At 37.0% G+C, this 65,299-nt stretch overlaps 6 protein-coding genes and 3 non-coding genes across 13 annotated transcripts; 4 read left to right on the top strand and 5 right to left on the bottom strand.

Annotated features, from left to right (window-relative positions):
• Nucleotides 1–5,537: 5,537 nt before the first annotated feature.
• On the bottom strand, nt 5,538–12,790 carry LOC141845315 (isocitrate dehydrogenase [NAD] catalytic subunit 5, mitochondrial-like). Its single transcript, XM_074733384.1, has 8 exons — nt 12,677–12,790; nt 11,987–12,183; nt 7,910–8,230; nt 7,660–7,821; nt 7,489–7,563; nt 6,960–7,069; nt 6,818–6,890; nt 5,538–5,981 (listed from the first exon to the last, which is right to left on the bottom strand). Exons 2-8 carry the CDS (start codon nt 12,155–12,157, stop codon nt 5,790–5,792), a joined length of 1,104 nt encoding a protein of 367 aa, XP_074589485.1. The 5' UTR covers nt 12,158–12,183; nt 12,677–12,790; the 3' UTR covers nt 5,538–5,789.
• Nucleotides 12,791–18,550: 5,760 nt separating this feature from the next.
• Nucleotides 18,551–20,638, bottom strand: LOC141845032 (amino acid permease 4-like). The gene is made up of 6 exons (XM_074733039.1): nt 20,536–20,638; nt 20,281–20,407; nt 19,943–20,176; nt 19,782–19,875; nt 19,490–19,704; nt 18,551–19,412 (listed from the first exon to the last, which is right to left on the bottom strand). The coding sequence occupies exons 1-6, from the start codon at nt 20,542–20,544 to the stop codon at nt 18,628–18,630; spliced, it is 1,464 nt and encodes a 487-aa protein (XP_074589140.1). The 5' UTR covers nt 20,545–20,638; the 3' UTR covers nt 18,551–18,627.
• A 7,300-nt stretch (nt 20,639–27,938) lies between these two features.
• LOC141845243 (uncharacterized) lies at nt 27,939–32,532 on the bottom strand. Of its 5 annotated transcripts, none has more exons than XR_012603233.1 (7): nt 32,271–32,532; nt 30,761–30,955; nt 29,134–29,202; nt 28,969–29,044; nt 28,828–28,892; nt 28,487–28,686; nt 27,939–28,182 (listed from the first exon to the last, which is right to left on the bottom strand). XR_012603233.1 is itself a non-coding variant. In XM_074733306.1 (6 exons), the coding sequence occupies exons 2-6, from the start codon at nt 30,941–30,943 to the stop codon at nt 28,591–28,593; spliced, it is 489 nt and encodes a 162-aa protein (XP_074589407.1). In that variant the 5' UTR covers nt 30,944–30,955; nt 32,271–32,532; the 3' UTR covers nt 28,202–28,590. The 5 variants fall into 5 exon arrangements, 3 of the variants coding, with proteins under 3 accessions (XP_074589407.1, XP_074589408.1, XP_074589409.1); XR_012603232.1 differs by having other exon boundaries at nt 27,941–28,127; XM_074733306.1 differs by lacking the exon at nt 27,939–28,182 and having other exon boundaries at nt 28,202–28,686.
• A 1,606-nt stretch (nt 32,533–34,138) lies between these two features.
• Nucleotides 34,139–34,956, bottom strand: LOC141845234 (transcription factor MYB52-like). Its single transcript, XM_074733295.1, has 2 exons — nt 34,712–34,956; nt 34,139–34,636 (listed from the first exon to the last, which is right to left on the bottom strand). The coding sequence occupies exons 1-2, from the start codon at nt 34,869–34,871 to the stop codon at nt 34,281–34,283; spliced, it is 516 nt and encodes a 171-aa protein (XP_074589396.1). The 5' UTR covers nt 34,872–34,956; the 3' UTR covers nt 34,139–34,280.
• Nucleotides 34,957–37,006: 2,050 nt separating this feature from the next.
• On the top strand, nt 37,007–37,103 carry LOC141845693 (small nucleolar RNA Z221/R21b). The gene has a single exon (XR_012603270.1). It is a non-coding gene; the product is annotated as a small nucleolar RNA Z221/R21b (small nucleolar RNA).
• A 2,560-nt stretch (nt 37,104–39,663) lies between these two features.
• Nucleotides 39,664–40,326, top strand: LOC141844733 (phytolongin Phyl1.2-like). The gene has a single exon (XM_074732726.1). The coding sequence runs from the start codon at nt 39,693–39,695 to the stop codon at nt 40,293–40,295; it is 603 nt and encodes a 200-aa protein (XP_074588827.1). The 5' UTR covers nt 39,664–39,692; the 3' UTR covers nt 40,296–40,326.
• Nucleotides 40,327–41,543: 1,217 nt separating this feature from the next.
• LOC141845233 (auxin response factor 7-like) lies at nt 41,544–47,372 on the bottom strand. Its single transcript, XM_074733294.1, has 15 exons — nt 47,126–47,372; nt 46,358–47,046; nt 45,641–45,756; nt 45,387–45,482; nt 45,223–45,279; nt 44,762–44,914; nt 44,574–44,658; nt 44,268–44,358; nt 44,017–44,181; nt 43,596–43,715; nt 43,446–43,521; nt 43,213–43,378; nt 42,541–43,031; nt 42,138–42,328; nt 41,544–42,054 (listed from the first exon to the last, which is right to left on the bottom strand). The coding sequence occupies exons 2-15, from the start codon at nt 46,392–46,394 to the stop codon at nt 41,889–41,891; spliced, it is 2,010 nt and encodes a 669-aa protein (XP_074589395.1). The 5' UTR covers nt 46,395–47,046; nt 47,126–47,372; the 3' UTR covers nt 41,544–41,888.
• A 3,588-nt stretch (nt 47,373–50,960) lies between these two features.
• TRNAV-AAC (transfer RNA valine (anticodon AAC)) lies at nt 50,961–51,034 on the top strand. Its single transcript has one exon. It is a non-coding gene; the product is annotated as a tRNA-Val (tRNA).
• Nucleotides 51,035–57,428: 6,394 nt separating this feature from the next.
• Nucleotides 57,429–57,509, top strand: TRNAV-AAC (transfer RNA valine (anticodon AAC)). Its single transcript has one exon. It is a non-coding gene; the product is annotated as a tRNA-Val (tRNA).
• The last annotated feature ends 7,790 nt before the right edge of the window (nt 57,510–65,299 follow it).

Below are 65,299 nucleotides of genomic sequence, written 5' to 3'. Positions count from 1 at the left end.
AGATTTTATATTTTACTATACTATCATAGTAGTTACTAATTAAATCTTTTTTAATTTTCTTTTTCCATTATTAATATGTATATTTATCGTGATATCACATGGCTTAATTGAATACTAAAATATATATTTATATCATTTTAAACTTAACTCTCACAATTTTTCCTTGTTTTTGTTTCTCTCAAATATTCTTAATTCTTATTTTATTCATTTTTATATGTTTATACATCCACCTTAATACTTTTATCTCTACGATTTTTATTTTTTTTTTACTCATGTACTCACTTTATAATATAACCTTCAAAAACTTTCTTTTGTCTTCGGAGGTTCCTTACAACCACAATGAATATTGAGCACCCTCCTTCGACTATTATACTACTTAGAGGTGAGCAAAGGTTAGTTAAACTGAATTAACCGATCGAACCGATTGAAATTAAAAAATTTGTTAAGTTAATTCAGAAATTTAATTATTTTTTAAAATATCGATTATTTTGATTAAATCCATTAAGTCTCAGTTTTAAAAATCTAAATTCGATTAAATCAAATTTAACTATACCGAAATCGGAATTAGGAGTTTAAATCCCTAACTCTATAATTCATGTTTCCCTCCCCTCCCGAGTCACGATTTAATTGAAAGTTTAGTTATTTCAATTTTTGATTAATTTAATTGATATTTTATCAATTCAATTTGTTTAATTTTTATATTAAAATTTAATTGATTTAGTTAGATATAAAAAAATTAATTTGTATAATTTCGATTTGGCTAAAGTTATTATTAGATTATTGAGTAATCAATATATACATTAAACTCTAGAAGCCTAAACATTTTAGAAATACAAGCGGAAGAAAGTACATGGCTATTCTCAAATAGAAAATTAATTAACTATTATATATACAATTGAGGATAGAGATTTTGCAATCTTTAGAGCATAGCTGAGTTGGTTACGATAAAGCAGACTTGTAGAAGAGAGCAAGATTTTGAACCTCGATGAAGTCGAGCAATACTCTCCTTTGTCGTGACCAATTACAGTTTCTCAATTTACCTCCTCATAGATAGAGGTGCAAACGAATTGAGCCGGTTCGCGAGCTTTTCGAGCCAGTTCGAATAATATTTGATTTGTATTCGAAATTATCAAATTCAAGCCGAACTCGAACATGTTTGATAATTTTTCGAGCCGAATTTGAATCTATAATATTATTCGCGAGCCGCTCGAATTAAGGCATTTCGAACTAAAGTTTGATTTTGCTCTAATTAAGGTTCAAATAATTCGAATCGAACTCGAATAATTTAAGACATTTCGAACTAAAGTTTGATTCTACTCGAATTAAGGTTCAAATAATTCAAATCGAACTCAAGCTCGAATCATATTTCGAATCAAATTCAAATCAAAATTATTGATATTTTTGAACTTCGAATCGAATTTGAATATCATATATATGTTTTGAGCTCGATAATATCAATATTTTTATATTATTCAATTTGATTCAACTCGTTTGCACTCCTACTTACAGATGGTCGTGGGGTCGACCGTGTGAAGTCGTTTTCCACCTTTTGCAGAAGAATATAAAGATTCCGATTCTCACTTTGCATTAGTTGGCAGTGCGATACAAATAAGTCGATTGGCCTCTTTGGACCAAGCTCAATGAATAACCGAGTCCTTAACAGACCTCACCGAGTCACCTTAAAAGTGAACCAATAGAGTTGAGCTCGAACATGACGGAGAAGTCACAAGAGAGAAAGGTGCCGGCCAATATATTCTACTACTCTTTTACTATCTACTTCATTCTTCTTTCCATTCTCTCTATTACTCTAGTACTGACTTGAGCTCCGAGGAGCCACTCTAAAGTAAGTCTTGCATGCCCCCTTCCAACCTCTTGTTAATCTCTCTTAGTGAAGTTAACTCCTTTAAAAGTCAACCGGCCTGAGATTGAATCAAATCCGATAATATAAAAATATTAATATTCGAATTCGAGCTCGAAACATATGTAAGATATTCGAATTTGATTCGAAGCTCGAAAATATCAATAATTTTGGCTCGAGTTTGATTCAAAATATGATTCGAGCTCGAGTTCGATTTGAATTATTCGAACCTTAATTCGAGCAGAATCAAACTTTAGTTCAAAATGCCTTAAATTATTCGAGTTCGATTCGAATTATTCGAACCTTAATTAGAGCAAAATCAAACTTTAGTTCGAAATGCCTTAATTCGAGCTGCTCACGATAATATTATAGATTCAAATTCGGCTCGAAAAATTATCGAACATGTTCGAGTTCGGCTTGAATTTGATAATTTCGAATACAAATCAAATATTATTTGAACTGGCTCGAAAAGCTCGCGAACCGGCTCGATTCGTTTGCATCCCTATCTGTGAGGAGGTAAATTGAGAAACTGTAATTGGTCACGACGAAGGAGAGTATTGCTCGACTTCATCGAGGTTCAAAATCTTGCTCTCTTCTACAAGTCTGCTTTATCGTAACCAACTCAGCTATGCTCTAAAGATTGCAAAATCTCTATCCTCAATTGTATATATAATAGTTAATTAATTTTCTATTTGAGAATAGCCATGTACTTTCTTCCGCTTGTATTTCTAAAATGTTTAGGCTTCTAGAGTTTAATGTATATATTGATTACTCAATAATCTAATAATAACTTTAGCCAAATCGAAATTATACAAATTAATTTTTTTATATCTAACTAAATCAATTAAATTTTAATATAAAAATTAAACAAATGGAATTGATAAAAGATCGATTAAATTAATCAAAAATTGAAATAACTAAACTTTCAATTAAATCGTGACTCAGGAGGGGAGGGAAACACGAATTATAGAATTAGGGATTTAAACTCCTAATTCCGATTTCGGTATAGTTAAATTTGATTTAATCGAATTTAGATTTTTAAAATTGAGACTTAATCAATTTAATCGAAATAATTGATATTTTAAAAAAAATTAATTACTCGCTGATATACAAGATAACAAGCTAGCACACTTAGTGATCACCTAATTTTTTTCATTTAAAAAATTTATTTATGTTTAATATTATAACTTAATCTCTAAACTTTAAAAGAAAGATCTTAATGGTTTAACCATAAATTAAAAAATAAATAATAATAATAAAATGAAACTACTATTCCTATTTCGGTCGTTTGAAAATAATTTCAACACCCAGAATTGATCCAAACGCTCGGACACTTCTGTTGAGCATAGGACATCAGACTCGTGTGTATATATATATATATATATATATATAATTCAGACTTTTTTATATATAGAAAAGGCATGTTGGTTGAACAAATTACTTCATATTATAGTAATTTTAATTCAAGTAATTCGATAATAAATTTCACATTAATCAATATTGATATACAAATCTATTGATTGATACGAAGTATTTCAACTATATCTACAATTTAAATCTAACCTATTGGAATAGGTTTTACATGAGATAATAAAATTTTGATGATTTTCTTCATCTAATGAATGAAGAGTGCATTTAAAAATCATCCGCCCTCGTACCCATCCTTGAATATATGATTTAAGCACTAAGGTATTATACTTCAACAAAAAGGTAGAATCTACCATCTAACGGTCTCACACGATCGCCTTTACGATCATCTGTGAAAGGTAAATCAAGAAATTAGAGTTAACTACTATGGGGAAAAGCATTGCTTCGGATTCGTTGAAATTCGACCCTTATACATTTCAACAAATCTACCTCATAATAACCAATTCAACAAAACACAAAGGTATTACATAGTTTGTTTTAGAGATTGATGACTTACCCATTCAATGGTTTGACACTAGGAGGGGGGCAGTCCGGTGCACGAAGCTCCCGCCATGCGGGATCCGGGGAAAGGATCCAGCCTTACCTTGCCTTTGGCAAGACACATGGCAGCAACCTTACTGTTGCGCCAAGGCTCCCCTTCTAGTTTGACACTAGATGTCCTCAAAATGAATCAAGTGATTTTTATATATTTTATATAACAATGCTTCATGTATAAAATTTTTTAATTAAATTAAAATAATTTTACTTATTTTAATTTGACATTATCTAAGTTCGAATCTCCATACATTATAAAATATTTTTTCTAACAAAATAAAATATTTTTCTAATAAAATAAAATATTTAAGACGATAAGAATTGAATATTTGATTATATGAAAAAAAATATTTTTAATATAATAATCATAAGCCACTCTACCAAACTTTTGGGTGCCGCCAAAATTATCCCCGGAACATAGCTGAGTTGGTTACGACGCAGTAGAGTTGTAGAAGAGGACAATGATTCAAATCCTGACGAAGCTAGGCAATACCCTCCTGTGTCGTGACCAACTGTAGTTTCTCGATTTACCTTCTCACAGATGATCGTGGAACTGACCATGTGAAGCTGCTAAAGTGGCAGATTCCACCTTTTGTAGAAATGGATGCTGCCAAAATTAATGCACTAAAAGTCAAACCCCGTGTTCTCCAAATTCCACGAGAGAAACGTCATCGTCGTCTCAGGGCACATACACAATCTGCATCGTCGTTTCCTTCGATGGAAATCTCCTTCAAGCTTCCCCTGTCGCTTACAGAGAACCACCACGATTTCGATTTGTCAACGGCCCGTTTAGTTACAGGCTGACTCTCTGTTTACTTTGGAGGAACGCAAACTGCAACGTTGACATGAGCACGAGTCAACGCCTGCTGCTTGAGTTGACTTTTCGCCACCTCTGAATTTAGGGGAGAGAATTGATTCCAGTCAATTTCTCAGAGTGATGCTGACATTTTAAAAAAATTTCAAAAAAAAGCCCTTAAGACTTTCCAAACTTTCTCTAAAGAAAGAGGTCCATTGTGTACCCAATCCCTCGACCGAGACTTAGAACTCCTCCGCGTGCTCGAGGCCATTCAATCGTCGTCGAATCTTCCCCACCGTAGATCGACATATTACATCGGTGATCGACAAAACCATGAGATGGCGGGTGGGCGGGTAAACTATGATCTACCGTTCTTTTTTCCATCACAAATTGTTTAAAAGCCCCACAATATTCCATCTACTAATGCGTGTGGGCCTCATGATTGACTTCACCTTCACTTGTTTCTCTTCTTTCTCAGGAATTCATTCAGATTCCATGAAAAACAAGGTGGCACAATTGTGTGCCTATAAGTAAACACTTTGCCCTTCCTCAACATCGAACCATAGGGTTTTCGATCCTCTTTCTTTACCTTCTTCGATTTCCTCTTCTCGTCTACAAGTAAGAAGATGGCCGGAACCGGAACCGGAACCGAACCTAGACCTGGAATGTTAAGCAGCAACCGCGACTGCGAGAAGAAAAAAGCACAGAGGTTGTTACCTCCGAAAAGAGGGGAGGTTTTGCGTCGGATTCTTAGCAATCTCGTCTCTGCGGCTAAGCGCTGTCTGTTCATCGGGTGCTACTCTTCGACTTCGTAGCCATGTATTGTTTGTCTCGGACTTTCTCTTCTGTCATTTATTCTTTTTTCCTTTGGTAGTTTACCATCTGTACCATCTGATACAGAGGGGTAAAATAGTTGTTGCATGTTATCAATTTGAGAGATCTTGTAGAACATGAACAGTGCAAAAGAATAGCAATTCATCGAAACATTATTCGACAAAAAAACAATAAATTGAAGAGCAGATGAGGGGAATCTGCTGCTTGCCTTTTGGTTATAGGGCATTATTGATAAGCTCACACATTTAAAATTACTAAGTCAGCAGCAGTCTCATGGTTGCCGCCCTTTAGAGAAGATTTTCGAGTTGAATTGTCGCACGAAAAAATAGTAGAAAATTCTTAGAGATGATCGCATACTGCTTTCGTGAAGTCGGTGGTCGATGAACTCCCGCCGAGATCAACGGTCCGGTACTTTCCTTCTGAAATGGTATTGAGAATGGCATTGTGGATTTGGTCGGCCTTGTCGTTCAAGTTCAAGTGCCGGAGCATCATGACTGAACTAAGTAGGAGAGCAGTTGGATTTGCAAGGTTCTGAAAAGCAAATTGTAAAACAAAGTGACATTTAACAGAATCTTCAACAACAACAACAACAACAACAACAACCACAATGCTTTATTTTGTTTCAAAAATAAATTCAGATATTACGAAACAATCATTATTCTTCTGATGTTGAAACAAGATCAACTGGAACAGTTTGGCACCACCTGGAACAGTTTGTCCTATATAAAATAAAAATTAAAGCAAAATTCTTCAATATGTTGAAACATGTTAAAACTACAAGAATCTGTAGTGTGCAACAAAGTATTATGCTATATATATTTGATTATTTATCATTGAATAATAAGAGATCTTATTTGTAGATTTTGTCATTTACTTTAGGTATATAAGCAAATAGAAACTGAAAGCAATATCAAACTATCGATGAAATAAAAGAAAACAAATAATAAATACTTTTTATGTAGGTATATATATTCAATTAATTTATTATACCAATGTTTCTAATCTATACGGTATAGATAGTTTGATTTCATATTATTTGTTAGTAATAGCGATGTAGTATTGTTCAATAATTAAATATACCAATGAATGAAGCAGTATTCTCTTCTTGAATTGTAATCACAGGCATTTCATTTGCTCCTATATCAAATAAATTTGTTTTTATTTGTCTTATTATCTTTTGTGTATTTTTTGTTCTAATATGAGCCGATATTGAATTCTTTTGTCTACCTGATTCCTAATTCTTGTATCAATATGATACTGCAAATCATGCCGAGTATACAGAGTATTCAAATGATTTGGTCGATTTGAACTTTGTCAATCAACAAACACAGACAAGATATCAATTAATAGACAAAGAATTATTATACCTTGCCAGCGATATCAGGAGCTGAACCATGAACAGCTTCTGCTAGAGCAATGCCATGTTCACCAATGTTGCAACTGGAATACGGCCATAGTCTTATTAGTTCAGTTTAGAAATATCGACCTGTAAACGAAAATCACATTTACCTAGGAGTTAAGCCCAACCCTCCAATCAGGCCAGCACAGAGATCACTTATTATATCACCATATAGATTGGGCATCACCAATACATCAAAGAGTGAAGGATTTCTCACGAGCTGTCACATTTAAACAGAAGGGGTCATAACAAAAAATGGCATTAATGTGTTATATTTATCGTTCACTGCCATTATATCAGGAAAAAAAAAAACAAATGGATCAATAGCTTTTACTTTTTAGCTAACTTCAGACAAAAGTATAACTTATGATGACAAAATTCCTTTAATGGAAGAAGATTTATGATTTAAAAACTCTCTACTTCCAAACAAAGTTCAGGTTATGGTTCAAATTCAGTCATTCATATCAAGTTCTTTACAGAATGTTGTAATTCAATATCCAGTTATGGTTTGTAGTTCTTTACAGAATGTTGTAATTCAATATCCAGTTATGGTTTGTAGTTCTTTAGATAACACTGTAAAGTCCTAGAGGATGATGATGATCATATGATAAGAATCACAGTACCCTTGTCGAGACATACCATCATACAGCAGTTGTCGATGATGACTTCCTCATAAGTTATCTCTGGGTATTTCTCTGCAACCTCACGGCAACACTGCAAGCAAGAAGCCAATAAGGCAATAACCTCTAGCATATACATTTTAGGCATGAAAGTCCTCGGTAGCTATGTTTGCACTAGTAAATACCCTACCTTGAGAAAAAGACCATCAGTCTTCCGCATAATATTGGCTTTGTGTATAGCAGACACCCGTTGACGGCCATTTGCTTTTGCATAATGAAAAGCATACTCTGCTACCCTTAAACTTGCTTGTCGAGTAATAATTTTCAGACTTTCTACAACACCTCTTACAACCTAGAATAATGCACAGAGGTACATCAAGAACCATCCACAGATCATACCAAAAATATCAAATGATAATCTAAATTTGTGCTGAGTGTACCTGATGTTCAAGACCACTATATTCCCCTTCTGTATTTTCACGGATGGTTACAAGATTCACATTATCATATCGGGTTTTGTAGCCTGGAAGGCTATAGCACGGTCTAACATTGGCATAGAGACCTAGTTCTTTCCTTAAGGTGAGATTCAGTGAGCGGTGGCCTTTTCCAATAGGAGTAGCCATTGGACCTTTCAGCCCAACACCATTTCTCCGAACTGATTCCAGACTTTCCCATGTGAGAAAGCTCTCTGTTCTTGGATCTACTTTGTCGCCCACAAAATGTTCCTCCCATTCTATTGGAATTTGTGCTACATTGAACACCTGGAATAACAATCATTTAATGGAAGTTAGATTAGAATGATCATGCCATGATCTTCAACAGATATGAAATCAAAGAATGTTTGCAACTTTGAATCTTATTACTTAATTTTCTACTTTCTTTCTTCTTTTCCTTTGACTTTATTTTATTTTTTTCCTAGCATATTCACCTCAACAGTAGGAAGTTGCAAATGAAAATGTTCTAAAGAAAAGTTAAAGTCATCATAATGTCTCACTTTAATCTAAAGTATAAGTATTCCCCATAATTTGGATCACAATGCATCTTATTCATAACTGAAGTATTGGCTCCGTCTAAATCAAGCAACATATGAAACATATGTCAAGTATGGCAATTGGTAAATCACTGACGGTGAGTTTGGTTCACAGAATAAAATAGATAAGGAATACAAAAAATATTCCAAGAGAATAAAATAGACAAGGAAATAGAAGAACAATAAATATTCTTAGTTTGGTTCATGCAATGCAATAGATATAAAATAACTTAAAGAAGCATAAATGCAATAAAAAATATACAAGCACATTCTCACAATGAAAAAAAATACGCACATAAATAATTTATTTGACATATCTTAGCCACACAATCTAATAGACTGGCCTGCCATCTGGCTAGATCAAACCATCAGACCTGGCATGACTATTCTGCTCCATAGGCCCAACCAACCCACTTGACCCGTCTGGCACATCCAACCTGGTTGGTCTAATCAAGTGAATCAAATGTGCTATTTGAAGAATGAAATAGATAACAAATAGTTATTGCTTCCTTATTCCTAGATAATCTCACGATTATGGTTATACGGCAATAGATCAGTTTGGTCTAAAAAATTTACAGGACAACTGTACATGAAAGAAAATTTGCTGGATGTGAATGGTGTACATTGATTCGCCACTTCTAGTATATCAAGATAAATAAATTCTTAATCTGCGACTGCACTACAAGAAGCTAGGCTCACCTCATGCACCCTTAAAATCACAAGATATATTTAATATCAAATGTCTTCATAGCAGGGACAAAGCCAAGAAAATCATATAGGGGAGGTGTGGGGATCCCCCCCCCCCCCTCCCCATTCCTATACCCCTACACCTCTTGCACTAAAATAAACCCACCACCCCCCCCCCCCCCCCCCCCCCGCGGCGGCACCGCCCCACTTCATAGTCATTATGATTTGTTTTGGTAGAGAAGAAGGAAAGAAACACAAAAGGCACATGAATGGCCATTTTTTCATGTGTCTCCCGCTCCTCGTCCACCCTATTCGTCCATGCAATAAAAAAAATATACAAATTCCAAGTAACATAATGCCTGCCCACACAAAGAATAGGTGATGATTGATTTCAAGAGCATAAAAAATCAGGGTATTTAGCATCATTTAATTTTAAGAAAATATAAAAAAAACTTAATGAAGCATTCATTTATAGCACTTGCCTTTGTTATGGAAATAATTTTCCTTTTTCCGTATTTTTTCTTTGAGAAGGAAAGTTATTAGGAACAAACTTTGTAAGGTCTAAAACCAGAACTTTCTGTTCCTGGCTGGAATTTAGGAGTAACTACAGTGGCATATGAAAACAGATCCAGTAGCAAGCATTTTTCTGGGCCAAGCATATGAATGAGCTATGATAAAGCATATGGAAGATAAAGTGGTTTAAGAGAGGCCTAAATATACTATCAGATAATAATAATTCATATTTAGCTCTTCCTAGATAGTCTGATTATAACAGATATACAGATTCTAGTCTGATATAATTGTTAGCATAAGTTTTCTGGACAGTTCCACTTTAACTCATTCAAGTCCCCGTTCCTTTCGTGGGGAGATTAATGCAAATGAAATAAACAAACTAACTTGGTCTGATAGAATAAATCAGTTCAGGAATATGCAATACATTTCTATCATATTCTTGATTTTTTTTTATCGAACTTAACACATTTTGTCTAAATTCCTATTAGACTGGCAGTTTTGAAATGAAGTTCAGACCTGGAGCAGCTCCAAATCCAATAGGTTGAAGTTTTTCCTCATCCAAATCTTTTAAAAAGACAAAAATATTGATGTTCTCGGATAAATTTTTAGCTCTGCAATATTCTACCTTGAGAGCACAAGGAGGTCGGTGAGCATCATCTCATGGTGAACCCATTAGGTGGCAATAGCCAAGTGGGAAGTGATACATAGAAGAATTTTCTTTTCCATATCTTGGAGGTAGATGTTTTTTTTTCCATCCAATTTGGGGATAGATATTAAAGTAACAGTCAGAGAAACAATCTCAATATAAAAGAAAAATTCTATACAAGAAAATCCACATGTTTTCCTAAAAGAAAATATAGAGAATATGCTTCTTTTTTCTATTTGAAAGAACTGGTTTGAGCAAATTAAGTATCAACTTGGTAATGATTTGGATTAAATTTTTAACATGTTAGTATTGGTTTTGCCAGGATAATCCTCATGTGGTGCTAAGCAAATGCAGTGTGTTTCTTCACTCCATATGCTTATGTGTCAAAACAAGCAACTAATATGAGACTACTTTAAAAAATGACTGATTTAGTATAAATCTACACAAGAGGATTCAATCCATTTGTTAAGTTTGTTTTAATCATTAACAATTTTCTATTATTTTTTTATTCACTCTTTTGTCTTGCTAGATCATTAGTTGAGGCATAGAACCCTCTGTAAGCTCAATGATGAACCACACAAATTTGTGTAAGGTTGCTCCATCCAGCTTCATATAAACATTAGAAACCAAGGAAACTTAAAGATAGCATAGCACAAAAGTTAAACAGTAACGAAGTTAAAAATAAAAGAGATAATACATAACAAGGGGAAAAAGTTCATAACTCAAGTTCTCTTAAGTCTTTGTGTTTCGCGATTTTAGATGGTTATAAATAGATAAATAGAGAGGGTTAAAATTCATCATTAGAATGTCAATAATCAAAGTTCAGAAAATCAAGTTATAGAAAACATACAGTTTAGAGTAAAATATAGGCATTAGCATACATAACTATTGTTAAAGTATTTCATATCAAATGATTCACTCAATTGACCACATGTTATGTACTTTAGTACTCGGAGGAGCTTATGTTAAAGGGAAAGGCATTTGAGAAAGTAATAGCCAGGTATATGCATAAAAGAAACATAAAAATCCATGAACCTAACCATAAGTTTGTCTAGGCCTGAGTATTATCACCAAGTAACCAACCAATTTTAGTCAGAGTTGAGCACCCAATTATGCTGAATAATTAAGTTTGAATTTGAGCTTTAGTGTGTTTAAAATTAAGGTTACCTGTATATTTTACTCAAATAAAGCGGAAACCTGAAAACGCCTGCAGGTTCGAGTACTCATTATAATCTTAAGCAGATAATTAATTGGGCTGTAGTGGGTATTAAATGGATTTGGGTCCAGGCAATCTTCAAAAATACGTGCTGCCCAAACCCAACTCACTGTCATCCCTAATATGATCAAGAGCGACATGTACTCGTTCCTAACCTGATTAAGTTTATTGAAAAGAGCCGTCAATTGATTGGAAACTAGTGTGGTTTCAAAATTACATCAAAAACAATCATATGACATGCTAATTCTAGCATTGAATCCAAAAACCTTGAGAATCATTTACTTTTTCCTCCAATAAAGAAAAACAACGAATGAAAATAACACTATGTCAATTAACATCGAACCAGTCTTCAATCCAAAATCAGATTAAAAGCGGCATGGAAAATATTTTTACAGAAAGAACAATGCAAGCTTCACAGAAAGGACCTGCTTAACAGATTCAGCAATTTCGGGCCCAATTCCATCACCCGGAAAGAGAGTAGCGCGAATTGGTTCGCTAGGAGAGGTGCCAGTTGAGAACGATTGCCCCAAAGCAGGATAAAACCGACTCGAAGTACGGTCGACCAAGGTCCTCTGCACTAGTCGTCGAAGCGCCATGGATAGGGTTGCCACAACAGATCAATCTGCATAAAAAAAAAAAAAGCAACTAGATTTCAACACCAGCAACCGAAGGGAATTTGAAACAACGCATCAACTCCCCAACGCAACAGCACTTTCACATGAATCCAAATCCTAACCAATAAAGCAACAAAATTGAAACTTGAAATCGATAGCAACCGACGGGAATTTGAAACAACGCGTCAACTCCCCAATGCAACAACACTTTCACATGAATCCAAACCCTAACCGATAAAGCAACAAAATTGAAACTTGAAATCGATAGCAACCGACGGGAATTTGAAACAACGCGTCAACTCCCCAACGCAACAACACTTTCACATGAATCCAAACCCTAACCGATAAAGCAACAAAATTGAAACTTGAAATCGATAGAACAGCCGTAGATAGCCGGAAGAGTAGCCGATTTCTCTCATATCAAAAACAAAGAGAAAAAAAGCACAAAAACGAAAGCAAAACTAAATGCTACAGCGATCGGAGAAGAGGAAAGAGGGTTACATGTGTTCTCCAACCGCAATCACTATCAAAAATTGCTCCTTTGGGAGATTTGGAGATTGGAGAAGAAGAGATCTCAAGCCGCGCGATCAGAAAGAGATGCGTCGTCGGCAGATGCCCTTGGACTCGGCCTATCAAGCGGTGATGAACCCGGGCCAAGTTAGACCAAACCAAGTCGAAGCCGGTCTATTTTTATGTCGTGTCAGGCCAAACTAGACCAAACAAAGTCGAACCCGGTCGACCTATTAAATAAACATTAAACTTAATTTATAAAATTTTATAATCTTAAATTATTTACAACATATTAAAAATAATATAATTTTTTTATAATTTATAAGCTAAGCTCCGTACAAATTTAAATGATTTTTATCTTTCCTCGGGATATAAATTAATTAGTGCAAGACTTACTGAGATGGATAAAAATTGAATTTTGAAGAAGTCAAAATAATACCCTCTCTGTAGTAGTAAACTGCAGTTTTTCAATTTACCTCCTCATAAATGGTGGTGGAACTGACCGTATGGGGCCGCTGAAGTGGCGGATAGAGTCGTCAATTTAAATTAGACCCGTCGAGTTGGTCCGCCCCGCCAAACAATTTAAGCGGATTGGTTTAAAATTTTATCAATCCATTTTAAGATGAGTTCATATAGGTCGACCCACTTAGGCCCGCGACTCGCGTGTTAACCCGTGACCCGTATGGATTGGTCCGCGAATTGAGAAAATTTATTTTTTTCTTTCAAAATTTAAAATTAAAAGAGAAAATTTAATGAATTAGTGGACTTGATCCATTTAAACCGCAATTCAAACTTAAAATCTTCAACTTAACTCATTTAAACTACAATCCAAAGTTAAAATTTTTAATATTTTTTATTTTTTACAAGCCTGTAAATTGGCTCGCCTAACTCGCGATCCGTCTTAAGTTACGTTGGATTGAAAATTTTTTAATCCGCCAAGTTGGTGGGCCGGTCTGCCCCGCTCTGTCATATGACGGTTTCTAATGGATTGACTCATTCAGTCATGGATTGGTCCATGCTTAGTGGCATATTCCATCTTAATGGAAGAAATTGAAAGATTTTTATCCGAAATATATATGCAAATATAATTTTTTATTTATGATTTGTATTAGGCGTTAAGTATGTTGTTAAATAAATATACTCCATTAGTTAAACCATAATTAATTGTATATTAATTGTTAACCGAATGATGTAGTTTCTCCACAAGTTTCGCTAATCTTTATCCGTAAGCTTTAATCCATCTAATTAATTAATTTAATCGAAGTGGCTACAAATAGAGCTCGAGGCGATAAAGCAGAGCATCGTCGAAGACATATCCGGCGAGAATCAGCGGGGCGATGGCGGCCGGAGCGGCAGAGGGGTTTCTCCGCCGCGTCTTCGAGGGATGCATCTCCGCCTCGTTCTCCGGCGTCGACCGGCGGCCGTACCACCGCGACTGCAAGTGCGCCCTGCACTGCCGCAGACCGCGGCAGCGCTGCTCGCCGCCCTCCGCCGTCGCGTACCCGGTTCACCGGCGCCGCCGTCATGGCCATGGCCTCCGCTTGGCGACCAGCTCCGTTTCCGGCCGCTGCCAGCACCAGCAGCGCGCTTGTCCTTCCATAGAAGCCATGTTTTACAGAGTGCAAAAGTCAGAATTTGTTACTCCAGCGGTCTCACGCGATCAGCTCTACGATCATCTTTAAAAAGATAAATTAAAAAATTTTAGTTGATCACTACGAAAAAAAACATTGTCTTTTCCATAGTAACCAACTTAATCATGCCTCCAAAACTACGGAGAGTAATCTTCTATGATAGACTATTTAGTCGATTGAATTTGATCGAGTTGAACAATTTGATCGTTTAAATTATGTCTACAAATTATTTTATAAGGATATATTTTTTTATTAAGAAACTATTTTTAAAAAGTGTTTTTAGATTTACCTCATTTATTTCATTTTGTAAATCAAACGGATAAAAATAATAATTAAGTAACTAATTTAGTTAATTCATTTCATTTGTATAATCTACTTAACCAAACTATCCAATCAGACTAACTCAACTATCTCAAGTAACTCGAATACCTTGACCAACTTATTTAATGGCATAGTCAGAATTTTAATTATCTTGGGCTTCAATTGTCGAGCTACATTGGACTCTAGACTGCACTGAACTGGATTGATTGGGTTGCATTGTAACATAATATATTGATTTTAATTATAGCTGCACTATAAAATAATGTATTGGTTTCAATTGCTGAGCTGCACTAGGTTGAAGCTCAGTACAACCTAGCCCTAGCTACGCCATTGCTAACACTAATCCGGTCCAAAATCAAGGGATATGTGTTAAGTCGTCTTCACTATGACTGGTCATCTTCTGTTAATTCAGCTTTTGCCGAGTCAATTTGTGCTAGATTAACGCTTGTCAGGTCGGCTACTGCTGAGTCAAACTTTAGTAGGTGGTCTTCTAGCGGATCAAGCTCTGATAGATCATTTTTTGTTGAATTGGCTTTTGCCGAGTCGGTTTCTACCAAATCGACTTCTATAGAGTTAGCTTCTTATTAGGTTAGCTGTTGGTAGGTAGGATCCCGATGAATTAATTTCTGACGCGTAGGATGTCAACAAGTCGACTTCTAGTAGATAGGATCCTAGTGAGTTAACTTCTGACGGGTAAGATCTGAGTGAGTCAACTTCTGACGAGTAGGATCTCGACAAGTCAACTTTTGACGGATAGGATCCTTGCTAGTCGACTTTGCTGAAAGAGATTGACAGGAGATTATAAGAGTACCAAGGTGCACATTAGCATGCCCTTCCCTGATACCTAAGTAGAGGAAAATGAGATGAAAAATAAAGTAACGAAGTGAGAAAATAATGTTGGAATAATAATCAAAGTCCTACATTGAAAATACTATGAAAATATTTTAGGGTTATAAGATAGAAAATATCTTATTGGTACGAGGCCTTTTGGTAAAGTCCAAAAATAAAACCATGAGGACGTAGGCCTAAAGTAAACAATATAATACCGTTATGGAGATATATATGAATTCCATCAGATCTAATAAATAACTAAGTTAAATGTCATCGCATTCGAACTATTGGACCAACGGGCTATTTAGCCATCGGACTGCTTGCGTTTTCGGATTTATCTAATGGACTAATCAGAAGAAGATCACCCATCCTACCTTCTGGGGTAATTGGACAGTAAAAAAAATAGATACTTGGGTTATTAAAAAAAAACTCGACCCTATAAAAGTAACTTTTTCTCAAACAAAAGGGAATAAAAGAAAAAGATCTTGACATCCTCCTCTCATCTAGTTCCTCTGCCATGGAATCTACGAATCAACGATGAGTAAAGAAGGGCTCTCGATGCACATACACAGAGGCATCTAAGAGAATTGGACGGCCATCAATTTATTTTGCAGTCAAGTCTTCCATCGAAAAGAAGATAAAGAGAAGAAGTGATGAGGTGTGGGGTCAAAAGGATTTGGGGTTTAATCAGATTTAGGGTTTAGAATTTAGGGGTTAGGGTTAGGGTTAGAAGCGAGGGCAATCCTGAAAATCAAATCGCACACTGCCACTTTTTATCCTCTGCCGATCGATCAAAAAGCTAACGCACGCTGGAGAGCAAGAGGAGTGGCGGAGAAGAGATGGGCGCCCACCACCCGCCCACTTGCTTCCATTCAGATCACTTCAACTCCAATCTTTTCATCAAGATTTTTTTTTTCTTTTTTGTTTCTTGATAAATTTGAATCTGATTGATAGATCGATAGATAGATAGATAGATAGATATGTTGATCGAATGAAAAAGATATATGTACGAGTGATTGAGATGTGAGAAGGGTTGATAGTACGTATGTTTTTAATTATTATTTTAATCTAGGCGTTATAATATTGCCGGACTAATGTTACTAGTAGAACTGTCCATTTAGATTACACCGATTAGATTGATCTGTCTTCTCATATAATTTAAGTGGATTAAGTTAAAATTTTATCAATCTATTTTAAGATGGATCGATTTGTTTAGGCCCTAGGCCCGTGTGGATTGGTCCGTAGTGGGCTTGGGTTGACCCGTAGATTGAAAAAATTTATTTATTTTTTCAAAATTTAAAATTAAAGTAGGAAAACTCAATGGATTAATGACATTGATCCGTCTAAATTGCAATTCAAATTTAAAAATTTTAACTTAATTTGTTTAAATTGTAATCTAAATTAAAATTTTTAAAATTTTTTTATTTTTTGATAGGCTCACGGGTTGATCCGCCTAATCCACAACTCGTCTCGAGTTGGATTGGATTGGAGATTTTTTAATCCATCAAATTGGTGAATCAGTCCATCTCACCCGCTATATAATGAGTTAGCTCGCCTCATCATAGATTAGTCAATTTAACAGCTCTACTTATTAAGTAGATTCTTGAGTCATATCTTGCAATTCTAAATTCTTCTATAAAAGGTAGAATCCGTTACCCTATGAGAAGGTACCCAGCTCCCCACATGGTCAGTCCCACAACCATCTGTGAGGGGCTCGGTCTCACGACCATCTGTGAGGAGGTAAATCGAGAAACTGTATTTGGTCACGACGGAGGAGAGTATTGTTCAAGTTCATCAAAATTTGAACTCTTGCCCTCTTTTACAAATCTGCTTTGTCGTAACCAACTCAATTATGCTCCGCAGGCTAAATGACATTTCATGTGTACCATCATGGTTACTCATATAATGTTATAAGAGTCATCGACTATGGAATACAATGATATACATATTGTAAAAGAACTCTTTATCATACCAGACTATAACATCCTTGTCAAGCAAATAATTCAAAATAATGACTCGAGTTTACAAATTACTCATCTTTTTAATATAGACTTTCATTCATTAGATCGAACTTTTCATACTTATAACATTCTTTTACGTTCGTTTGATTACTAAAAATTTATCCTTTATCAAACAACAAAAACTACTCTTTTCGAATTCTATACAATTCCTATCATGTCCACGGGGCAATGGTGCAACGGTAGGACATCCGGATTGTAGCTCAGGGACCCGCGGACCGCGGTTCGATCTCTAGCTACGGCGTATTTGCAGGAATTTTCCTCCAAATGGGGAACGCAATCAAAGGATGCTGGGCATCTGGATTGGCCGCCGTATGTGCTTCTCGATTTACCCGAGTGGTCGGTGGGAAACTTCCGTTGGACCGAACCGACCACCCCCAAAGATGTGACTACTGGGATTATCATTTTTTTTTATACAATTCCTATCATCTTAACCCTTCTCTAAAATTGTTGTTCCTATCATCCTTCTCTAGGTGTAGTACAGACGAATGACATTTCTAATGTAATAGTTAAGAGTCAAATCTCACGGAAACTCACAATTTACTATTCATCCTGTGCTTTCTACTTTCCTTCATACTCGTGAGGCTGACTCAGGAGGCTACTGAGATGGTGAATCCTTTATTTTTTTATAAGTAAGGATGCCAAAAATGAATTTGATCTATCAATCCAACTCAAGTAGATTTTAACTATTTCGGATTAGGATCAGAGGTTTTATGATTCAAATCAAATAAAATTGGACCCGAATATGACTCAAAAAAATTGAATCCGGGTTGACTCACGTTGAACAAGTTAGCCTGATATGATTTTTAAGATTTAAAATTTAAAATTGATTGATATTGATATTTTTCACGTGGATTGACTAGTAAGTTCTTCATTTTTTTTTGACATAGTCATCCGACATTAGGGGCTTGAATGCTATATTAAAAAATTATAGTTTGTAAATAAAAAAATCGAATCGACATACTAAAATAGAAAAGAAGCTATATTAATAATAATCATGCAATAAATACATGAAATTTATTATTTATTTAATTTTTGATATTCAAAAACTGAGTTCCGCTATATTTTCCGACAGTAAACGACAGACAATATTCATTCATACGTTTGTTTAACAAACAGAGTCGTAAATACAACAATTACTTTAAGATTCGCTCTTGAACGGTCGGTAGACTTGCAGGTCGTTGACGATTCCGGCGACGGAGCCGATGGCCGCCGCCACCGTGATTGCCAGGCACGCCATGCTCAGCGTCTGCAGGCACACCCACTGCGTGCTCCGCCGCGGGATCCTCTTCTGCACGATGTACATCTCCACCGGGAAGTAGACCGTCAGCGGCCAGAAGCCCAGCGCGCCCAGCAGCCCCACCACGTCGTTGAAGAACGGCATCAGCATCGAGATCACCGTCGTCAGCACCACGAACGCCGTGCGCCACACCGCCCGGAAGAGGCTCAGCTTGTAGCCCAGCGGCAGCGAGATCTCGCGGGTGATGAAGCCCGACTCCGGCCACCTCGCCGACGCCCACTTCTCGATGAAGGCGAACAGAGGCTGGCAGAAGACTTGGTAGGCTCCGACGAGGTGGACGACGATGGCGGCATTGGCGACGTCGAGGAGCCAGAAGGGGTCGTAGAAGCCGAAGCCGGTGAGGAGGTTGCCGGGCGCGGCGTCGCCGAAGGCGGCGTAGCCCATGCACCCGCACAGCATGTAGAACAGAGTCGTGGTGATGATGCTCACCAGCGAGGCCTTCTTCATCACCTTCGCCTCCGACGGCGGCGGCGCCTTGATGGTGTCCTGGATTTCGATGAGCACGTTCGAGAAGGAGTAGGCGAAGGCAATGTCTCCGAAGGCCTGCAGGCTGTGCCACACCTTCTTCATCGGGGAGACGACTCCGACGCTGATTCCGGTGAGGCTTCCTTTGAAGCCCCCGTTCTCTGTGCCGGAAACAGAGGAGTCAGGGGAGGGTAGAGATCGATAGCGAGAACTGAGGAGAGGAGTTCCGATGGCTTACGGACGACTTGGACGATGCCGAGGCTGAGGCCGATGGAGGAGTAGGTGAAGGACATGACGGCGGCGACGATGGAGAGCCACCAAATCTGATCGAAGTCGGGGATCTGAGAGATGAAGATCTCCACGATGCCGAAGATGAGCATGTACGGAGTGCTCGAGGCATGGCACGGGTTCTTGTGGCCTTTCTCATGGAAGCAGTCCGACCTCCTTATGGCCCTGTTTCACGGAGCAGTGAGGAAGAAGAGACGATAGATCGGCGCCGGAATACTGTTTTGGGGGGAGATTCCACTCACATCATGCTAATGGAGGAGGCGATGGTGTAGCCGATGGCGACGCCGAAGAGGTTGGTGTACTGGATGAGTCCGCAGAGATTGACCTTCACGCCGCCTGTGGCAGGTGAAGAGATGAGTAAAGTAAAGTCGTCTCCTTGACGGCGGAAAGGCGGCGAACTCACCGAGGTAGGCGTGGACGGCGTCCATGTAGTTGTAGTTGCGTTTTCCGGTGGCGGAGTCGCCGGAGCGGTAGCAGTCGGCGAGGAGCGTGGAGGTGTAGTAGGTGACGAAGGAGAAGAGGAGCATGACGACGGGGCCGGCGATCCAGCCGAGCTGCCCGATGGCCCACGCCAGCGACAGCACGCCGGAGCCGATAACCGCCGTCACGATGTGCGCGCTCGCCGTCCACACCGTCCCTGAAACCGACAAGGAAACCGTTTTTCCTCTCCGTCCGACGAACAAAGATCGAATTTTGCGCCAAGAACAAGAAATCAAAAAGACACCAAGATCGCATCTTTACCAGTCCTCTTGACCCGCCCGTCGTCGTCGTAGCACTTGCCGCCGCCGCCATTGCCGAGCTCCAGCGAGACATCCATGGCAGCGAGAGCAGGTTGCTGGTAGCCCTTCGCTGCTCCATTCTCCCCCATCTTCTCACCACAAAATCAAATCAGAGACGATGATTTTCCAATCTTTTCTCCAGAAAGGTACAGATCACAGCAAGAAACAGTCGAAAAAACGTCGGAAAAGCTTGAAGGAGGAATCGTTTTGTCCATACCTTTTGCATTCCTCTCCGCCGAGTCGAGCGCTGCGAAGTGGGAAGATGAGGATTTCACGAGGAAGGAGAAGAAGAAGAGGAAGAGTTCGAGCTAATTTTTTGTCTTCTCCGCTCTTAATTGAAGAGAGAGAACTGGTGCGGACGTTAATATATAGAGCGGAAAACAGAGGAGGCTGGCAGAGCAGTCGCCATTAATGCCTAAATTCTGTGCAGACATTTCCACGTGGATGAACAGAGGCGCCTGTGAGTGAAGGAGAATTAGGGTTCTTAATAATTTTATTTTTATTTTTAAAAAAAGTAATATAAATTTAATTTATTATTATTATAATAAAATTGAACAAGCTTAAGTTGACTATAGTCAACTTCAACTCACCCCCAAATTAGGGTGCAAAATGTAATAATTTAAATTTGTAATGGCTAAAATAAAAAAAAGTAGAAGAAGATTTTGAATATATCGAAGGTAATTGAGTGGTGAAGAGAGAGAGAGAGAGTTGTCGAGGAGACTCATAGCATTTTGAAAGACACGAAACAAAAGAAGAGAATAACGCTTATTGTCCAAATTCATAATCAAGTGGGCATGGGTTCGAGTTAGGCATCAAAGATTCCTTATAAATGTACACGAAAGATTCTCCATAAGTGGTTTATAACACGAATAGAGTGAAATTAAATGAGTTGTCGAGGAGACTCATAGCATTTTGGAAGACACGAAGCAAAAGAAGGGAACAACGTTTATTGTCCAAATTCATAATCAAGTGGGCATGGGGGGGGGGGGGGGGGGGGGGGGGGGGGGGGGGGGGGGAGTTAGGCATCAAAGATTCCTTATAAATGTACACGAAAGATTCTCCTTAAGTGGTTTATAACACGAATAGAGTGAAATTAAATGAATTCCTATAAGATGTTGAAAGAATAATTTCATTCGAGTGTAACGATTATTACTAAGCAACAACTAGACCATGCTACCAAATCCTCACTTTCCCTTTAGTTTTGTATCACAAAGCTTCTTATTGCCCTTATTGGAAAGTAAGCGATAATTGAAAATTTGGTCACTTAACGAGAAGTATACACGAATTCTTGTTCATCTTTCTTGTGCTACATTATCAAATAATTGCGATTGATTCATAGATTTCAAAACTAAAAAGAAAGGCATGAAAAGTCATAAAGTTACTCGCATTGTCAAACATTTCGCAAAAATGTCATTGACTAAGACAATGATATTTGAATTTGATGCCTACACGCTACAACCGATATATTATATTCTAATTCTAGCGATAAATCTAGAGAACTAACTTTCTTTGAAAGTTCAAAGGAGTCAAAATCATTGTCAAACTCACAAGTGATATGAACATAATCAACCATCTTATGGCTAACTTGTGCACGGTTTCTTATTCGATTATGTGGCATATTCTTCGTTGTACCGATAGATTATTCATTAAGGCTTCAAATGCAAGTGTCTTGTTCTCTTCCTAGGGAATAATTGATGATAATGATCATAAAACATTACGAACTTCTACATCGTACGTGGACTACTATCTTACATCGACTAGTAGCATATATGTAATCTATGCTAGATTCGTGAGCGCAAATTGACCCAATTTGAAATACGACGATAATCATAATCATCTGTGCTTCAATAATTGATCCTTCAAGATGGAAGACCCCATCACTTCTAATAATTATTGCCGAAGTAATAATTAAAAAAATGTGGACCAAAATGAACATGGGATGAAATATAGGGAGGGGCATAATGTAAGATTGCAATTTGGGTCCAAGTTGAATTTTAGGTTCCCTTGATTGGAATAAGAATAAAAAAGTGGGGCAAAATGCCAAAATACGGTCAAAAGAACTGTGACTAGGCGCCGCGGTCTGTCAACTATTGTGATTTGACACATTTGCATTAACAAGAGGGATTAGTTTCAAAGGCTTTGCCTAATCTTCCATTAATTTTTAGTAATTAAGTCGGCTCTTCTAATTAAGCTAAATTAAATATATTCAACTTTTTTTTTTTTTGACTATAACTAAAAAGGGCATTTCTATTTTTACCTAATCTTCTATTTTTTCTAAAGTCTAATTGAATTTTAATTATTTTTTTATAATTTTAATTTAAATATATTTAAATTAAGGTTCAATAATTGAATTCGAATTTAAATTATTTTAAATTATAATTTAATTTTATTCGAATAAAATTTGAACAATTAGAATACTTGAGCTTGAATTTTATTTTTAATCAAATTCGTGTCAAAATTATTTATATTTTTAAATTTTCAATCAAATTCAAATATCATGTATATTTTTCAAACTTGAATTTAAATATCAATATTTTCATACTATTCAGCTCGATTCGATTCGTTTGCACATCTAGCGATGAAATTCAATATGAGATGAATGTGAATAGAGGTGTCAATTTAAATGGGTTGGAAGAAGAAAGGGTATTATAAAAAAATTTCAACCTCAACCCGACTCAAATCCAATTCCGACCGAAAACTATAAACTCCAAGTCGAACCCGATTAAAAAAGACTTTTTTTCACTAATTTCTTCCGTTGTGATTGTCATATTAAAAAAAATGACTTTTGTCTCATTCCATCATTATTATTGTCATATTAATCTTTTGTTATTAATGTACATAAAACATCTTAATTTTTAAAATAGAATTTAATTTAATATCAAAATATCTTCTCCATCCTAATTTAAGTCAACTTAAATCCGACATTTCAGATCAGATTTTGGGTCCAATCCAATTTAACCTGAATCCTAAAATCTTAATTGATATTTTTCAGATTGATTCAGATCGGATTGATAGGTCATATTTATTTTTCACACTCCTAATGGTTTGGAGGAGGTGATGATGAATTTGAGAAGAAAAATGGAGTTGAATTATGTTTCTTTATCAAATTTTATAATTAATTTAATATTAAATAATCTCACTTCTTCAATAAAATATATAATCTGTCATCCCAACGGTTTCATACGGTCGGTCTCATGATCATCTGTAAAGAGGTAAATCGAAAAGTTACATTGATCCTACAGTTGGTCACAATAAATCTGTCTCATCAGGGCGAGCATTACCTCGGTTCGTTGAGATTCAATCTTTATCTACTTTCTAATAAGTCTGGATAAATCACTCGGGTCTCTGTCATTGTTCATCGTAATCAATTCAACTGTATACCGGAGACATTAAATAATCTCACCAACCCATATATATGACACATGATCTAAACCTACCATTTGGATAGTTATAACAAATCGAATAAAATAAAATTAAGAATATTTTAAATAAAAGAAGTTAAAAGCAGGCTCAATCTGCTTTAATTAACAAAAAGAAAGTTAAAAGTCACATAAAAGGCGAATCAAAGACGACTTAACAAAGTTGCTAATACTATTGATTAGTGCTCCAAATGATAAGATTATGACATGTGATTTTGCACTTTACCACGTGTGGTTTTTCTTAATTAAACATATTTTTTTAAATCTAAAATATATCGAAATTGCAGCATCAAGAACTAACTGACGATATGTTCTTATCTTATCCAAATCATTATCCCATATCTTGTCCATGTGTGTAAGAAAAAAAAAATATTATATTCTCTTTATTTGTAAGGACGACGAAAAAATTATATTATGTTCTTCGACAATGGTGCAACAGCGCTAAGATGCTTTTTTAATAGGGCGCGGACGGAGCACTAAACGATGTCGAAAGGTGGTGAAAGTGGACCGGTACAGATTTTATCCAATACCGAATAAAGGTTTTTGAAAGAGTTTCGAAACGCATCCGATCGTATCTCGTTCTGATTTCTGAGTCAAAAATTATGATCCATTAAATTCGACTCATCATGTGTTGTCCCTGCATCTATATTATTAAAATACTCATAATTTAAATTTCAATTATGATATAAAAAAAATATTTTTCTATGTATCTAAAAATAAACTTTCCTCTTTTCAATTTTGATAAACCCAATTTTTTTTCTTCTCAATTTTGAGTATGCCAACTTTCTTTCTCTTTCCAATTTTCTTTTCCCCCTCAATTTTGACTATTCCAACTTTCTTTCTTTTTCCAATTATTGATACCCCCAACTTCTTTTCTTTTCTTTTTTTTTTTTTTCTGTAAAAAAATAGAATCTGCCATCCCAGCAATTTTATACGATCGATTTCACAACCATCTATGAGAAAATAAATCGAAAAATTACAATTGATCATCATAATTTTTTCTTCTTCTCAATTTTGGCTATTCCAACTTTCTTTCTCTTTTCAATTTTCTTTTCCCCCCTCAATTTTGACTATTCCAACTTTCTTTCTTTTTCCAATTATTGATACCCCCAACTTCTTCTCCATGTGCTCGTGGCTCAGCATTTGATTAGAATGGAACTGATTCGATTGAATTTTTTTTTAAGAAACAGAATCGATCAAATTTTATCATTAAAATCGAATAAATCAAATCGATATAAAATAGAGAAATATAACCAAATTAATCAAATTTTAAATTTTTTTAAAAAATAGTATAACTTTTTAATAAATACTTAGTAGTTTTAGTATTTAATAAAAATCAGTTTAACCGATTTAATGAAAATAACCAATATTTTTAAAAACAAACTAAACTTTCAAATAAATCGAATCGAATTTTTGAATTAGTTTGAATCGAATCGAAGTTTTATTCACCCCTAGTCTCGTAGAGGCTAAACTTGACCGCAAGCCTTGTTGCGAACTCGCAGTGGCCTTGCAATTGTCTCTCCTTCGTCCGCACTTCCAAGTAAACAGAATATCAATAATAATAGTTACCCATTTAAGAATTTAATCAGTCAAAAAGTGTTCAAAATATTCTAACTCATGCTTGAAACACTTGATCATATCCAAGAAGAAAAAAACAAATATAGAGCTTTCAATTCCTTTTTTTAACAGTTTCAAATTCTTCTCTAAATTATGTTAGAGAATCATTATCTCAAATTATTCTCATTTGACTTGTTCCATCTTTTATCACCTAAAATAAATACTTTCTTCTTCTTTTTTTTTTGATAAACTTTGACCATGTTAATTATTAGTAAAATGTTCTTAATACCTTTTGTAACATTTTCTTCCTCAATTCATAAAAGGTGAGCTAAGCAAAGACTTTGCATTTATATAACCGTAAATAATTTTCACTTCCTTAGCCTAAATACTATACTCTAAACCCTAAACACTATACCTAACCCCTAAGTGCTTACGGAGTGTTCACATATGGATGTACAACATATCATTGAATAGTACGTAAGAGATTATATATCTAAATCATGTTTAAGTTGCGATTAATGGAGTGTTAGAAGACAAAAAAGAGTAATTTTTGGATGCTTTTGAGGTGTTATTTAATATTTTGTCGCGATTGGTTGAAGGATGGCAAACTTCAAATGGAACATCAATTGTCGTAATCTAATCATGTGTTCTAGCTAAGGTGGTGGAATAAGGCATCTTTTACTCGAATGGCTTTCACATCTGCCAAGAATAAGAACCAAGGCTTGTTAGTGAACAAGACAACTAATAGGACAAACCGATGATGTTGAGCTCATGTCGAGATCCTTTATGTTTGATTTATTCGGATCGAAAGATAGAAGGAAGAGGGAAAGCGACACGAATAGTATGCGCGAATGATGAAGTTTTGCGCATAATATTATGATTTTTTTTTCTTCTCCCTCCTCTTATCTTTTCTAGTTGTAACTCAATTGTATAGATAAATTCCCTTTCCAACTCTCTAAACTCCTAAACCTTAAACTCTTGACTTCACCATTAGTGAGGATTATTGATCAAACTAGCAAAGTGTTTGCTCCCCAATCGATAAGTGTGTCTCGCCAATATGCGAAGGGCCAAGTGAATATAGATGATAGAAAAGGGTCGTTTGGAACGAGTAAACATTCTTATTAGATCAAATATTCTCCACACTTCTCGACCATGCATTTTCTTGAAAGCGGATCTAGATCTAAATGTAACACGAAAAAAGCTCGAGGAATAGAGAAGCCACAGGGTCGAGAAACAATATAATTCGCTAAATCATTTCGTATTTGTTTCAAGTGGAAAGAAAGAATATGTACTACAAGGGGAAGAACATAAAGTTTAGATTTGAGATAAGCAAAGAACAGTTGTTCATGGAATCCAAGCAAGGAATTGTTACTATTGGATTGGCATGCATTGTATAATTTAGGCATATGCCTCACCAAAAGTTGAGGTATCAAGATAAGGATTTAAATATATATATATGTGTATATATATAATTAAGTAATTAATGATGGCATTAAGGATAAATCCTTGTTTTAATTTCAAACAAAAGTTGAATTCCATTGTGGAAAAAAAAGAGATATTGAATCAGTTTTAGTGCTATGAAAAGTGTACAATCACAAAGGGTTGATTTGACACAACATAGTCCTTCCTCCTTTGTGTAGTGGTGGAAGTGCAATACTATTTATTTTACTCAATTGTATATATATATTTTTGTTTATTACTCAAAAGTTCAAGTGGATTATGATTTGTTTTGTTTTATTTTTTACATTCTAGATTGTCTAGATTTTGTTCAATTAATTTTAAAGTAGATGTACAATTTATGCACCTTTAGAGGTCAATCTTGAACTCTGACCTTATTTGTACCCTAAGTGTAAAACAAACAAAAGAAGCCATTGATGGCCAAGTTGGGCACTCATTCACTATCACAAGTAAAAAAGTGATGACTTGAGAGAGAACTAAATGATGTGAGAAAAGTGAAGAAGAAGATCAACTTCTGACTCAAAAGTTCATCAGCCACCTTGCCACTAAGAAGACTCGTGATTCATGTGTGGTTTGAGGAAGGGACGCGGGAGACGGGACCCGATCCGACCGAGATTTAATCTCGAGCACACATAATCGTGGAAAGCCAGTTGGTTTTCTTTCCTTGAGTGGAGAGTAGCATCAGCTTTATCTCTTATCAGGCAAGTGCTTCAGTTCTTCAATCATACACATCGCGACCCAAAAAAGTCTTAGCAAGCACAATTCTAATGTTAGTAAGTGCTTGGTAGTTACTCATGTTTCCTCTTAAGCAAATCTACTATGCATATGTACAATTCAACTTAACCTTTTGCTCCACTTATCAACAAGATTCGCTCAATCAAAAAAGAAATAATCACTTCAACAAGTCTGCCCTACAGTAACCAACTCAATCATACTCCGGGAGCAAGGACACACTTAAAGCTAGTGACGGTCGAAAACCTTATAAGATGATACCAAGAAATATGTAACCAACTCAATGTTGAACATGCATAGGATCTTCATGAAGCTATTGCCGACCCCTAAAACTACAAGGAATGAAATGAGTTGAGGAGGAATAGATCATTTTGATGATAGCAAAGACATTCCCTCCGAGCAAAAGATAAAAATTTTCAAAATCGGCGAGTGACTTCATCTGCATCACATGGACGCGAAGAAAAACGAACACCCACATGCGGGACATGGAGTGGTACTTCACAACTTATAACAAATGGGACAAAGAAACAATACCTTTATTCAAGTTCGCACTGCCTTCTAATAAAAACACAGCACTCGACATCACCCACGACGAGAGCTCTCCTAAAGAAGGTAACCCTTTTGAAGTATCTCCATGCTATCCCTATAAAAACAGAGAATATTTGGAAAGTTCCAACACCCAAATCAATGTTCTTCCTCTCCAAACAAAGACAAATCTCAACAGAAGTTCTGGACCACCAAATCGGGCCACCATTAGAATACAAATAAATCGAAAATGAACTTGGTACAGAAAACAAATAAGTACTAGAAGTTTAAGGCAGAAGACAAACAGAAGCTAAATCTTTTTCATGGTTATAACTATTATGGTGTGAAATTAGATGCACATATACCAGCATTTATAGGTAAGAAACCAAAAGATCTTCTAGCATTATAAATTGTGACTGAGATAACATATACTAGCATTTATGGGTGAGACACCAGAAGAATTGATTGTTCTATTACCATGTTTTTCTTGTGAAGAATCACCCTTTCATATAGGAAAGTGCCGCGAATAATGTCAAATGGAGCAGGATGGTCAATTACGCTCATGTATTACGCTCGAATGGTCAATTATGTGCTGAGCTAACGGGCAACCCTTCAGGCCTGGGTTTAATATAACCCAAGCTTTTTAGCTTCTCAAACAATTTTCTCTCTGCGGTCACCTGGAATCAAAATCCCAAGGCATATGATAAGTAAAACTGCCATGAAGCTGAACTCTCGTAAAAATATATGATGACGAGAATATTCCAAAAAAATTTCTGCTGAAGTTGTCATTATATGAGATACAGCAAGCATTTATACACCTCAAGCATGGGGCTGTCTTTTGGAATATTGCATGCCACAATTATATTGAGGCCAGTCTTTAACACTGAAAACAAGAGCAAACCAAAGACTTAGTTGAAAAAAGTGGAGAAAAGACTTTTATTGTAGGGATGTCACAGTACCTAATCGACGAGCAATGCCAGACCCAGTGTTGTCAGAAGTGCCTCCTAGAACTGGAGTTACAGCTACAGTGTTATTCTGGAGAAATTATTGTGGAAGATTAAGAATCATACTGAAAGACGATAAATTTTTTACTAGTAGACGACCAAAGATTTGATTTTCAATACCGGTCTAGTTATTGCTGCAGCATACAAATGGCCAAACTTAGCAGTGTTACATCCAACCCATACATATATCTGAACAATTACAAAGATGTTACAGAGGTCAGAAAAAGCACAAACAGTGTTATGATCAGAATAAACAATATTAGTGAAATAGTAGACTAGAGAATGCCCAAGATATGCACTATAACAATTCCAAGAAATGAGAATGTCATAACCGTTGAGAGCAAGGGAAAAAGCAAGAACAATCTCACTATATCCATCCAAATAAAAAAATGTCTAGTTACACTTGCATGTTAAGTGCCAATCACATATCCATATTAATAACAAAAGCTTTACTAATTAAATCTGCTCAGTATGAAGATGGACCTAGGGCCCTCTACATATCAGAGGATGAAATATTTAAAAGCATTAATAAGATCACAGTTTTGTATGGTTATATCGTTCACTAGCTTAAAATATGAAGATGTTTCTAGTTGCAGACAACTAAAACCTTGAGCATTGAGGTAGGACCCATGCTAAGAATGAAAATATTCACTTTTTTTTGTCGATTTTAAGAATTTGGATTTTTGTTTAAAATTGGGTATGGATAATTTTTGTTTAAAATTGGGTATGGATAATTTTTGCTTAAAATTTAGTATGGATACTTGGATATGCTAAGAAAATTTTTAACCTTTAGGAATGTGTTCTATTCCGATAGCAGTTTATCACATTGAAGCATTTAATGATGTTTAGTATGAGGGAGGATTAAGAATAATAAGTGTTTACCGTCTCAAGAACCTGCAATAATCCGAACTTAATATATTAACAGAGGAATTACCAACTCATTTAGCATTCCAGCAAAAACAGTGACAAACATGAAGATTACGCTCCCTTATACTCGACAGAAAATTTGCATTCAATATAAAGATGGACCTAGGGTCCTCTACATCTCAGAGGATGAAATATTTAAAAGCATTATTAAGATCACAGTTTTGTATGGTTATATCGTTCACTAGCTTAAAATATGAAGATGTTCCTAGTTGCAGACAACTAAAACCTTGAGCATTGAGGTAGGACCCATGCTAAGAATGAAAATATTCACTTTTTTTTTTTGTCGATTTTAAGAATTTGGATTTTTGTTTAAAATTGGGTATGGATAATTTTTGCTTAAAATTTAGTATGGATACTTGGATATGCTAAGAAAATTTTTAACCTTTAGGAATGTGTTCTATTCCGATAGCAGTTTATCACATTGAAGCATTTAATGATGTTTAGGATGAGGGATGGTAAGGATTAAGAATAATAAGTGCTTACCCTCTCAAGAACCTGCAATAACCGGAACTTAATATATTAACAGATTACCAACTCATTTAGCATTCCAGCAAAAAGAGTGATAAACATGAAGAAGATTACGCTCCCTTATACTCAACAGAAAATTTGCATTCAGTAACTTGCATGATGTCAAGTTACAATGACATTTTAAGGAAACACGGTCAACGTATTAAAGACTAAATAGACATAGCAAGTAATAAAAATACAATAATAGTTGGGGTCCAAAGCATTATGAATTAAAAGTAAAAAAAAAACTTTGAGAAAAATAGGATATCACAAGACCATTGTAATTTTAAGATATCAGGCAGATGTTAATAACCTGCTTTGTCAGCTTTAAAATCTGAAAATGGAATGTCACATCATGCAGATCTTCTGTAAAACAAGTTATTTGAACATCATCATTTGATCCTTGACCCTCCAATTTGTCACTCTTCCCAACAGAATCAGAACCCTCTGTCACACGTAGCTCTGAAAAACTTGAGTCTAACTCTTCAGAAGCCATATTGAGCCAAATCTGTTGAACAAAAAAAGATTAAATGAAAAATCAAATTTGTTACAAACTCAGCATCACATTGGACCTATATTTAAGGAAACTACTGTAAACCTAACTGTTGCATAAAATACAAGTAAAACACTACAAATATCTCATTGTAATATTATTAAGTTGCATGCATGTTAGTGCCAAATATGTCCTTAATTGTCACATAATATGTATGATTCAGCAGTTGCCAAGTCAATGTGTTTTTGTATGTCCAATCTTCTTAGTTAATTTAGAGAAGTACATCATGACCAAAGAATATTGGCTTATACTAACAATACCAGTAATGGAAATCATGTGAAAAAAACTGTAAAAAAATGAAAATTCCAATAAGAAGCTAGTAAAATTTGATTTTGAAATATCATATATTTTTAAATTAAACATGGTGATAATTCAAGAGAAGGAAAATAATATTGCATCTGTGCAGTAGCAATGCTCATTCAAGAGAAAGCAAATTATGGCTTGAGGTTTCAGAGTTATTCTCACAGATCTTTGTACATCTCCTTTACACATGTTACACATGCCAAGATTTCAAACAGAATATTTTTAAAATTTTCATAATAAGAAACTACCAAGCTATTAAAAGAAATTGTAAAGAAAATCCAACTTTTATTATTAAAATAAATGACAAAACCACAAAGTGATTGCCTAGGCGAAGCGGACCCTTGTCAAAAACGTCTAGACAGCCGCCTAGAATGCCTTTTTGAACAACTGTTAGTATCCACATGAAAGTCATCCGATTGTTAGGATATACCCGAGGTTCATGTCCTAGCATAAGGTAAACACCTATTCTACATCAAGTAACTACACTGCTGATATTATGCAATTCAACATAATAACAATAGAGAATGACAACCTACAACTAACAAACAATACACCACAATTAACTAACATGAATAGCAGCTTAGAAAGCTAAATAACGTGATGTGAATTGTCAACAAGACAGCCAATGTTCATGAGGCTAATTTGGAAAATTACAAGCAAATAAGGTAACATCAGGATTTCTCAGCAAAGTTAGGTTTATCAAGTGTTGACTACCCTTCCTTGCGCATCCTTCCGATTCAACGATAAAGAGAAAGAGAACCTACCTCCTATAGGATTCGCCAAAATTATCAAGGAAAAGGACGCTGAAGGTGAAAAATGGTCCCTCGCTGTTGTGATCGATTCGATCACCCGAGGCAGTTCAAGATGAAGAAAAGTCATAAACATCGTGTTACAACGATGCTACATAGAAGAACTTCACACTTATCGCAAGAACAAGGTCTAACACGAAAGGATCACACGTTCTCACCGATACGGACGTTTTCACACTAAGGGGAAGGACTCGCTGTTTCTAATTCTGAGACGAGTCTCAGCTGCTGACAGCGGCGTGGTTGCTCAGGCGGCGGCCTTCAGACGGAGTATTCGAGCGGCGTGAGCTTGGGCGGCAACGACAAGCGACACCAGAGGTCGGAGGCAGCGCGAAGGCAGAGGAAGCTCCGGCGACCCAACTCGCGAGACAAATGAAAGGGAGAGCTCGCAGCGAGCTGGACGATGACACCAAAACCCTAACACGACTACTAATTTCGGCTTGGTCTACAAACGGTTCAGTCGTGAAACTTTTCGATTTAAATTTGAACCGGAACCGGTCGGCAATGAGCCGATGCAATTAAATCGAACCACACCACAACCCACTCTAAACCAGTCAATTTAACCCGAAATTAACTCGGTTCGATTGTAAAACCTCAATTTCCCTCTAAATTTTAATTAACCACTAATTGTATCCATTTCCCCTAAATAAACCTCGAACCACAAACTAAACAAGCCTTTTCGTAGTTAGATGAAAATTAACTCTTCTTCGGTAAAAGGTAAAATTTATTATTCTAGTTGTTCCACATAATCAGCTTCACTATCTTCTGTGAAGGAAGTAAATCGAAAAGCTTACAGCTGTGAGAAGGTTCCCCTAGATGAACCTTAACTCACTCTTTAAATTGTTGACTCAATCGATATGAAATTTTCACAGTTAACACACTATACGAATTTTCATATGTAATAGATATGGATGATAATTTACTTCGAACACAATAGATGATTCGATACCCAACCGGAAGAGCTATGGAGTGATTATTTGAACCTGATTATATAATTGGGTAATCAGCTATGGGGATTTTCAAGTTTAGATATGGAAGTAGAATCTTATAAAATCTTAAGTGTACCCGACCCAAATACCTGATTAAATTATATATATATATATATATATATATATCTTTTGCAAAATGTGGAATCCGCCACCCTAGCAGTCTTATACGGTCGGTCTCACGACTATCTGTGAGGAGATAAATCGAGAAACTGCAGTTGATCAAGACGGAAGAGGGATATATCTTCTGTAAATGTGGAATCCGCCACCCCAGCGGCTCCACACGATCGGCCCCACGACCATCTGTGAGAAGGTAAATCGAGAAATTACAATTGGTTACGACGGAGGAAGAGAGATCTATAATTTCTGCAAAAAGGTGAAATCCGCCACCTTAGCGGCCCTACACGGTCGGCCTCACGACCATCTGTGAGGAGGTAAATCGAGAAACTGTAGCTGGTCACGACACATGAGGGTATTACCTGACTTCGCCAAGAGAAATCTATATCTATATCTATATATAAGTGGTGTTGATTTTCAAAATATCAACACCAACTATGGTGTTGGATTTTAAAATCCAACGTCATATAAAATTATTTGGACCTATAATTTTGCCTATAATATAGAGGATATCTTATCCTCTAGTTATTAGGATGGGGATGAATATCTGATCCTCCGATAAGTATAGAGATGGAGATGAAAATTTAATATCCGACGGGGATGAAAATGAATATAATAAATGAGCATAGAAATAAAAATATGAAATCCCTCAAATCCAACTCATTGTCATCTCTAGTAATAGGGTAGCATATCGAGCGAACTTATACTAATTAAGAGCAAACCCAAGCATGTGACAAAATGCATTATGACATTTAAATTTTAATATATTTTAGATTTAAACATTAAAAGAGGATTTGATAGTAAACATGTTTTTAAAGGGGAATTTAAATTACAAGCCATTAATTAAGCTTAATAAAGTAATCTAAATTAGTCATAGTTTAAAACACTTGTAAGAGAACTCATTTTGTGACTAAATTACAATTAAGTAGACAAGTCAATCAAGACAAACTCTCTTAATTATCTCATCGAACAAGAATTACGATTCAGACAAATTAATAAGTAATTAAGTTTCAGTGCTAACCAACTAGATTAACATGTATGAGTATATTAATTCTTTATTAATTGTGTTCATCCAACGCCCAAGAAATCAATGAATCCAATTTGCCTGCATCTTGTGGCCTGATCACGGCTCGCACACAATGAGACCGAATCACCGTTAGTCGCGGCAGAATGGTTCCTCGATGAGGAGGTTATCGTAGAAGAATATGGCTTGGATTGCTCTCTGTGGTGCCGGGCCATGATGACATGCCAGTGGTTCTTGACCGCGTTGTCGGTGCGGTGGGGGAAGTAGCGGGCAATGAGAGACCACTTGTTGCCGTGAAGCCGGTGCACCTTCAGGAGCCTCTCTTCTTCCTCACCCGAGAAGGGTCTCTTGTCGATCCGCGGATCGAGCTGGTTGAACCACCTCAATCTACAACTTTTGCCTAATTTGTAAACAGTTAGGGGCTAGCTAGCTAGCTAGTTACCACAAATAGTTACAATTTTGTAAACACAAAGACCTGATCTGCCTTGTAGCTTTTGAGCAATGAAATTCCAGTTTTGAGGCCCAAACTTGGCCACAAGCTGCCTCAGCTTCTCGTCCTCCGACGGCCTCCAGTGGCCGCGGTAGCAACTGCGGCCGCCAAAGCCCTCCCTATCGTCCGCAGGCCTCATCGTCATCGGAATCCTTCTACTTGTGTTTGTTGATTATGATCATAAGAACAGATCATATATAAGAAGAAGAAGAAGAAAGAAAGAAAGAAAGAAAGAAAGAAAGAAAGATATAACTTAAAACTTGAGCTAGTCTGGTGATTGGTCGATACGCTTTCTTTTTCTTTCTATTGTCAAGTTGCACCACATTAATATAATATATATATCAATTAATTAGGGTTTATGCAGACAGATAGGTAGGCAACACCTTCATGAGGATGACAAGTCAGCATTCAACATAATTATACTTAATATACTTTCTCATGTTGATAGGGATCTCAGTTCCACATTGATTGCTCATGTAGAACTGATTAACAATGATCGAGCCGGACCGGTAACCGACTTAAACGCAGCAACTTTACTGTTAGAGTACCAACTCGGTTATGTCCGTGGAGATTTTTTGTTCTTGGCTTAAAGATAAGGGTTGACGATGATAAGGATCAATAACCTTTTCGTTTGCGGTCGGTGCAGTTGGTTCGTGAAGGGATTGAATTGACAACGGTTTAGAAAATGGTCGAGGCAACATCGATATCGATTGATCTTGACTCGACTAGTAATAGGGTGGATTAAGCAACTTCGCTATCATGAAATAGAGGATGTGGTTGGCATGAGCCATTCAAAGAAGGCGATTTAATTAGGGTTTGATTTAGTTGATTAAGGAAGTTGTTAATGGCCAATGGAAGAAATTAATGGTGAAAATGTATTAAGTTGTTGTCGCAAGATGATTTGTCCATGTTATACATAGTCTTGAAACGTAGCTATCTATCTTGACTATATATGTTGTTTGATAAAATATCATGATATTTTAAAGCGGATAACAATTTAAAAAATGATAAAAATATAATTAAAGATTTTTAAAAAAATTATTTGCATATATATTTATATTTATATTGAAGCTTATTTGTTAAGATAAACTAATATAATATAAATAAAATTGATTGATTGAAATGATTATTTAAGTTTGACTTAATTTTTTAAAATTTTTATATTTTTAAATTTATTTATTTAATTAATAAATTTAATATTATAAATTTATTTGTTTATTTTAAGAGTTTTATTTATTTATTTTTAAATTTGATAAATATTTTATCAATAAATATAGATCACAAATTTTACTTATGAATAATATTTATGAATATTATTGACAAATAATTTATAATTTTTATTCATAAAAATTAGATGTATGTGTTTAAATTTAGGTTAAAAGTCAAAATGATTTTTTTCTTCGAATCATCAAAGAGCGTCCCATTTTGATTTTTTTATCAAAAGGATGTCCTATTTTATTATTGAGTTGTGTATAATTTACTCAACTGTCCTTGAGTACTGTTCAATATTGTTATCTTTAGTCTAAATCTTGAATTGGTCAGGTGTGTTGTAGTCGTTACAAAATCATAGATGTTATAATATAAATTTCTACCATTTTTATTCACGTTATAGTATCTACGATTTTATAGATGCTACAACGCACTTGATTAATTCAGAAATTAAACACCGTAATAGTACTGAATAGTACTGGAAGAAACAGTTGAGTAATTGTATGTAGCTACGAAACTGTAGTTGCTACGAACATGAATTCCTATCATTCTCTTTTATGTTGTAGCAGCTACAGTTTATTGTTGCTATAACATACGCGACTGATTCAGAAATTAGACAGGAGATAATACTATTAAACAATATTAGAGGACACTTGAATAATTACAGGCCACTATACATACATGATTACATAGTGGGATAAGGTGCCATTTTGATAAAAAATTAAAAGTAAAGTGCCTCTTAGATTTTGATATCTTGCTATACTCTCGATAAAGTTTCTCCATCAAATATCCGATTAATATGAGAATATCTAAATAAATTAAGCTCAAACTCAAAGGTAAGATGAATAAAAATATCAGAGAAATTAAGAATGAGAACTGAGATTTGGGCCGGCCCGTTAATTTAGCCCACAAACTCTAGGGCTTCGTACTGGTCGGCCTTCCTCTCCCTCTATATAAATCAACTTTCCCCACGTACACCGCACACCGTCCCTTTTCTCCTCTCCGCCATCCTCGTCTCACTCTCGCCGCAGGTTTGCCTCCTCTTCCTTTTGCTGTTCTTATTCTCGAAGCGGGCGATGATGAAGACCGAAGTCATGCACCACGCTGATGCGGCTTCTTCTCTCATGTGCTGACACCAAATCTTCTACCCATTTTTTTTCCTGAGCCTGACGAATCCTGGTTTGTTTCATGTTCGAGTTTTTCTTCCGTTCGTTTCGGTTTTGTTTTTTTTTCTTCCTTTTGCAAGCGTTTATCCTCGGATCTGCTTTCGGATTTGGTAAGTTTCTTGCGATTTTCCCTCTGCGTCATCCTCTTTTTTGTCGAGCGGAAAGATCAAATGACGAGGGCTATGCCCGATCTTGATGCGGACTGAATCGGCTGCAAATCTGCCTTGCTGATCCTAACTGTTTACTTCTGATGATCATCTGCTCCTCTCTCTTTATCGATTTAAGTTCGATGCCTCGCTAAGTTATCATTTTAAAACAGTTTGTAAACAATACAGATTATAATAAAAAGATCTAAAAGTTAGTTTTATGAGGTTAATTGTTCAAAATGATCTCTGGTCCGTTTGCCGAATTGTGTAGAAACTTTCCCTGATTGGCATTTTGCTCAAGCTGCAGTTTGAATCTTCAGCTGTGTCCGTAAAAGGTGATTGTATCATTAAACGCATATATATTTTGGATAAACTTACTGTAATATACTGCAATAAAGATATTTTTAAAATAAAAATAAATAGGGTGTTCGAAAATGAACGGCGCTTTTTTTCTCCTCTTAAAATAACGTAGATGATTGAGTTTTGGCTTAAATTATTATCAAATAATTTTTAAAAAATAGGCCAAACAATATTCCTTATCTACTAGTTTGCCCTATTCAGTGTCCCTTACAATTGCCGTACTTTGTTGCCGCGATTAGACCTCTCTCTTGCTTTTCTCTCTCCATTTCCTTACAATTGTTGGTCCGATGTATTGGGATGGGTTTATTGGGGGATAAGGGTTGAATTTTGATGAAATTCATAATATTTTTTTTGTAATAGTTAATTATAATTTTTTATTTATTTTTTCATAGATAATGATAAAGAGATGACAAGAATCACTTAATTTTCTTGTCGAGGGGATCGCCTCACCAAAAGAATCGAAATTGGAGTAATGTGGTTCGATTGATCATAGTTGATTACAGTTTATAATTTAGAACTGTTAATCACGGTTAAGGTAAATATTTATATTAAATAATATTTAAAACAATTATAAATTTAAAAAAGAAAAAATAATAATAATAAGAGGAAGAAAAAGGTTTTGATTTATTTAAGTTGTTTTTTAAGGTACGTTTATTATTTTACGAAATGATATTATTTATTCATTTTTATTTTTCGTACGGTGGTGATAGTTACTGCAATATTAAAATCTTCTACACTGGTTATTCAATCATCAACTAACATTTGAACGTTCAAAAAAAAACATAGAGAGTCAAAATATAGTTAAAACTATCAATTTACGGTTAAAATTGGATTAGAATCGTAATTAGTGTATTTAGATTTGTAATTACTATAACAGTATTATAAGTTGCAAAATTATAATTACTATAATATGAATTTTTTAAAAATAAATTATTCATAACATTTGAAAATGATTTAAATAATATTTTTTAAATTTGAAATCAGATCATTATGAATTTCAAGTCATAACTAGTTATAGATCTCTAAGTGAGCATCCATTTGATATATTATAGTTTAATTTGAGTCAAAAGTTGTTATCTTTTAAAATTTAAAATTTAACATTTATGTATAGTAATTATGGTTTCATAGATGATATAATTGAATTGTTATGTAGTTATGATTTTGTAATTTTATATAGTTATAGTAAATATAAATTTCATAATTTACAACGTAAATGTAAATTTTAAATTTTAAGAAGCTAGGACCAGTGATATATAATATATTAAATTAAATTTTTTTTCTATATATTTACAATTGATTATGAGTAAAATCCATAATAGTCTGCTTTCATGTTAAAAAAATTTTTTAAAATCTTTTTGAAGATTGAATAATTTATTTTTTAAAAAATTTTATATTGTAATAATAATTATTTTGTAACTGTGGTTATAACTGTGTAATATTTATGTTTTCGTAATTACTGTATTAGATCAAATATAGGATTTAAACAGGAAATATATGTAAGATAATAATGAAAATGATTTTGAAGGATAATTATATTATTTTATAAGAGGACATCATTTTGATAAAAAAATCAATCCCCCAACGATTCAGTAAAAACAAATGAACATCCTTATGACTTTTATCTGATAAATATTTAAATTATTAAAAAAATAAAAGAAAACTGTGACTAAAAAAATGGTAGTTGAAATATTACAAATTAATCTTTTTTTAAATGTGTTTTTTTTTGAGCAATATATAAGGGTAAAATTAAAAATAAAACATTTTTAATTATCATAATCATCAAATAAAGTTCTTCTGCATTCGACACGAGGGAAAATGTGCTTAATTCTAGAAAAAATTAACTTAAACGAAAACTAAAACAAATAATAAATAAATAAATAAATAATTATATTTGGAAAATAAATATTAATAATCGCGGCCTAATTACAGCCGTTCCGTTGCTCCAACGGTCAATCCTCCAGCCTGTTCCTCGCAGGCGTCTCCGATCCTCATGCGCCGCCTTTTATTCTCCTTTTCCTCCCTTTCCCCGATCTCTTCTCCCCGTCGCTCTCGAATCCCTAATCCAGATTCCCTCGACGGACGGCGATGGATTCCCATCCCAGATCCCCTCCTCCGCCGGGCAACATCGTCTTCTTCAGCATCTCCACGGAGCACGATCTCGTCCACTCCTACAACGGCGGCGGCCACGACCTCCAGGCGCTCGCCCACGATTGGCTCCGCAGCGCCAAGCGCCACCACGCCTGGCACTCCCACACCGAGGCCAACAAGACGTTCGGCTTCCTGATGCGCGACGGCTACACCTTCTTCGCCATCGACGACGACGCCGGCGCCGGCGGCGCCGAGATGCTCGCCTTCCTCGACCGCCTCCGCGAGGCCTACGGGAACGCGCGCAGGAAGGGCAAGATCGACGGCGAGGTGCTCGACTGGGTCCTCAGGGTCGGATCCGGCGGCAAACCCAGGAACGGGTCTAGGAACGATGGAGTCCTCAAGATCGAGGCGTTCCCGGGGTCTCCGGGCGGCGTGATCTCGGTGAGCCGGAGCTTGAGCTCCAGGCTCACGGGGCAGCAGCGCGCGACGAAGTTGTGGTGGCGCCGGGTGAAGATCGTGGCCGCCGTCGACGTGCTGCTCTGCCTCACGATGCTCGCGATCTGGTTAGTGGTCTGCGGAGGTTTTCAATGCCTTTCTTGATCGTTTCTGTCCGCATTCTTCTGTTTCGAATTAATTGGCACAAAGGTGCAATTTTTTTAACGAGTTTCACGGATCGATCGACAAGCGCCGCAGATGATTCGGATCATCTTGTTCATGTTTCTCTCGAATCTATTCCTCCCTAAAACACCCTTTTTCTTCTTCTTCTTCTTCTTCTTCTTCTTGTTCTTCTTCTTCTTGTAGATATAGATTCAAACAGGGACAAGGCGTTCAATCAAAACCAGCTGCTTGAACTTGATCTGCTGTAAATATCTTCCTGAACGTCTAATGTTAAATCAGATTCGATTTCTGTTCATAATCTTCTTCATGAACTATCAAATCTCGATTTCTTGTTAATTTCGCAAGGTTCAGTTTTGAAATTTCTGAACCATTCATACATGTGCCAATTTTCTCATTAGAAAGATCCAAACTTTCGTGAAGAAATAGTCATCAAATTATAGCTAAATTAACAATTGTTGCTAAAACAAACGATTTTTCATTAATCTTTAACACCCCTCGCTTCGAAGTAAGAGACTAGCCATCCACTAAGATCCATCTGTGCTTTTCAAGATCCATCCTTACTTTTCGATTTACTTTGATAGTCGGTGAAAAATTTTCGTAGAACTGAATTAGTCACTTCCAGGATTAATCGGATCATAAGAACATGAATAACAAAAAAATAATAAACTCAATCTAAATGGAGTTAATCAAAGAAAGATTATTCCTCAATTTATTCTGATAAATTTTCGTGGAACCAAATTAGTCACTTCCAGGATTAAAAAATTTTTGTGAAATAAAACTAACCACTTCTAAAATTAATTAGATCGTAAAAATTGGATAACAAAAAAATAACAGACTTCATCTAAGTGGAGTTGGTCAAAGGAAGACCATGTCTCAATAGTCATTGAACAACTTTCATGGAACCAAACTAATCGCCTCTAGATTAATTAAGAACTGGATAATAAAAAACAACAGTCCATCTAAGTGGAGTTGATCAAAGGAAGATCATGCCATGCTAGTAAATTCAATCTCTTCCTATAGTAATGTGCATATTAACTATCATTTTATAAAACTTTCTTATAAAATCTTGATGCAACAGTAAAATTATTACCGTATGATCTAGAAGTCACAAGTTTGAATTACGAAAACAATCTCTTGTAATACAGAATAAAATTACATACATAGATCCTTCTTCGAGATTCCATATTGACGAAAACTTATAAAACCTCCCCATAAAACACATCAGCTACATGGAGAAAAGTGAATTCCATTGATCAAGGTTTGGAACAAAGCAATAGGTTGAGCTCATCACACTCTATTCCTAATTCCCTTACTCCAGCATGGCTCAGGCAGTCAGCCATTTCGCCTCCGCATCTCTAACAGAAAGAACAAAGCAACAAAATGACTAGAAACCATCACCAAAAGATTCACGGCTCATCCATCTTTATCGTCACTACGACCACCGGAGACGATATATGACAACCGGTCGGTCCACCGGCAAGAAAACAGACCAAGTTGGTCCACTACTAATGGCCAAACTTCCTAACAAAAACAGCTTGGGAGAGTAAACTTCCTACTTAGAAGAACTCGGCAATTCTAGGCAGCACCTTCAGTGTCCGCATCGGCATCAACATCGAGTAACGATTTCTTCGAACCAAGCTTGACGGCTTCAGCGATCGCTGGAAACTTCTTCTTAGGGGAGAGTCTCTTGGCCTCTTCGCTTGTGTAGATGTATATCTTCCTCACCATGCCGCAGAACTCCCTGCAATTGGATGTTTTCTAAGGAACAAATTTCGAATGTAACTATTAGTAGACTCTTATGAAGATAATTTTGGAGAGCCCTACGCCCAGGGGTCGTCGCCGACCATCATCATGTCGTCCTCATCGTCCGCGTAGACGACCACCCACTTTCTGACTGCACTATTAAGCTCCCCTTCGATGTTAAACATAACTTCCAACTTCTGCAAAAGCTTATCATATCCAGATAATCTGGTCAAGTCGACTGCCCTACCAACTGCCATTCCTTGCATGTGAACCTGCACAAAGAAAAGGGGTTTCAGCTATAGTTTCATCGAAACTTTTCGCCTATGCAGAAATAGCAGTTTCTCCAAACTCCGCCGGAAAAGAAGGGTTTCAAATGATCAACTAACAAAGCATGGCATATTTGGACCCGAAAGTAATACACGAAAACCTTAATTGTTCTTGATCAAAAGAAGACAATGAATCAGGAGGAACAAAATTCCATAACCTTGGTGCAGCTCCTGAGTTGCCGGGTTTGCATCTCCCTCGAACAAGACATATCTGGCTCACTGGTGATTGCAGGTGTATCAGATCTGTCAGCAGACTGTTGCGATTGTCGCTCTGAATCTACCTCCAAATATGTCATTGACGGGTCCGCTATGATCCCTGTAATCGTAGGAACTGATGATGTTTCTTCTATTCCACAACCTTCAATTAGCTGAATACCAAATATCCTGCAGCCTTTGTTAGTTTCATGCTTTTTATCACACGATTCCTTGTTGCCGCTTGCAGATAGGGCATCACTTTGAGTTTCCGGTCTGACTGGCCAGCCCGTGCGGCCGTTGGTAACAGTTGATGGAGAATTTTTTGTTTCAAGAAGTCCAACAGAATTGGGATTAGACACTGAAATTGGTTTAGATGGTGAATGTAGCTCTGAAACTCTTTGTGATGCTGAGAAAGAGAACATTTGGGCAGTCTGGGATGGAGATTTCCATCCACCTAGATACGAGTAACCGTAAGTAACACGCTTGATTATATCAACGGCAAATCGAACAAGAAGCTCAAGTGTTGAAAGAACAAACAACTAGTGAAGACAAATCCACATCTAGGTCAAGAGTTTCACAGGAAACATTTGAAGCTAGCTACTAAAACTTCAAATGAAACTGGTTGAGAGTCATACCGGACCCAGAAGATAAGACCGATGAAATAAGTGAAACTGGTGGTCGTGGCCGTTTGACTCTTTGGACTGGCTGGGAGATTGGAGGATTAGCTGCAACGAGCGGCTCCAATTCCCAAGGAGAAACTCTGTGCGGAAGGGCGACCAACAATTGCTCATCCCATTGGACCTAATCAGAAAAATACTAACTCGTTATTAGGTACACGGTTTTACTACTCAAAGCAGGGAGCTTTTACCTTTAATGATCTCCACTCTGAATCTCCCCATTGAGAAGATGTCTTCTCGTTTACACCGACAATAGTACCGCTTAATCTGCACCGCGAAGTGGCGATCAGTTTACTAAATAGTAAATGACTGAATTGACTACGAATCCCTTCCCGAATTACCTTCTTTCAGGAGCTTCATCACCCTCAAATCTCATCTTGAACCTCATCCCAACAGACAACTTTTGGTTTTTGGCCTCGACATACTTGTTTAGGCTTATGATAAATTCAGATTGGCTCGCTCTAGAGTTTTGATAGAGAAAAATAGTTCAGATATAACGGAAATTAGCAAAGAAAGAACATAACAACAAGAAGATGAAGAATACGAAAAATAGAAAGAAAATCACAAACTAGAAGATGAAGAAAATGAAAATTTCCAAACTTGACACTACACATTCAAACTTGCAGAAAGAATTGTGCATTGGAAATATTTCTTTTATTTTATATTGCAATTGGGTATTCACAGCCAAATAGCGAGAATGCCACAATGTCGAGCTAGCAGACCTTTTGGAAGCAGAAAAGTAACGAAGTGTATGTAATTTACCGCGGCCTGTAGAAGACAGAAAAAAGGGTGCCCGTCGTGATAGCATGGGATGCTGTAGCAAGAACTCCAAGGTGCATGCTATGACTGGATATGACAGACGATGGCATGTTAGTTACCTGTCGTTTGAGCCTTCTTACACCAACACGCAGTTCATCGTTTTCGCATCTGTCATTCGTGAAATTCAAACATGAAAGTGCTATAATGTAGCATTCAGAAATTAAAACGACCAACTAAACAAACAAGTTCCTGACCTTAGAAAAATAAATGCATCGCCAGCTACCAATCGCTTTGAGCTGACAAATACACTCCAACCGCTCGTAAGTAGGTGCCGCTTAGGTTGACCTGGAAGAGAAGAGAAGTACATAATAGAGTAGCTTCATTTCAGAAACTAGTAATTACAAGGGCTAAATGCAAAATAATTGTGCACAAAAATAGATTAGGGATAACAAAATATTTAATCAATGTGGCAAATGACCTACAACAACTAATCCAAGTCAAGAATTTTAGCAAAATTTGAAGTTAGCATTGACAAGCAATTCAAAGAAAATAATGTGAACCTCTGAAGATGTGACGAAATCTCCAGTCATTTCCATGAAGATCTTTCGCAATGAGTTCTTGAAAAGGAGGATCTTGAGACATATCCTAAGAATTGACCAAATGATTTAACAACAAAATTAAATTATCAGAAAGAACTTTCCACTCCAACGCTGCATAAGGCTAATATTATGTGTTAATAGAAACCCACCAGTGGAGGAAGACATTCTTCTGCATGCCTTCGGAGAACTGAGAAACCTCCATGGGTGCTGGTGTCAGAGGCAGTTAACGTCTTACAAAATGAGTAAACCTTGGACCTTTCAGGCTCAGGTAAAGGAGGATCTGGACTAGTGACCTCACCAGGCTGAATAATAGATCCAAGAAACCAGGAGTTGGAATTTTAGCAAAGAAACAGAAAATATAATGGCATTGGTAACAAAGATGAATCAATCTGCAAGATGAAAATTTCAGGACCATGTTGTCGTTCAAGAGATATCAAAATATTGGAAGCAAAAACACCAACTATATTTAGAACTACATAAAATTTTCACTTAAATACACTAAAGCAACCAAAAACTAAAATCCCTTACACTGAATAAAAAGTGGCTCTTGTTACATTCATTACATGGTATGATTCACTACAAAATGTAAACTCAGTCAAGAAAGACTCACATTTGATTCAGGTAAAAGGGTAATCTGCGCAAAAACTTCATCTGTATCTGGTTCTGCCTATATCGTGAAATTATCCAAATGAAAATAGAATTACTCACTTTGGCTAAGAGCATATAAATGATGTAGGGTGGGGAAAAGAAGATCCTAAATGAAAAATAACTTACTCGAAGAACAACATTGACCACCTTGCACAGGATCTTTGAGGGTAGATTGAATGCAGGCACATGATGGTCTAGCCCTTGGTTCGTTGAGGCTTCCAACTATAACAAAATAAAAAAAGAAAAAAGAAAACAATTGAGTCTAATGTTGTGATCTACGGATCCAACAACCTTTTTCCTCGAAAGGTGTCTCACTAGCAGCAAGCAATGTGAAATTCTGAAGCAAGTACACAAATTCAAATTTAAAACACTGCAAGAACCTGTTCCATGTGACCTTGAGGAAAGTAATAAACACGCTCTCCTTCACGAGGTAAGGTAACCAAAGGCCCAGCACATGCATGCCATAATTCCTTATACAAAGCATCACCAGAAGTCCCTGAAGAACAACAAAAAAAATAGTGCACTGTCATCAAAGGCTTTCATGATGCAACTATACAAATTTGCTTCTATTGGAACAAACAAAGAGGAGGTAAAAGTCTTAGACAGAACAGATTATTTCGAGATGTCAAGTTCTAGCAAGAGGACATGTGCTCAATGTGAATGTCATCAGAGAACTGAACTAATCTTGGAACTCTAACGACATACCATCTACCCAGAGGGAATAAACAACACAATCATCAGTTCTATATCATCCAAATGGAGTATCATAGAACTTAGAAACAAAATCAGAAGGTACGAAAAAGTGGCTGGCATCAAGCAAGGAAGTTGAAAAGACAGATTCAAATAGAAGGAAAATTAAAAATCATATGCAGAAACTTAATGTAGTTATACCAAAAATTAATCTGCAGCAGGGGTTTCTTCACCAAACACGCAAGCAAGAGGAAAACGAGAGAAAAATGAAAAGCCACAAGCTAGCAGAAATTTGAATCATTAGAATTAACAGAGAAATCTTCCAGATTTTAAGTTTAGTTCTTAGAAATTATCATCACACAATCATAATGCTTACTCAAAAATTGGAACAGGTGATAAAAACTAACCGAAACCTGGTGAGCTATTTGCAAGCGCCACTGCCATGAGAACACGACGGAACCTCCCTCCAATAGAATTTTCAGAGAAGAATCGAACTTTTTAGATTGATGAAAATAAAATAACCGACTGATTTTGGATTCACTACCCCATCACCATAAAACTTGATCACCAAGGGAAGGAATTTAAGGTAGAGGAGAAACGAAGTTGGCTAGTGTCTCTTATTCCTTCAAGCCTTCATTCTTAAAGACGACATAAATACTCATAAAAGCACACTGATCAGGGCATTAATTCCAGCTCCGAATCTCGCCTCCCCTATAAACCCCTAGAAAATCGGCCTAAACCTCGATTACTTCGGCGGAGATGCAACACCTACTCCGATCTGAAGCCAATCAGGGACAACGGCCTTGATAATTTTACTGCAGTAAAAGGGGAACGCTAGAAACGCTCCTCCATAAAACTGCTCCTCTTCTACGTCCTCAGAAATGGAAAGGACCAATCTTTAACGCCATAGCCGATGGAATTTAAAGCGCCTCTTAGCCTCTTCCGGACATACCGAACGCTATGTAGACGAAATGAAACTGCTTTGCTGCAAATTCTTGATGATTATTGCAGATCTGGAATTCTTCAGACTTGAAAGCCTGCTTAGCTTATTTTGCTCTGAGCACCAAACACCAACCTTCCAATTTCTCCAAGCGCCCTTCAAACGAGGAAAGAACAAACCGATTGAAGAAGAAATAAATTCAATTGGAACCGAAAGAAAAATTTCGCTTTTGAACCTGCTTAGTTCTCCAAATCAACAACAGAACTATAGACGCCTCAATTTCCAGCAAAATCGATCACTTCCGCTCGCCTTTTCCTCGCGGAACCTCGAGAACTCCGATCTGAGAGCCGGAAAACACGAGACCGAGGTCGATTCGGTCCTCGAACCGAGACAAGGGCAGCAAGACGAAGAAGAAGCAGGAGGAGAGCGATGGAAGGGATTTATGGAAGCAAGGGATTTCCTCGTGTGTTCTTCCTCGCGCTGCCCCTACGAGACCCTGCACGAATCCTTCGGCAACGCTGTCTCCTTGCCGAACGATAATTCGGCACGGCGCCTCACCGGGGCCTCGTGCAATCCGCCCCATCGCGCGCCACGAATCCCTCCTGCCCAACATCAGACCGTCCATATTTTACGGCCGCAATTCAAATCGTCGACGTGGCGAACATCCGACAGGATTGCAAGATGGAACTACGGCCGATTCCCTTGTCGCGCTTCCAATGATCCGCCGGCACAACTCTTCTATCCGGATCCGAATCGATAACGGATTCAATCATTGTCCACATCGAACGCATATTACGTTGTGCCGCAGGGACATCGCACCGAGAAGGCGGATCCGGGTTCGCGGGCGGGAGCGTTACCGGGCGGAGGGATTGGTTGGAATTACGGAAACGCCCCGGACACGGTGACGTGGGATCCCGTAGGCCGCATAGTCATGCAAACGGTAACGCGTGGAGGACTGTTTTATTCGCAGAATTTATCACGTGAAATGAAACAGTTTAATAAAATTTTATTATTATAATATTATTTTTAACTATTATATTATTAGTGTCGTGCTATATAATTGGTTATCACTTCAGTTTAACATATTGAAAGTCTTTAGTTCGAATTCGAACGATTTGAGATCCAACACGAAACATGTTCCAACATATTGTTAGCGGTCGGAGTAGTAATTTGAGATGATTTCGATGATATAGGAGAGTTATCAAAGAGCCCTAAAACAGGACCTAAGATGCCATCACATCCAACTATGTTAGGTGGCATAAAGAATGTGCCACTTACATCTGAAGGAAAAATTAAAGAAGCTCGAAAAGGAGAATAAAGACTCGTCAAAAATAATATACAGTGAAATATATATTCATCCTGTTGGTAAATACAAGCAATGATACTCATGATGTAAATTACTATAACAAAGGAAAACACATTGTAGTGAACGAGAATCAAATTTGTGTTTAGAGTTAGGGGTGTAACTAAAGATAATATGCGCAACTAAAAATTTGAAGAAAAGTATAGCTAGGATTTTGATTATAAAATTTTTCCAAAGCATACTTATGATTGAGTAATGGGGTAGGAAGTTGATTTATGAGATATGTGTAGGATCTGTGGGGCACACTAAAGGAGGGGTGAATAACGCATTCGTCTCGTTTGTTCGTTTTTCGTTCTATCAAAGATACTCGCAGCAGAATTAGTAACATAAGCAGGAACACGCGGATTTACTTGGTTCCTAACCCCCGCAGGGTTAGTACATCCAATGCCTATGTATAGGAGGCGCTCATTCACTAGTGGTCTCCTTTTCGAACCTTGTTCGGAGGCGGATAAATTCATCTTACAGTCCAGAAAATATAAATGAAGTACAAACGTAAGACAGAAAGAAATAACCAGATAATAGTGTCAAAGCCGATCCGGAAGTCTTGAGCGCCACGCACTCCTCTTGGAACTTCCCCGATTGCACGAGTCTGATTTCGTTCGCGTTCAGCAGCACCACTAGATGAAGAGAATGACATAGAGAAGTTGTGTTATGATGTTTCACGCTAAGGTCCCTTATATAGTCTCTTCCGGGCGCCTGAATTCTTATCCGAGGGTCTGGATAAGATCCAATCCGATCTTCTCGATCTTATCCGGGCTGATTCTTCTGGATCGGGGCGTCTGGAACAGATAGGGGCGCCTGGACTATCCAGGCGCCTGGAAATTATTAGGATGTCTGAATCTAGTCAACTCGGGTTTGACCTAAGTTGACCCCAGACTTGGTTCGGCTACTTCCGTGTGTTCCTCTTATGCTTCTTCGTTTTGCTTCCAGCTCCTAGTTCCTGCAAGATAATCATACAAATACGCAAGCAACCTAAGTCTACCTGTAGTCTGTCTGACCTACTAGCCTAAACCTTACCATGTAGGTCTAACCTACTGGCATACCCATGCCTAACTTCGGATTTTAAGTGAAATCCTGAGTTAGACCGGCGCCTACTAGTTTCTCCACTAGAAATGCACCCTTACCTACTCAACTCGGAAGAATTTACTTGTCAACCAAGTCCTCCAGACTTGTTGGACTTCTGTTTAGCATCGATCCTCGGCCCCCAGGATTTCTTGCTAGACCCCACCTGACCTGTCTAGACTTCCACTACCAGACATCTGGTCCCACCTAACCTGCCTGGACTTCCACTGCCAGCCATCTGGTCTACCTGACCTGTCTGGACTTTCAACTGGTGCACTTGATCCGCTAAGACTTCCTGCCCAGTCCTCCAGATCAAGACTTCCTGCCTAGTCTTTCAGATCAGGACTTTCTTTCCCAATCCTCCAAATTAGGACTTCTTCTGCCTAGCCTCAACTAGGACTTCTTCTTGCTTGGTCTAACCGACTAAGACTTCTCGCTAATCTTTTAGTCAAACTTACCTGACTAGACTTCACTTACATCCAAACATTAGGTCCTATTTGGATCAACCCTTGGTCAAACTGACCAGACCTAGGTGTATTGTCAAACATCAAAACTTTAGAGTCAGACCTAGTGCTCCTTGCACCAACAATATGTTGCAGTACAAATAGCTTCATCCCAAAATTTATGTGGAACTGATATATGACAAAGAGCTAAGGCGGTTTCAACAATATGTCTGTGTTTTCTCTCAGCAATGCCATTTTGCTCTGAATTATGAGCGCAAGAGACTCGATGAACAATTCCACAAGAAAGAAGATGACGATAGAGAGCTTGATATTCGTCTCCCTAATTAGAATGAACAGAGAGTATCTTGCGATTAAAATATTGTTCAACTTATTTTTAAAAATAACAGAAAATATCCAATAAATCAGATTTTCTTCTCATCAGATATAACCAAGTATATTTACTAAAATGATCAATAAAGGTAACACAATATAGGAAATCTCGGTTAGACAAGATAAGTGTAGGGCCTCAAACATCCGAATAAATTAATTCAAGTAGAAGATTAGAAACATGATAAGATGAAGAGAAAGATATCTTGTGACTTTTAGATTCCATGTAGGTCTTACATGAATGAGACGGAGATGAGATAAAGGAATTGTAAATCATACCTATTGATGATCGACTGAACAATGCGAAGAGAAGGATGACCAAGTCGGGCATGCCAAGTTGGTTTATTTGTATGTTTATCGATGAAAGCTTTGATTGAAGAATTTTGAAGATAATAGAGGTCATATTTTTAGCTCCTATACTATTGGTGTCGTGGTGTAGTTGGTTATCATATCAGTCTAACACACCGGTGTCTGGTTCAAGTCCAAACAATGTTATGTTTTTAAAAGCCCACAATGATATGGTAGAATTTGGTGCGGTAAGGTGTTACAAGGAAACACGACCTTACAAGGACAGCTACGGGTGTAAACAAGCCAAGTTGGAATTGTTTGCGAGCTATTTGAGTCTCAGTTCGAATTAAGTTAACAAGTCAAATTCGAACTTAATAGTATTTAGCTCGTGAGCTCACATATTCGTTTAGGGATTTGCGAATATGTAACTTGTGGAGGACTGCTTTATTCGCATCATTTATAACGTGAACTTAAACAGTTTAATAAAATTTTATTATTATAATATTAATTTTAGATATTATATTATTGGTGTTGTGGTGTAGTTGGTTATCACGTCAGTCTAACACACTGAAGGTCTCCGATTCGAGTCCGGGCGACGCCATATTTTTTAAACAAAATTAAAGTAGCATCTGGGCTTAGTCATAATGATATAGTATTTGGTTTACAACTAGGGGTGTAAACGAGTTAAGTTAAAGCTATTCGCAAGCTATTTGAGTCACAGTTCGAATTAAGTTAATGAGTCAAGTTCAAGCTTAATAGTATTTGACTTGCAGCTCTTGCGAACATATTCATTTAGGGGTTCTATCTTTTGCTGTAATTTAGGAATTAAACAGTTTAATAAAAATTTATTATTATAATATTATTTTTAATTGCTAAAATATTGGTGTCGTGGTGTAATTGGTTGTCATGTTAGTTTAATACACTGAAGGTTTTCAATTCGAGTCTGGGCCATGTTTTTTTTAAAAAATTAAAGTAGCATCTAGGCTTAGCCCACAATGATATGGTAGTATTTGATGTGACAAGGTGTTACAGGGAAACACGATTTTACAAGGATAGCTAGGGGTGTAAATGAGCCAAGTTGAAGTTGTTCGCGAGTTATTTGAGTCTCAATTTGAATTAAGTTAACGTTCGAGCTTATTAGTATTTGACTCGTGAGCTCTTGCGAACATATTCATTTAGGGGTTCACGAAATGTTCATTAAGAGACTTGTGTGTGTGTATATACGTTACATACCTTATGTTGCACATCCATGAGCATCTAGTACAATTTTTTAAAGGATTTATGGTATAGTGTTTATGGTTCAAAGTTTTAGGATATAGTATTTAACTCGTGAGCTCTCGCAAACATATTCATTTAGAGATTTACAAATATGTTTGTTAAAAGACTGATATGTATGTTTATACCTTATGTTGCACATCCCGTGAAGATCTAGTACATTTTTTAAAAGGATTTATAGTATAGTGTTTATGGTTCAAAATTTTAAGGTATAATATATAGGTTAAATGAAGTGAAAATTAAAATTTAAACAAAATTATACTAGGTATTCACAAGTATACAACATAAGATGTGTAATATAAAATATGTAACATTTTATATATATCATATATATTAACGAGTCATTCAGCGAAGTTCGTTTAATTTTTAAATAAGTCATTTTCAAACTGAACTTGAACTAACATTTAACTTTTAAACGAATAATTTTTGTCAACTTGAGCCATTCACAAACTATGTAATATCATTACGAGTCGAATTAAATTAAAACTCGAATCGAATTCGAATCGAGCTTGAGCCTTTTACTGTTCGACTCGGATCGGTTTGATTACGCCCCTAAGGTGCGGAGGTCAGCTGTCGATAGACTACTGTGAACGTTTACAGATGTACCCCGTGGGCGAATAAAAAGAAGACCGCCTATTTTTAAACTTAGTCGGGCGAAATCTAAACACCTAAATTATCCAAAAACAAAAAACAAAACAAAAAAAGGGCAATGCAAATCAAACATTTTCTTGTTACCAACGATTTCTTTTGCCGATGGCCCAAACAAAAAGATGATGGTTTTGGAGTCGAACTTCATTAAAATGACTGAATCGAGACCAAATATGATTGATGTTCATGGTTGGTTACTCCTCCTAAAGATGAATCTAAACCTTGAGAAAGAAAGAGCATGACACTTACAGAAGCGATCGCCAAGCTTTGCATCGTTGCGTTGGTTACTTGTTCTTTGTTATTCTCGTGAAGGATCTCCATATCAGACTCGAAGGTGGGTTAAGCAGATTTGCAGTAGCTTCGATCACGGCACCATTATCATCATCGTAGAGCTTGGAAACCTACCGGAATCGTGAGAGAGTTCATCTCAAAAAGGTAAATGAATAAAAGAATCGAAATGTGTTGAAAAGAAACACACGATTTATGATCTGGGAGCCAGATTCCCCAAAAGCCCTAAACAAGAAATGATACAGATAAATTTCAATAAACCGTGGCTATTTAGCACATGGTGTCGTGGTGTAGATTCTTTATCACGTCACTTGTCTGAGCACAAAATGAAGGTCTCCGGTTCGAGTCCGGGCGACGTCAATTTTCGTTTTTTTTGGAGCGATCCTAGCCGTCGATATATTCGTTTCATCATCATCAACGTCCACGCGCAAGCCCCGGACGCCAATTTTCGTGTTTTTTTGGAGCGATCCTGGCCGTCGATATATTCGTTTTCTCATCATCAACGTCCACGCGCAAGCCATAGAGCCAGACCGTCTTTTTAAAGATAACGCCGAGAAGTGCAGCGAGACGGACAGACCGTTGGAGGCGATGGCGACGGAGAAATTGGGGATCAAGGTCGAGAAAGCACCCTCTCGAATCCAAGCTCGCTTACCTCGGCGTCTAGCAATGGCGGAGATAAGTGAATCCTCCCCCTCTCTTTTTTTTCATTCCGTCTCGATTTCTATTCGTCCTTCTCGTGTTTTCATAGTTGTTTTCGATCGCATTCAGTCCGATCTCGGGAAAAACTTTGTCCGCAGATCGGTAGAATTTGTTTCGATTTGTGGTTCTAGATGAAGATTGAAGATTGGGGAGGGCGAATAGATTAGATTTGTTGAAACGGTGAACATTATTGTGGATGCTGAGAGAGGGGAAAGGAAGTTCTCCGTGTGAAACTTCATTCAAGAGGGTGATTCTTTGCTATGGCACCTTTCGTTAGTTTTTTTTTTGCGAGTTTGTTGATTCTGTTTGAATTGGTATCTCGTCCATCTCGTGCTTTCATCGTTGTTTTCGATCACATTCAGTCCGATCTAGGGAAAAACTTTGTCCTCAGATCTGTAGAATATGTTTCGATTAGTGGTTCTAGATGAAGATTGAAGATTGGGGAGGGCGACTAGATTAGATTTGTTGAAATGGTGAACATTATTGTGGATGCTGAGAGAGGGGAAAGGAAGTTCTCTGTTTGAAACTTCATTCAAGAGGGTGATTCTTTGCTATGCCACCTTTCCTTAGTTTTTTTGATTCTGTTTGAATTGGTATCTCGTCTCGGAGGCTTTCTTTCTGGCCTACTTTGTTGAGCTTTGAATAACGGAGATGAGTCCTGTGCCTGCATCAAAGTAGCGTGAGTTTTGGTTAGAACAGGGCTCAACATTGCGCACTGAAAGAATTGGACGGCGTAAACTACCCTAAATTCTTCAAGGATAACGAAGAATGTGGTTACAATGGAGACTGGGTTCGGTATGAAACTATACAATAGTAAAAAAAAAAGTTGTTGTGACTATTTAAGGTAGTTTTTTATACAGTCATATAAATTATAGGAAATTCAAATTTTATCGAAATCATTTTACATTATTATAGAAGTTATTGATACGATTTTACTTAAATCTTAAATTTTAAAACTTTAAACTCTAAATTTTAAACTTAATTATATCAAAAATATTTTTATCAACTTATCAAAATTATTTAGATTTCATCAAAATTATTTTAAATAACTCAGTTATATCAACTACTTATGTAACTACTACAAGTTATTTAGTAATTATTGTAATATTATAATAATTGTATTAATTATTAAATAGTTAATCATAACTACTATAATAACTTTAGAAGGAATAATATTATAATTATTATACGTTGTCTCAATTAGTCGTAATTATTATAATAATATTAAAAATTTCTAAATTCTAAATCTTAAATTCTAAAATTTTGGCCCCAGATCCTGATTTATCTACTAATCCTACCGCTTTCTCATCCACTACTAGTGTGTCTTGCTTGATTGAGCAAGTTAAACAACACAAAGAATTAAACATGGTCATAGTTTTGGTATTCCATGCTTGCTCACTGAGCATACCTCGAACATGGCTTCAATAATACACTTCAAAAGAGTTCTTAAACTTCGTCCACTCTTATTCTTGGCCATTGTTTTCTTCGCGGTACGTCCTCCTTAAAAACTTGCGTGAGCTAGTAGATTGGCATGAAAAGAGAATGAAGTCTGATGCAGAGATAAGTAAGGGCCTATCTCTTGACTCAGTCAACAGTCAACAGAGAGTCCATATAGGAAATCGCTTGACTCAGTCAATGTAGGAGTCCATGTGACATGCTCTAGCACTTAATCAATGCAAGTATCAAAGGCTTGGTCAACACAAATATCATCCGTCTTTGATCGGCCAAGTCGATCCGACTCATCGAGCTGATCCGACTTTTCAATTGCCGACTCTTGACCCGCCAACTTCCCAACTCTGAACCAGTCTCGACTTTTTGAGTTGCCAAGCCGACCTCCTAACTTTCTAAGTTGCTGACTCACCGAGTCCTGATATGTTGACCTCCTGACTTCCCGATCATGCGAAGAGACTCAGATGGTTACTAGAAGGTAAGAAGGTAAAGGATCATGATGGTTATTATGAGATGTGTTCTTTAATTTTTCTTCAAATGGTATGTTCTTTAAAATTCCCTCCCTCCCTACATAAGAAAAGGGGAGAGAGACCCTAAAAGGAGAACTGTATTATCATCATTTACTATCTTATGTGTTTTACTATTATCTCCTTTACTTTATTGCAATTTTTATTATTGTCTCTCTTTTATATTTTTTGGGTTCCTGATAATTTAGGCATCAGAGGGACCTCACCGAATAACTTCCGATTAGCCTTATGATGCATGTTACTCTCTTCAAGAATCGATCATATCTCACTCAAAATTGATTTGAAAAAGCTGATCAAGCTCAATGTAAGCCAACAGAAGCAAGTTCTATGGGATTTAACTCACTCTCGTATTTAGACTGGAACAAAATGCTTTTGTGCAAAACCTACATTGTTCATGCTAACTAATTTCTCATATAGTTGACCAACATTTTTGGGTTCCGTCAATACATGAACAAGTTGGTCCTCATTCAAAGCTGACAAATTAACTTTGCAAGAGACTATTTTCAAAATTTGAACCAGTGACTTCTAAATCACATGATAATAACTTTATCATTAAATCAAGACTCCCTTTCGCTAAACAAATGATAATGCAATAAATTAAATTAGTAAAGAACAAAAATTAATATAGAAGTATTTTAAAGATAATGACACAAACATGTCAAAAGGAATATCTAAAACAAGGTAGATTGTTTCTCACAATTAAAGCATTAATTGTGAGAACTATTTGAGTCTCGGTTTGAATTAAGTCAACGAGTCAAGTTGGTTCGAGTCCGGGTGACACCATATTTTTTAAAAAAATTTAAAGTAGTATTTGGGCTTAGTCCACAATGATACGGTAGTATGGCCTTACAAGGACAGTTAGTGTTGTAAACGAGCCAAGTTGAAGCTGTTAGCGAGCTATTTGAGTCTCGATTTGAATTAAGTCAATGAGTCAAGTTTTAGCTTAATAGTATTTGGCTTTGTTGTAGTTTAGGGGTTCATTTATCACATGAATTTAAACAGTTTAATAAAACTTTATTATTATAATATTATTTTAAACTATTATATTATTGGTGTCGTGGGTAGTTGGTTATCACGTCAGTTTAACACATTGAAAGTCTTCGGTTTGATTCCGAGCGAAGCTGAACTTAGTCCACAATGATACGATAGTATTTGGTGCGGTAAACGAGCCAAATTGACGTTGTTCGTGAACTATTTGAGTCTCGATTCTAATTAAATCAACGAGTCAAGTTCCAGCTTAATAATATTTGGCTCGTGAACTCTTGTGAACCTATGGCGATTCTATCTTTTACTGTAGTTTAGGAGTTTACGAATATGTAACAAGTGGAGGACTGTTTTATTCGCAGCATTTATCATATGAAATTAAATAATTTAATAAAATTTTATTATTATAATATTAGTTTTAGTAATTGAAATATTGATGTTGTGGTGTAGTTGATTATTACAGTCTAACACACTAAAAGTCTCCGATTCAAATTTGGACGATGCCATGTTTTTAAAAAAATTAAAGTAGCATCTGGGCTTAGTCCACAATGATATGATAGTATTTGGTGTGGTAAGGTGTTATAGGGAAATACGGTCTTACAAGGACAATTAGGGGTGTAAACGAACCAATTTAAATCAAACATTTTCTTGTTACCAACGATTTCTTTTGCCGATGGCCCAAACAAAAAGATGATGGTTTTGGAGTCGAACTTCATTAAAATGACTGAATCAAGACCAAATATGATTGATGTTCATGGTTGCTTACTCCGCCTAAAGATGAATCTAAACCTTGAGAAAGAAAGAGCACGACACTTACAGAAGCGATCGCCAAGCCAAGCTTTGCATCGTTGCGTTGGTTACTTGTTCTTTGTTATTCTCGTGAAGGATCTCCATATCAGACTCGAAGGTGGGTTAAGCAGATTTGCAGTAGCTTCGATCACGGCACCATCATCATCATCGTAGAGCATGGAAACCTACCGGAATCGTGAGAGAGTTCATCTCAATAAAGGTAAATGAGTAAAAGAATCGAAATGTGTTGAAAAGAAACACACGATTTATGATCTGGGAGCCAGATTCCCCAAAAGCCCTAAACAAGAAAGCATACAGATAAATATCAATGAACTTGGTCATTTAACTCGTGGTGTAGTTGGTTATCACGTCAGTCTAACACACTGAAGGTCTCCGGTTCGAGTCCGGGCGACGCCAGTTTTTGTTTTCTTTTTGGAGCGATCCTGGCCGTCGATATATTCGTTTCATCATCAACGTCCACGCGCAAGCCCCGGACGCCAATTTTCCTTTTTTTTGGAGCGATCCTGGCCGTCGATATATTCGTTTTCTCATCATCAACGTCCACGCGCAAGCCCTGGACGCCAATTTTCGTTTTTTTTTTTTTGAGCGATCCTGGCCGTCGATATATTCGTTTTCTCATCATCAACGTCCACGCGCAAGCCATAGAGCCAGACCGTCTTTTTAAAGATAACGCCGAGAACTGCAGCGAGACGGACAGACCGTGGGAGACGATGGCGACGGAGAAATTGGGGATCAACCTCTCGAATCCAAGCTCGCTTACCTACCTCGGCGTCTAGCAATGGCGGAGATAAGTGAATCCTCCCCCTCTCTTTTTTTTTCCATTCCATCTCGATTTCTATTCGTCCTTCTCGTGTTTTCATCGTTGTTTTCGATCGCATTCAGTCCGATCTAGGGAAAAACTTTTTCCGCAGATCCGTAGAATATGTTTCGATTAGTGGTTCTTGATGAAGATTGAAGATTGGGGAGGGCGACTAGATTAGATTTGTTGAAATGGTGAACATTATCGTGGATGCTGAGAGAGGGGAAAGGAAAAGAGGGTGATTCTTTGCTATGGCACCTTTCCTTAGTTTTTTTTTTTTTTGCGAGTTTGTTGATTCTGTTTGAATTGGTATCTCGTCCATCTCGTGTTTTCATCGTTGTTTTCAATCGCATTCAGTCCGATCTAGGGAAAAACTTTGCCCGCAGATCCGTAGAATATGTTTCGATTAGTGGTTCTAGATGAAGATTGAAGATTGGGGAGGGCGACTAGATTGGATTTGTTGAAATGGTGAACATTATTGTGGATGCTGAGAGAGGGGAATTGGATCGGGTTGGACCGGCTAGAGGGGGGTGAATAGACGGTTAAGCAAGGTTACAGGATAGACACTCTATTTTTAAAAAAAAATTTGGTTGCAACTCGGTCGTTGCTTCTAAGGCAATTGACGCTCAAACAAAAACTCCTTGAGGCGGAGAAGCCTTTACACTTGTAGCACAGAGACTTAGAGAAAATGATAAAAGTAATTGATGTCTTTGACTCTAAAACTCTAAGTCTATTTATAGGCTAAGAAAATAAATCCTAACCATAGAGCATTGATAAATTTTCTTTTAGCCGTTGATCTTCAAATGCGATCTTGATCATTGATTGGAGATGACTTTAATTCTCGAATGTTGATTTGATAAAAGGATACAATTTATCCTTTAAGCTTCCAACGGTTAACCCATGCAACCGTTAATCTTTCCAACGGTTCTCTAATTAAGCCATGACCATTAATTCTCCAATTATGCCATGACCATTAATTCTCCAATTATGCCATGCAAAATTGATTCTCCAATTAAGCCATGCAAAATGTCCTCAATGCACGTGCACATGCATGTGTAACTTCTAACTTGGTCCATCTTGGTCCAAGTCAAATGTTGACTTGGTCAAAGTCAACTTGAGTTGACTTTTTGTAGGTAGATCTTCTGGGTGATTTCTGGCAAACCGGAGTTAGGCTCACCCGAACCCGACTCCGACCTTTCTCCCCTCGAGCGTGCTTCCTCCCGGCTTCTCGTCTCTCGGACGTCGCGCACGTCCTTCTCGCTCCACCGGTGTACTCTTCCGTAGCTTCCGCGTCCCTCGGATTGCACCAAGCTCGTTGACTCACTTCCCTGCGCAACCCTTCTCGTCCACTACGTTTTACGCTCGACTTCCTCCGTACCTAAGTTCCTACATACTTAGCAGAGGGATCAGAACACCACAGGACCTAACTTAACTCAGTTGATCACATCAAAACTAACCGGGGTACCAACAATCTCCGCCTTTTTGATGTGCATCAACTCATGTTCAGTTAGGGTTAAACAAAAAATAAGGAAAATAAATAAAACAAAATAAACAGGTTAAGCAAAAAAATGTTTCATGTTAAAACTATAACCTCCCCCTGAACCTCAGCCTACTCTCCCCCTTTGATCACATCAAAAACGGGGTCTTCAAAAATTAGCATTGCTAAGGATTTTAAAAAAATTAAAATGACATTTTTACCTAAAATACCGTTAGAAAAATCTAAAATTTTTTTATAGAAATCGAGAATAGAAATTTGAGATTGTACAAAAATTTTCAACTTTAAATTTATTCTTTAAGTCCGAAGATAAAATAAATATTCACAGAGAGAAATCTTTAGAAAAATAATATTTTAAAATTCAAAAACACTTCAAAAATTTGTATATAAATTATACTGAGTTCTAATGACTGTATTTGAATCCTGAAAAATCGGATCTATTAAAATAATATTTTTATTTATTTTTAAAATTTAAATTTTAATTTTGAATTAAAAATTATGAAAATTTGAAACACTATTTAAAAAAATTTTGTAAAATACTCAGTGGATGAACAACATAATTCTGCATCGAGTAAAACTAGAAATACAATTTTTTTTACTAAAAAATTAATCAAAATTTTCTAAGATAACAAGAAAATAATGTTAATTAAGTAAAAAAGAAAAAATATTAATCAGTGCATTCATATGTAATAACATAAAAAAGATCAATTTAAAACAGATTTGGGAACCCAAAATAAGTTCCTATCTACTGGATTGATTAAAAATCTTGGAGGAATATAATTTTTGGGCACTTTTCTAAGTTGCCCCTGTGATTTTTAATATACCAGTTCAAATTATCAGGATAACTATTTTTCTTTTGACGTAAGTATGAAATATCAAGTTCTAATTTTTTAACTAAGTTTTTCAAGTTATCATTCTCATTCTTCAAAACATTAGAGTTATCAGACGAAGATGCAAGTGCTAGTTCATTTTTTAATTGTAAATTTTCTTTTTCTAATTTATAGTTAGACTTGAGCATTAACAAAGCGAAGACAAGTAAGTAAGTGCATCAACAAAGTAAATAAGTGAAATCTAAAGACAAGCAACATCTAACATTATAAGAGGAAGTTAAACAACCACTTAACCTGCCATAAATCTACTCTATGTTTAGAAATGAGGAAGTAAAGTAAAACTAATTAAGTGAATCTCCCTAAGTCCCTAGCCGGAGGTGGAGGCGATGCGACGCAAAGTGAAACTCCACGGAAGCCGCAATGAAGAAAGGAATCCCCAACTTCGGCACTCCACGTAGATGATGCGGCGGGTGGAGAAGATGATGTGATGGAGAAGTTATCCCTTGACTCCTCGATGGACGAGAGGTGGCTGGATTGAAGAGGGAATCCCCTTGCCTTCTTTCTAGTCGTGGCGATGAGAATGGATGGCGGTGAAGTGTAGGTGGCGGTGAAGGAGATGGTGGGTGGCGGCTAGGGTTCTTCCCAAGGGTAGAATGCCTCCAATGAACCCCTCTTGCTCCCTCCTCTAGCTTCCTTAGCGGGTTGTGGTCATAGTGGATCCTTTTGTGAGCCCAAACCCTAATCCGCAATAGGATAGGAGATAACATGAATCCAATTTGGGTTGGGCTAGCTTTACTTCACTTGATCTTGGCTTAAACTTGGCTTGAACTTGATCCAATTTCATGACCCTTTAGGTCTTCTACTAAATCACATGGAAGATGTTAGATTCAACCCAAAATTTATATGAATAAGCAATATAGTCCAAAAATAAGTCCTACTCATAAAATGTGCTAATACTCAATAATTACATAATGAGAAAACCAAAACATTAAGTATTATGGCCAAAATAAACTAATAAAATGCATGTTATCACTGTGCAGCGGTAATCAGGGGCAGGAGATCGGCGAACGGAGAACTACCTAAGAGATAACCACTTCAAAGGAGATCCTTCTTTCTAGCAAGCCGCGAAGAGGCCACCTTCTGCGAGTAGTCAGAGGAGGTAAAGCCGACGCTTGAGCACCGCAACGCGACCACCTCACGACTTCCTCCCTCCATTGCAGACGGCTACTCGATGCAAAGGGAAGATGGAGACAAGCTCGCTTGATGGCTGTCGGGCAAAGATGCGGTGTCGTTCGATGTGCGGCGACAGTAAGTGTTGGATCGGGTTGGACCGACTAGAGGGGGGTGAATAGACGGTTTAAATAAAGTCGTAGAATAGACACTCCTTTTTAAAAAAAACTTGGTTGCAACTTGGTCGTTGCTTCCAAGACAATTGGCGCTCAAACAAATCTCCTTTAGGCGGAGAAGCCTTTACAGTTGTAGCACAGAGAGACTTAGAGAGAATGACAAAAGTTATTGGTCTCTTTAACTCTAAAACTCTAAGTCTATTTATAGGCTAAGAAAATAAATCCTAATCATATATCATTGATAAATTTTCTTTTAGCTGTTGATCTTCAAATGCGATCTTGATCGTTGATTGGAGATGACTTTAATTCTCGAATGTTGATTTGATAAAAGGATACAATTTATCCTTTTTAAAAGAGCCTCCAACTTGATAAACTTCCAACGGTTAACCCATGCAACCGTTAATCTTTCCAACGGTTCTCTAATTAAGCCATGAACATTAATTCTCCAATTAGGCCATGCAAAATTAATTCTCCAATTAAGCCATGCAAAATGTCTTCAATGCACGTGCACATGCATGTGTAACTTCCAACTTGGTCCATCTTGGTCCAAGTCAAATGTTGACTTGGTCAAAGTCAACTTGATTGACTTTTTGTAGGTAGATCTTCTGGGTGATTTCTGGCAAACCGGAGTTAGGCTCACCCGAACCCGACTCCGGCCTTTCACCCCTCGAGCGTGCTTCCTCCCGGCTTCTCGTCCCTCGGACGTCGCGCACGTCCTTCTCGCTTCACCGGCGTACTCTTCCGTAGCATCCGCGTCCCTCGGATTGCACCGAACCCGTTGGCTCACTTCCCCGCGCATCCCTTCTCGTCCGCTACGTCTTACGCTCGACTTCCTCCGTACCTAAGTTCCTGCACACTTAGTAAAGGGATTAGAATAACACAGGACCTAACTTAACCTGTTGATCACATCAAAACTAACCGGGGTACCAACAGTGAGGAGGACGAAGAAGACAAGATCAAGTGTCTCCCCTCACTGCAGCGACAATTGGTTTACAGGGGTGGCGGTGGAGGAAGGGAGGGACAAGGGTTAGGGTTTCGGCCGCCCTTCTCTTATAGCCCTCGTCGGAGCGAGAAAATCGGCGAAAGGGTCGGTGGCGGACGGGGTCAGCGTGCTCGCGAGGGAGGAGTCGCGCGATAGGTCACGGAACAAATGGAAATCACAATTTTGAGAGGAAATCACGAATTCCCTTAACGGATTTCTGGTTTTAAATCCAAATTCATTAACCCTTTATCAAATGGCGGTTAAATGGGTCTTAATTAATTGGGCTCTAAATTGGACTCCTTAAATTGGATTTTAAAGTTAGCCCAATTGGCTTAAATGAGGCAGGTTGAAATGACTTTAGGGGAATGACTTAATTAAGTTTTTAATTAACCTAAATTAAAACTCAGTCCCTAACTAATCAAGCCCCTAATGAATAATTAACTCCCTAATCCTTATCAATTAAGGCTAAATTATTTACAAATAACTTCTAAAATTTTCTTGTATCTTACACCATCTGACTCTCAAGTTAGAATAGAATGGAGAAGTGAACTGAGAATATGGAATGTTATTAAGATAATAGAGATTGCATATCTTCAATTGGAGAAATAAAATGTCTTTTATAGAAGTGAACTAACCTATGTCTTCATTGTGTAACAAATTGTCTCAGATCTATTACAGATGATCTAATTTCTTTCTGTAGCAGATCTAAGTTAGGGAGAGATGATTCGACTTCTTTATATAATATATTTGAGTTAGAGACAGACAATTCAATTTCTTTCTGTAGCAAATCTAAGTCATGGAGGGACTATCCAACTAGCAGATCTAAGTTAGGGAGAAACAATCCGACTTGTTTTTATTTCACTACGTTTATCATGTATAATATTCATTGACCAAGTCATGATTTATTTACGTGGTAGAAATATTGACATCCTAATCCCCGAATCACAAGACAACCTTCTTGTCTGAAAAGGAGACCATTAGTGGACGGGTGTCTTCTCATGCATAGGTCTTAGACGTACTAACCTTGGGAGTTAGGAACCAAGTAAAATTGCATGTCCCTGTGTCTTATTAGTAATATCCGTTGCAAGTTCTCTATGTTAGTAAGAAGGAACGAACGAAAGCAACGAGTGCTATTCACCCCCTCTAGTACACATACCGATCCTACAATTGGTATTAGAGCAGACCTGCTTTTGATTGGATTAACCTCTATGAGAGTACCAAGGCAAAGATGGAGGGGGAGAAAGGTAATGTAGGATCGTTGAGAGCGCTAGAGGAGGGGTGAATAGCGCTTTCGTAGCATTTTCTAATTTCATAAAGTATTCATAAATCCTTGCGATCATAGAAGTATAGAATGTAGTGGAAAAAGAAAAAGCACAAGGACAGAGCATACAGATATTTACTTAATTCACAACCACAGGCTGCTACTCTAAGACCCACAATCAAATGATCGTTTCCGACGGGCAATCAACTATATAACTCCCCTCTTACGAAAAGGAGTTAGCGATTACAAAATTAAAAGATCGGTAACAATGATACCGACCTAATGAAATTAAGTATAAAAATGAAATTACTGATAGAGTGAAGATTACAAATTTCGGTGCAGCTCTTCGGTGTTACGACGATGTTCCTGGTTGAAGCTTTGCGTGCAAACGATCGTCGAATATCTGTAAAATGATGCTTCAAGGGGTCTCCCTCGAGGCTCTTTTATTAGGGTATCTGGGCGCCTAGAAGCCTTTCCAGGTGCCTCCACGTTGTCCGCCGATCCACCATCGACGCTGCTGATTCAACATTTCTAGGCGCCTATATCCCTTTCCGGGTGCCTCTATGTTAATGTGGAGGTTTCGGATGAACTTTGACTCTGCAACACCTTATCTAGATCTGGGCGTCTAGAACCATTGATGTGAGGCTCAGGTTGTCATCTAAATGAGCACACCAACTTAATTTATACTAAATCCTCTAACTAAGATAGTATAGAGTAACTCGAGTCATTTCCTAACGATTGTAGACGGTGTGCGGTAATCCTAGTGGTTATTACAATTGAGGATTTGGATTTTTGATTGGATGGGGGGTTGTATTAAGTTCTAAATCTACAGAATAAAAGAAACATAAGCGTGTAAACAGTAATCAGAAGTGTAAATCGAATTGTAAACAGATAACTAAAAGCATCGAATCAAGGTAACAAAGTAGCTAAATGCATCAACAATCAAACAAGTGAAAACTAAGGACAAACAACATCCAAGGTACTGTAAGAGGGAATTCAATAAACACTTGACATGCAAAATCAAATCTATGCTCAGAAATGTAAAGTAGAATAAATCTACTGAATCTCCCTAAGTCTCTAGCTGGAGGTGGATGTAAAATGAAGCTCAACGGAAGATGCGGTGAAGGAAGGAATTCCCAACTTCGATGCACTCCTCGTAGATGATGCGGCGGGTGGAGAAAGGAATCCCCTTGACTCCTCGGTGGATGGAAGATGGCCGGATTGAAGAAGGGAATCCCCTTGACTTCCTCGGTAGTGGCGATGAAGGGAGAAGATGATGGCAGTGAAGGTAGGGGTGGTGGCTAGGTTAGGTCCCAAGGGTAGAATGAATCACTTCCATCAATGCCAAGCTCTTTTCTCCTCATCTCAGCCCAAATTGCCCACATGGTCCTCTTGAACTTGGCCCAATTTCATAGCCATTTAGGTGTCTTACAAAAACACATAGAAAATGTTAGATTCAACCTAAAATTTATA

This window comes from Curcuma longa, chromosome 14, assembly GCF_044706935.1.
Source record: "Curcuma longa cultivar G26 ecotype Majalengka, Jawa Barat chromosome 14, ITB_CL_G26_1.1, whole genome shotgun sequence".
Lineage (NCBI taxonomy): Eukaryota > Viridiplantae > Streptophyta > Magnoliopsida > Zingiberales > Zingiberaceae > Curcuma > Curcuma longa.
The sequence above is the reverse complement of the archived record's forward strand: the minus strand, read 5'-3'. Positions and strand labels throughout refer to the sequence as shown.

What these genes read in the sequence shown, in the direction of transcription:
- LOC141845233 (XM_074733294.1), bottom strand. Translation starts at nt 46,394, where the DNA reads ATGGCAGTGGCGCTTGCAAATAGCTCACCAGGTTTCG. An exon ending in AAATAGCTCACCAGGTTTCG is followed by an intron (nt 45,757 to 46,357) that starts GTTAGTTTTTAT and finishes GTTGTTCTTCAG; the next exon opens with GGACTTCTGGTGATGCTTTG. An exon ending in CTCAAGGTCACATGGAACAG is followed by an intron (nt 45,483 to 45,640) that starts GTTCTTGCAGTG and finishes ATTTTGTTATAG; the next exon opens with TTGGAAGCCTCAACGAACCA.
- LOC141844733 (XM_074732726.1), top strand. Translation starts at nt 39,693, where the DNA reads ATGGATTCCCATCCCAGATCCCCTCCTCCGCCGGGCAACATCGTCTTC.
- LOC141845032 (XM_074733039.1), bottom strand. An exon ending in GCCTCCTCCATTAGCATGAT is followed by an intron (nt 19,705 to 19,781) that starts GTGAGTGGAATC and finishes TCCGTGAAACAG; the next exon opens with GGCCATAAGGAGGTCGGACT. An exon ending in CGGCATCGTCCAAGTCGTCC is followed by an intron (nt 19,413 to 19,489) that starts GTAAGCCATCGG and finishes TTTCCGGCACAG; the next exon opens with AGAACGGGGGCTTCAAAGGA.
- LOC141845243 (XM_074733306.1), bottom strand. Translation starts at nt 30,943, where the DNA reads ATGGCTTCTGAAGAGTTAGACTCAAGTTTTTCAGAGCTACGTGTGACA. An exon ending in CTGCAGCAATAACTAGACCG is followed by an intron (nt 29,045 to 29,133) that starts GTATTGAAAATC and finishes TAATTTCTCCAG; the next exon opens with AATAACACTGTAGCTGTAAC. An exon ending in AAGACAGCCCCATGCTTGAG is followed by an intron (nt 28,687 to 28,827) that starts GTGTATAAATGC and finishes TTTTGATTCCAG; the next exon opens with GTGACCGCAGAGAGAAAATT.
- LOC141845234 (XM_074733295.1), bottom strand. Translation starts at nt 34,871, where the DNA reads ATGACGATGAGGCCTGCGGACGATAGGGAGGGCTTTGGCGGCCGCAGT. An exon ending in AAAGCTACAAGGCAGATCAG is followed by an intron (nt 34,637 to 34,711) that starts GTCTTTGTGTTT and finishes TTTACAAATTAG; the next exon opens with GCAAAAGTTGTAGATTGAGG.
- LOC141845315 (XM_074733384.1), bottom strand. Translation starts at nt 12,157, where the DNA reads ATGGCGCTTCGACGACTAGTGCAGAGGACCTTGGTCGACCGTACTTCG. An exon ending in ATAGTGGTCTTGAACATCAG is followed by an intron (nt 7,822 to 7,909) that starts GTACACTCAGCA and finishes GCATTATTCTAG; the next exon opens with GTTGTAAGAGGTGTTGTAGA. An exon ending in TCGACAACTGCTGTATGATG is followed by an intron (nt 7,070 to 7,488) that starts GTATGTCTCGAC and finishes TAAATGTGACAG; the next exon opens with CTCGTGAGAAATCCTTCACT.